We start from the raw sequence: 68,340 nt of genomic DNA, 5'->3' as shown, positions 1-68,340 counted from the left end.
AAGCAAGCCAGATGACAGGGGGCGCCAGGGAGGGGCCAAGCGGCTGTGCCTCACATGGAGGTGGCCGGCTCCAGGTCCTTCGGCTTCCTAAACCCTCGTCTCCTGTTTGCCCCGTTTGCTCCCTCCCGCGCCCTGCCCTTCATTCATTCATTCACATTCATGGGCATCCACTCCGGGGAGACAGCCCTGGTTACAGTCCGGTGTGGGGGTGAGGGGATGGACATGAATCAGATGATGATGGGACAGAGAGAACTGTGGTCCAGAGTTTCTCCGAGGCAACATGACATCGACTGGGGTTGACCCCATGGCTGAGAGCTGCAGAACAACGGGAGATGGCCCAGAGAAAGGAGAAGCTATGCAAGGTGCCTGTGCCTGGAGCCCGGGTGTGTGCAGGCCGGGTCCAGAGCAGAGGGAGCCAAGAAGTGGCTTAGGGTTGGAGGCGAGCAGGGACACTGCCCAGGGTCTGTGGCCACCGAAGCATGTGAGCCCGAGCGTGTGGCCATCAGCTCGGTGTTTTGCATCAGTCACGATGTGGGATGGAGAGTGGGCAGGGACTCGCTGGGCTCCTCCACCGCCCTTGATGACTCGCCTGTCCTCCCCTTCCTACCCTGCCCCCTCATATCAACCAAGTCATCACCCTGGACTGGCCTGACCCCTCCTTCTCCTTCCTCCCTGGCCCCCGTAGCCCATCTGTCACCAAATTCCAATCTTTCGACCTCACTATCTCCAACGCCGGCTTTTACACCACAGCTCAGAGCCAAGTTGTCTGAACCAACTGTCTCCAAAGTGGCCCCTGCCTCCAATCAGGCCTCTCGCCACACCCTCGTCTCTGAATCGACCCGCCGAAGCATACTTCTCAGTCAGTTCATGGAAAAGGAAAGAGAGCTGGCCCTGAAGACTACGAAAAATGGCCAACCTCATTTATCATAAGAGAAATGTAGGTTAAAACCTCACCAAGGCTTCCCTGGTGTCTCAAATGGTAAAGAATCTGCCTGCTAAGCAGGAGATCCAGGTTCGCTTCCTGGGCTGGGAAGATTCCCCTGGAGAAGGAAATGGCAACCCATTCCAGTATTCTGCCAGGAGAACTCCATAAACAGAGGAGTCTGGCATGGAGAAATCCCCATGGACAGAGGAGCCTGGTGGGCTACAGTCCATGGGGTCACAAAGAGTTGGACACAACTGAGCGACAAACACTTTTGCTTTGATTTTTCAAGCTTCCGTTGTCTTTAGTTAGTGTTTATCAATCACGGTGACAACAATAAAAAAGATTGGGACTTCCCTGGTGGTCCCACGGCTAAGACTCTGCGCTCCCAAAGCAGGGGGCCTGGATTCGATTCCTGGTCAGGGAATTAGATCCCACAGGCCACAACTAAAGATCCTGAATGCTTCAACTAAGACCTGGCAAAGCCAAATAAATAAATAAAATTTTTAAAAATAATCAAAAAAGCTGAGAAGCTGGTACCAATGAAGCTTGAGGAGAAACAGGCCCTGTGGTCCATGTGGGGACCCTGGACCTGGTACATCCCCTGAGAAGGACAAGTGGACAGAGCTGATCAAATGACAACTGCGAGTGTCCTGTGACATTCACGTGCCTGCATGCCAAGTTGCTTCAGTCATGTCCGACTCTTTGTGACCCCATGGACTGTAGCCCACCAGGCTCCTCTGTCCATGGGGATTTCTCCAGCCAAGAATACTGGAGTGGGTTGCCATTTCCTCCTCCAGGGGATCTTTCAGACCCAGGAATCAAACCCACGTCTCTTATGTCTCTTGCATTAGCAGGTGGATTCTTTACCACTAGCACCACCTGGGAAGCATATGACTCCTGAGTTCACGCGAACTTATTCTGCAGCTGTGCTCACGTGTGTGTAAAACAGCATCTATACAAGGCGATACCCTGCAGCACTGCTTGTCACGGAAAGGCCTGGGGACAAGCTAAACACCTATCAGCTGAGACCATTATGGGTTGATAGGCCCATGTCTGCAGCAGAGGGAGCAGAGAAGTGTCTTGAGACTGGAGAGGCCATAATTTAGGTAAATTATGGGGCACCCCATATGGAATACTATGCAGCTATGAGGAAATTACACTGAGGACATACTCTATGAACGGATATGAAGTGGTCATAAGTACAGTGTTAACTGAAAAAAGGAAGGTGCACGACAATATGAATAGTAGAGGTGCAACAAAATGCAGCTTCCCACGGCCCCTGCAAATTCTCCCCCACCACCCCCGGCAATGGGGCCTCTCCTCTCCCCACTCCCACCATGGCCTGCTGTACTTTGGGGCTCTCCTTGTCTAAATATTGCCATTTGTGTAAAAAAGAGCTTCCCTTGTGGCTCAGCTGGTAAAGAATCTGCCTGCAAGTCAGGAGACCCTGAGTTGACTCCTGGGTTGGGAAGGTCCCCTGGAGAAGGGATAGGCTACCCCACTCCAGTATTCTTAGGCTTCCTTTGTGGTTTAGCTGGTAAAGAATCTGCCTGCAATACTGGAGACCTGGGTTCAATCCCTGGGTTGGGAAGATCCCCTGGAGAAGGGAAAGGCTACCCACTCCAGTATTCTGGCTTGGAGAGTTCCATGGGCTATATATTCCATGGGGTCGCAAAGAGTCGGACACAACTGAGCGACTTTCACTTGTGTAAAAATAAGATGGGCGAGGTCTTGCTTGTGCAAAGAGTATCTCTAGAAGTGTTTATGAGAAACAGTACTGGTTGTCCATGGGGAGGAGAACTGGTGCCTGGAAAACAAGGGTGAGAGGGAGACATTTTGCCTCTTGTGATTTCTAAATTGTGAACCGAATGAAAGCGCTACCATGTCAAAAAAAAGTAATTTCAATGAAAAAATGCAATTCTGGTCATATCACACTTACACAGATCCTTCCTTCCTCCCCATTCGGCAGCTAGCACGAGCTATTGTCTGTTTTTAATTATTCTTCTTTTTGGCTGTGCTAGGTCTTCGTTGCTATGAGCGGATTTTCTCTAGTTGCAGCAAGCATGGGCCACTCTTGGTTGCAGGGCTTCTCACTGTGGTGGCTTCTCTTGTTGCCGAGCATGGGCTCCAGGGTTCAGTCATGCAGCACACGGGCTTAGTTGCTCTGCAGCATGTGGAATCTTCCTAGACCAGGGATCGAACCCGTGTCCACGGCCTTGGCAGGCAGATCTTATCCACTGCGCCACCAGGGAAGTCCTGCTTTTAATTATTCTTTAATAGGTAAGATTCTCAGTGGCAAGTGACAGAAACCCAATTCCAACTGGACTAAACAAAAGTCGTTAAGTTATTGATTCATATAATGGATGTCTGCTTCAGGCAAGACTGGATCCAGGAGCACAAGCCGTGTCATTGAAAGTCATTCTCTAGGCTCTGTTTTTCTCTGTGCTGGCTTTATTCTTGGACAGGCTCTTCCCTCAGAGTGGCAGAGCTGGCCGCTGGGAGCCCTGAGTTGACGTCTTGCCATTTGTCACCTTATCAATCACAGGCTGAAGCTCATTGCTGGTATATGGTTATGAAAGTCGCTCAGTCGTGTCCGACTCTTTGGACCCCATGGACTATACAGTCCATGGAATTCTCCAGGCCAGAATACTGGAGTGGGTTGCCATGCCCTCCTCCAAGGGATCTTCCCAGCCCAGGGATGGAACCCAGGTCTCCCGCATTGCCAGCAGATTCTTTACCAACTGAGCCACCAGGGAAGCCCTTGCTGATATATACCTATCCCTAAACCATCCCCATCACTCAGATTGGGTAGACCAGGGTCTCAGATCCACTTTTAGAGCTTGGCGGTGGGGTCAATCATACTGGAGACTCTGGAAATTTGAGGGGTGGTCACCAGAATAAGAAGGATGGGAGCTGGGCAAGGCAAACGGTGCCCTCTGCCCTCTTGGTCTTCCCCCCTCTTCTATGCCATGGTCTGCTAGACATCTCTTATTTCCTGATCACACCATGCATCTACTCACACTCCTTCTGGCCTCTGCTTTTGCCCCTGCCTGCTCCCCCTGAAATATCTTTTCCATTCTCCAACTGGCAAATTCCTACTTACCCATTAATATCCTGCTCAAATATCACCTTTTCCTTGAAGCCTTCCTAACTCTTCCACCTGCTTCCCCACCACTAGCAGAACAAACTGGTTTTACTGCTGTTCTTTTTAGTTCTTCCCTCAATCCATTTCCCAGGTGGCGCTAGTGGTAAATCGCCTGCCTGCCAACGCAAGAGACTTAAGAGATGTGAGTTCAATCCCTGGGTCAGGAAGATCCCCTGGAGGAGGGTATGGCAACCTACCCCAGTATTCTTGCCTGGAAAACCCCATGAATAGAGGAGACTGGAGGGCTAGAGTCCATAGGGTCGCAAAGAGTCGGACATGACTGAAGCGACTTATTAATAGTATGCATGCAATCCATTGTCGCTGACTGGGCCTCATCCATGCCGCCTGGGAAGGAAAGAGATAAATCAGAGCTGGCCTCTGCTTTCAAGGATCTCCATCATGGCACAGAAGTGGTCATTTGTTTTACCCAGGGTATTTATTTTCTGAGGGCTGGAACCCAGCCTTGGCCATCTGTGTCTTCTCCAGTTGGCACAGCCCTGGGCACAAGGTAGATGCCAATGAGTTTTCAAAATGAATAATGACAAAGTGTCTCAAAAGGGTGGGAAGTGTTGAACACAACCTCTGCTAACTCTGCGTTGCCCAGACCAAAAGATGGCCATGTGGCTTGGAGGCGCCCAAGGAAGTGCCTGGACTGGTCCCTTCTAGGACAGGGCTGTCACAACTCTGGAAACCCCCTTGGCCCTGGGCCTGGGGCCAAAAATCCAGACCCACAGGGAAGTCCCCCAGTCAGGCCCTGCCACCCAGTTCCCACGGAGGGGACCAAGGCAGAGGCAGGAGCTGGGGGCGCTCTGGGGGAGCTCTCATCTGGAGTCCCAGCCTCCGTCGGGTCAGAGCTCCCTAAACGCGGGTGAGAAGCGAGGAGGGCAGGGCTGGAGTTGGCAGGAGCCCAGGGGAGGAAGGAAACAAGAAACAATCAAGGAAAAATCCATCCCAGGCCGGGGGTTGGCTCAGGCCACAGAGCCCTGCAGGCTGGCCTCAGGCCGCCACGGAGGAGGCTTCCTAGGGGCGGATGCAGCCTGTCCCACTCCATGCCTCCCATGGCAAGGGATGGGGGTGGGGGGAGCTGAGACCCTTTCGGAGACCTTGTCTCCTCTCTCTGCCCCCTTGATGTCCCTTCCCTTGTGATGCCTTGCCCCCAGACCTGTCCCCAGACTCCTGGTCCCCCACGTCTCACCTGCCTCCCTAGGTCCCCAGTGGGAGGGGCCGAGGAGAGCTGGCTCCAGCCTGGGAGTCTTACCCTCCGGCTCAGTTCCTCCATCATTCTCCCCAAATGACCTTGGAGAAGGGGGCCTCCAACGCTATCCCCCAGGGCCCTCAGAGGCTGGGGCTGCTGACGCAGGCGATTTCCAGGAAGAAGAGGCCGGGAGGGGAAGGAAGGACTGAGTCAGTCCCTGTGTGGCGATTACAGGTCCTTGGGTGGGGGAAGCAGCTGTGGGGTTGGGGGGCAGCGGGCCGGCGCCTGGGCCTAGCTCAGGATCAAGGCGAGGCTCCAGGCTGCGGGGAAGGGACTTGAATGACCCATTGGGGCATTTCTCCCTCCAGGCTTCCTCACCTCTGAGCTCCCCTGAACGTCCCTCAGGGTCCTACCCCTTAGACACTAGGCTGTCTGAGACCCCTTCCAGCAAGATCAGTCCAGGCCCTGGTAGAGACGGCAGTCCCTGGACATGGGGTCAGGCTGAACAGGAAGCACTTGGCCTGAGCGTCCACTGGGTCAGAAACGCAGGACACCTCGATGTTCCCGTGGCTCAGGATCCCAGCCTCATCACCTGTACTCAGGCCTTTACACACGGCCTGAGACATTGCATAAAAAAAAACAATTCTAGTCAATGAAATCCTGTATTATAAACGCTCATTAACTGCAGGGCTACCATGGCAACACAGGGCGTGTCTGCAAGGATCCCGTCCATTCAGCAGAGCTGAGAGCAGCCAGCAGCAGGCTCCCCAGGGACTCCGCAGGCCCCGGCCAAGCCACACAGCTGCCTCTGTGAATGGTGAGAATGGACCGCCTACCTGAGTGCTTGCAAAGCACAGAACCCAGTGCCAGGCACAGAGTAGGCCTTGGATGTGGGCTTTGCGGGGGCCAGAACTCCGGTTGATAGCCGGAGAGTAGGAACCGTCCAGGGAGCCAGCGCTGGGTGGAACACATCCAGGTGGGCTTCGAACAGCCCCAAAGCGCAGGTGGCACTTCCTGTGGCTTTGGGCCCTGCTTGGGAGCCCTGACCACACAGCCAGGCTGAGCAGATCACTGACTGCTGAGGGAGGGGCCCAGGATTGGGTCAGGCTTGGGGGACAAATCATCGCCCAAGTGCTCTGTCATCCCCAGTGCTTGTCAGTTGCCCTCCCCCATACACCAGAACTTCTCCAAAGAGCTCCGGAGTTGCTTCCTGGCTTTGAGTGGCCTTGGATAAGGGTCTTTGCCTCTCCAAGCTTTCATCCCTGTAATTTTGTTTTGTCACCAGCCCTGAATGGGGCTCCTGACCTTTCCCAAGTCCCTTCCCCCAAAGCAGGATGCTCACTGATGGGCAGAGAGTGGGGGCCGCATCTCAAGCCTTATTCCCACAGGCTCAGAGGAGTCATTAACAGAGTCAGCTCTTCATCATTAGACTCATTCCAAGTCAGGTGGCAAGGCCATCCGCCATCCCCCAAAGCTCCAGTTATAATGTTTCCACGAAACTCCTGCCTGCAAGGACTGTGTGTTCCCATCAACAAAATAAGCCCAAGTCCCTTATCTTGTTTGGGACTCATGGAACTCCACTTTTACAGGCAAGGAGGCTCAGAAAGGGATTGTCCTTTCTTTGTGGCCACAGAGCAAGTTGGCAGCACAGCCAGCTCAGAACCTGGGTCTGTGGCTCAGAGACAGTGCTCAGGGCTTGGCATCGAGCTGGCCCCCCAACCTGGTTGCTTTATAGGAATGAGGGGAGGGCAGGGGTGACAATGGCTGGGTGGGAAGCCTGAACGGGGAGGAGGATCCAGAACCAGCAGGTCTTGCCCTTTCAGGCTAAGTAGATCACTGTCAGTGCCCCGAGTTTCAGTTTTCACTTCTATAAAGGGGGATAGTGATGCTGGCTCTGTCCATCTCACTGGCTCTCAGAGGATTTGAGGAGCTCAAGGGCAAAAGGCACTGGGCAAAGGGCATAGGCCGGCCTGGGTGGGTTGTTGACTGACAAAGCCTGGGTGGTAGGAAGGGGGAAGGTACAACACTTCCCCATCCACATCACAACTTGACCTAGGGCCCCCTTCCTGCACTGTCCAGGTCTCAGCTTTCCTCTGAGCCACTAGGCCAGTCCTGGCAGAATCCACCTAACTGATGCTCCTTGGGGAGTTGAAGGAGCAGCCAGGAAGGCTCAAGATTAAAAGTTGAAACTTCCCTGTATTTGTTTTCTATTGCTGCTGTACGAATCGCCACCAACATGGGGGCTTTGTTGTTCAGTCACTCAGTCCTGTCCAACTTTTTGGGACTCCATGGACTGCAGCATGCCGGCCTCCCTATCCTTCACCAACTCCCAGAGCTTGCTCAAACTCGTATCCATTGAACTCCTGACGCCATCCAACCATCTCACCGTCTGTCATTCCCTCCTCCTCCTGCCTTCAATCTTCCCCAGCATCAGGGTCTTTTTCAGTGAGTTGGCTCTTGGCATCAGGTGGCCAAAGTATTGGAGCTTCAGCTTCAGCACCAATCCTTCCAATGAATATGCAGTACTGATTTCCTTTAGGATTGACTGGTTTGATCTCCTTGCAGTCCAAGGGACTCTCAAGAGTCTTGTCCAGCACCACAGTTCGAAGTCATCAATTCTTTGGTACTCAGCCTTTTTTTTATTGTCCAGCTCTCACATCCTAACTTGGGGGCTTAAAACAAGACAAATTTATAAACTTCCATTCTCATTGGTGAGAAGTTCCAACATGGGTCTAAAATCAAGCTCAGTGGGATGTGTTTATTCTGGATGCTCTAGGGGACGACCCTTTTCCTTGTTTTTTCCAGCTTCTAGAGGCTGCCTGCTTATGGCCCCTTCCTCCGTCTTCCTAAGCAGCAACACAGCATTTCTGCATCATCACATCTCTTTTTCTGACACTCCAGTCTCCCTCTTCCACTTTAAGGACCAGCAATAATTATTGTGCTGGACCCACCCAGATAATTCGGATAATCTCTCTGATTTTTTGTTTTGTTTTTTAAAAGCACAACACAATTTTTAAAAATTTATTTGTTTGTGTTGGGTCTTACTTGCCTCACATGGGATATTTTGTTGCAGCACAAGGGCTCTCTAGTTGAGGATGCATGGGCTTAGTTTCTCCGCTGCACGTGGGATCTTAGTTCCCCACCCAGGGGTAGAATCCATGTCCTCTGCATTGTAGGGTGGCTTCTTAACCACTGGACCACCAGGGAAGTCCAAATCTTTCTGTTTTAAAGTCAGTTGATTAGTAACTCTAATTCCATTGGCAAACTTAATTGTTCTTTGCGATGTAAGAAAATACATTCACAGGTTCCCCCTCTTTAGGGGGAGCCATTACTCTGCCTACTGGATTCTGCTTCTCCCCATCCTTCCCTCCCTCCTGGCTTAGCTGACCTTCACCTCCACCCTCAGCATCCTTCCTTCCTTCAGGATGCCTTCCTGACCCCCTCTCCTTGAGTCCCTCCCACATCTACAGTATGGAAGCTTCTGTCATCTTGGTCACATTGTACTGTCACAGATGTCAGGTCCCCTTACCTCATTACCATCCACCCTTTGCAGGGTCTGCCTTTCAGTAAATGTTTCTTCTACTAAATGAATGAATGAACCCACCAACCAACCAATCAATTACCCCCCTGGTCACCGTCATCCGCGAGCCCCAGGACCTCACCCTGCCGCCGCTCAGGCCCCACCCAACGTTGTAAAGTCTGAGTACCAGTCCCACCCCCACCCCGGAAGCCACCTAGCCTGAAGATAAATACGGTAAATACGGGCGTGGCCGGGCCACTCATCCCGCGCACACCCCCAAAGCCCTATTTTCTAGGGGACGGCAAACTCCTGAAAGCTCTCGGAAGTCTGTAATATATTGACGTAAGCGCCTCCGAGGCCTCATTCATTTCCTCAGCAGTTACTCAATACTTTTATGGCGGTGCCCTCCAGGGAGGGAACCCTCCAGGGACACTCCTCTTCTGAATTCTAAGAATTCGGTCTTCCGGCTACCTCCCACCTCGGCCCTCCTAGAACCGAGAGTTTGGGCTCTGACGGACATAGCCGGAGTTCGCGGAGTCCAGCCCCATCACTCGACGCGGCCTGGCCCGCAGCTACCCAAGCTCGGACTGGACCCCCGCGCCCCCGCGGCTGCTGGATCCCTGCGCTGCGCCTCGGAAGACTGAGCCCAAGCGGGCCCGCGAGTGGGGCGAGGCTGTGGGTGTGGCCTAGATGGGACGGCCCCGGCATTGGCTCTACGGGCAGGGGGCGGGGCCTCAGGGGCCACGGTCTTCCCTGTAAGTTCACAGCTCAGGTCTATCCCACCGCCGCGCGGTCCAGCTCCTGCGCTTTCGCCTCTCGCTGGTCAGCCGCCTAATCGCGCGTCAAGGTGAGTTCAGGCCCGGACTCTGCAGCCAGACCGCGGCTCCTAGCGGGGCAGGGGGTGGGGTGTCCCTCGAGAGGCCCATCCTTAAAGCGCCTCATCCCCGATCGCGCCTCGGTCCCCAACTTATCTCTACGTAGGTCCTTTCTGCCGTGAGATGCACGGCATTTCTCACCCGCGCCTCGGTCCCGGCGGCCACGCCCGCGTTCCTCTCGGCCTGCGGGGCGCCGCGCATCTCGAACCCGAATTCCCGGTCCAGCCCTCCATGCTGCGCCGGGGCCCCCGCCCCACCCCCGGGACCCTGCAGTGCCCTCCTGACTTTCAGCGCCCTCGCCTGGACCCGGGGTCGTATTTTTAGTCGATGGTGAGGTGTCCTCCTATCTTTAGCCGTGGCCGCGAGTGTCCTGAAACGGATCCGGACGGGGCTGGGCTGCGCTCGGGCAGAGGGCGGGGAGGGGGTCGGCGCCAGAACCCGAGCTGAGCCTGAATAGCGGGGCCCGCGGGAGCCACGGGGCGGGGGCCGCACGCCGAACTCTGGCCCTGCGCCGAGCGGACACTCGGACATCGCCTAGGCCGGAAAACACAGGGGAGGCTCCTCCCTGAGGTTGGATACCCGGGCAGGGTCTCCGATCGCTCCCTCTTCCCCCGATTGTCTGGTTGTGAGCCCACAATCCTCCAAGGGAAGAAGATCCTGCAGACAGTCCGCACCTGGTACGCGAACGTGCGTGCCTCTCCTTGGGAAGCGCCCGCCTAGAACTGTAGGTTCGCTGGAGACCCCGGCGCTTGCAGGACCCCTCCGGGACGAGGGGCAGTAGAGGGAGAGCGCGCGCCACCTGGTGGCCACGGAACCGAGCGCCGCTCTGCACAGGGAAGCGGGGAGACCCCGTGGCCAGCGAGGGCGCCTGTACCGGAGGACCCCTCCCCCCAGGGGCTGCTCTTTTTCGGTCTTGTCTGGAGCACTGTCCCCGGAGAACCAGAATGCTTGAGGAAGTCCCTAGAGCCATTTGCTGAATAAATGTCGGCGCTGACAGTGACCCACTAACCCCCTCTTACATCCACACTCTCTCTGACTTCCACTAACTCCCTCATAATGGCCTTGTCGTCAACCCATTTCATGGATGAGGAAGGTGAGGCCAGAGAGAAAAGATGTTTTCCAGGTAGCAATGGGTTCAAGGTTAGGGGCCTGACTTTGAAACACCCCTGGTGGGGAGTGACCTAGTATTCCTTGTGAGGAGGGGGCTCTGCCTCCAAGAAGTCATTTTCTCTAAAGAAGGCCCTTGGCACCTTCCAGAGCAGGCCCACAGAGCTGGGATGGCTCCCATCTGCTCCTCCTAAAGCTGCAGGGTGCAGCCCAGCCCAGCCCCTAGAGCCTTGTCCTGATGGACAGCTCATTCTCATATATCTGGACACATGCACATTGAGAGATGGAAACAGTCAAGAGGTAGGACTTAAATGGAGGAGGCCTGGGGACCTGGCAGCCCCAGCCCAGGTGGATCCCTCCTGCTCTCCAGGCAGTGCACATATTTTGGCACGGCCCATTGTATCAGAGCCACTGGAACCCAGCTGGGTAGCAGCGCCCACTCTTCCTCTTACTAGCTGGGTGACCTCGGCAAAGTTGCTTGATGTCTCTGAGATTCAGCTTCTGCCTCTGGATGACACTGTGTTGTGCCTCAGAGGTTAAAATGGGAACCATGCAAGGCCAGCTGGAGCCTGGGGTCTTGGAGTTGCCAAATCTGAATATTTGGGGCTTGATGGCTGCGGTTCCCAGCTCTCCCCGGTGGTTGACACTGGCCCAACCCTTCCCCCCAGCCTCAGTTCTCCTCACATCTGGAATTGGGTGGGTACATCTGGCTTAGAGTGCAAGAGCTGTCAGGGACGCCGGATCTGTTGTGGAAACACTCAGGCTGTCTTGGCGCCCCTGTATGATGGAGGGCGGGGGGAGGGGGGAGGTCTGGCCCAAGTTCTGGGCAGATCCCACCAGTTGGCCTCCTTCTCCATGAGTGAAAAGGAAGGAAAACTATCCCAGGATTTCTTGCCTGCCAAGGGGACAGATAGGATATATGTCAGCATGCCTCCAGACCTAGCATGGTGGGCACAGATAAATGTCTTTTAGTTAAATGAGTGATGGGAGTCCAGGACCTCAGAGCACGTCCTGCCTCCCTCCCCTTCCCCCCCAGCTCCTTCCAAGCTTAGCTGGAATTCTGCCACCAGAGAGTCATTCCTTTGTTTCCTGTTAAGCTGCAGGTGCTCTGGGAGGGGCAAGATGTCCGGTCTCTGTGGCTCAGCACCACTGACCCGAGCTGTCCGGTCCTGGGGTGGGGTTTCCTGAGTAAGGGCCTGGCTGGGGGGAGGGCCGTAGTTGGGATTCTGCGTCTCCTGCATCCTCCTTCCTCCTTCCTGCTCCCTCCTGCCAGCCCCCTCCATCTTCTCTCACCCTGCTCCCCAGGCTGAATGCGGCAGAGGGGACTTCCCTGGTGGTCCAGTGGCTAAGACTCCATGCTCCCAATACAGGGATCCTGAGTTCTATCCCTGGTCAGGGAACTAAAAGATCCCACGTGCCACAAGTAAGAGTTTGCTTACTGCAACTAAATACCCAAGTGCAACAACTAAGACCCAGCACAGTCAGATAAACAAATAAATTTTTTTTTTAAAAAAAGATGAAGAGAAGAATGGGGCAGAAGAACTGGCAGAGGCTGCTTGACCCTTCCCCAGCGATTTCCCACCTGCTCAGCCCCTGTTGGCCCCAGGAGGGTGTGCTCACGTGGTCACCCATTGGGCGACCTTGGATAAGTTTCTTTGCCTTTCATGCTGATTCTACACATCAGGCCAGTCCCCTGCTGCAGGAACTAGAGGGAGTGCTTTTTCCACTTCCTTTTTCTGTTAAACCTGTATGACATCCCTCCAGAGTGTATTTATTTTTTCCACCTTAGAAATATCTGTGTTTATTCTGACTACATGAATAATAGGTGCTCATAAATAATACATGCTTCTTATTAAGAATTTGAGCTTATAGAAGTATGAACAAGAAAGGGGAAGTCACCTGAAATTCTACCATCTTAGAACTACCGTCAACATTTGGCAACCATCCTTTCATACTTAGCTTACTTATATCATTTTTTAGTAATGAGACCTGATATCAAAGATAATTTTTACTGAGAACAACTTTCCTCCCATGTCACAGACCCCACATCCCTGCCCCCTCCCCCGCCTGTAGGCAGCCCCTATGCCAACCTAGTGCCAGCCTTCTATATTATTTCCTGCTCCGATATAAGATATAATCCTATGCAGACCTGTATGTGTAGATACACATACAGGCATGTATGGGGAGTGGGGAGCGGAACTGCTTTCAACAAATGGAACCTTCTAGACTACATTTTTGCATTTTGCTTCTCTCATTTTGCAATGCCTTATGGGAATCCCTCCAAAATGTCTGATAGCTCTGATTTTATTTATTTATTTGGCCATGTCATGTGGCTTGCGGGATCTTAGCTCTCCAACCAGGGACTGAACCCGGACCTACAGCAGTGAAAGCTGTGAGTCCTAACCACTGGACCACCACGAAATTCCCTGAGAGCTCTCATTTTAAATGGGAATGAAAGGAGAGAGTTTGTGATGATTGAATGAGATGGGTTTGCAAAGAACTCAACAAAATCCCAGGCATGGAGCAGAGCCTCCACGCCCCAAATATTTATATCCCCCACTCTCTCTTCCCCTTAGCCGCTGGGACAGAAGGGAGGGGCAGAAACTACAGTAGACTCAGTTCCTGCCCATAAGGAACTCCTAACCCGGAGGAGGAGAAAAGGGAAGCTCTGAGCAAGCATCTCCCTTCCAGGTGGGATGTGATTGGGCCAAACCGATGCTCCTTTCTTTGGCTGGGTGGGCTGAACACCTGCTGTGCGTCCAGTCCTGGGCCTGGCCTAGGTGGGCGAGACAGAGGTCACAAGACCTCCATCCTCGGTCAAGTCAGGAGCTGAGACAAATCTGAGACAAGCGCCCCCCTCTGCCCCCCACGCCCCCACTCCCGATGACTTGGCACTGGTCACGTCTTGGGCACAATTGAGTGCAAACGATGAAGATGAGCAGAACTGCGGACTCAGAACAGGAGACCGGAACCAGGGCTGTGTATGTGACTTCAGGCCTGTCACACAGGGTCCCCACTCATAGAGGGAGGGGCTTGGCGCTTGGGATCCAGGCCTTGAGGCCGCAGTAAGTCTGTGGAGGAACACAGGATCTTGCCAGGAGGGCTCCCACAGGAGTACGGCCCCGCGTGGGCTCCTGAAGCTCCTGAAGGGCACCCGGAAACCAGACAGGTGCCTCTGCCTTTGTCCTTCCATCTCTTACTGATATCCTTGGTGTTTCAGTTCCTCAGCCTGGACCGGAAAGAATCTCTCAAGGACAAGCCCAGAGAGCATTGCTGACTACCAGCTCTGCGCCTGCCTGCTTCCGGTTTTCAGAAGCGTTTTCAACCTTCTTGGGAGAAAGTGATTTTAGTTATCTCGACCCTCTGACTTCACTGATCGTTTCTTAGCCCTTTGGCAAGTGTTTGGTGTCTGGACACCTCTCTCTGGGTGTTTGTGGTGGACGGGGGTGAGAGGAGACTGCAGAGGGCGCGGTCCTGCAAGTGGCCGGTCCCGGTCCCCGGGGGTGAGGTCGCCATGTCCACCAAGGTGCCCATCTATCTGAAGCGCGGCAGCCGCAAGGGCAAGAAGGAGAAGCTGCGGGACCTGCTGTCCTCGGACATGATCAGCCCGCCGCTGGGGGACTTCCGCCACACCATCCACATCGGCAGCGGAGGTGGCAACGACACGTTCGGTGACATCTCCTTCCTGCAGGGCAAGTTCCACCTCCTGCCGGGGACGGCGGTGGACGAGACCCAGGAGGACAGCGGCTTCGAGATGCCCTTCCAGTTCACGCGCACGGCCACGCTGTGCGGGCGGGAGCTCCCGGATGGGCCGTCCCCTCTGCTCAAGAACGCCATCTCCCTGCCGGTCATCGGCGGGCCCCAGGCCCTCACCCTGCCCGCCGCCCAGGCCCCACCCAAGCCCCCTCGCTTGCACCTGGAGACCCCGCAGCCCTCCCCGCAGGAGGCGGGGACTGTGGATGTGTGGAGAATCCCAGAGGCTGGCGCCGCCCACAGCGGGCTGACCCCCGAGTCCGGAGCGGAGGAGCCCTTCCTGTCCCACGCCAGCTCCCTGCTGTCCCTGCACGTGGACCTGGGGCCTTCCATCCTGGACGACGTCCTCCAGATCATGGACCAAGACCTGGGCCACCTGCAGATCCCCACATAGGACCCGAGAGCGGCTAGTGGGGTGAATGCCGTGGAGGCAGGGGGTGGACACCAACCCTGGTCTAGGAGTCGGGGTCCCCGGGTCCCACGTGTGTGGTTGCTGGCCAGTGATTTCTCACTTTGAGCCTTTGACTCCCTCCCTCCCACCTCCTCCACGTGGACACGGTGGCCTCTTTGCTTCCCCCTAATCCCCACAAGGACACGTGCCGACGTCAGCCCGAAGCGCCCCGTGCGTCTCGGGCCACCTGGACCCCCACCACCAAATGCTCCTCAGACCCCTCAGACGAAGGCTCTGCTGAAATGGACTCCACATTTCACCCGCCTCTAACTCAGCCTCCATGACACCCTGATGGGAGGGGGGCCGGGGAAGAGGCGGGGCACAGCCAACTGGACCTTTGGCTCCATGCTGTGGATTGGGAACGTGGCGTCAGTGACCGGTGTCCCTCCGCCCCACCCCTCCCACGTGACCAGGGGATTCTAGTTGCAATAAAACTTGCTGCTCTGGTACTTTTGCTCCCGGTACTCTGTTCCAGGCCCCTCCTCAAGACAGGCCAGGCTCTAGGAGCTGTGGGCTCACTCACTCCAGCCCCAGAGGGCTTTATATGGTGGGATGGAGTTGGGGGAAGGCATGCCTTCTGGAAGAAACTGTATGGCATTCTGAGCCCATAGTGAGAGTGAAGCTGGAATAAACCAAGTGCCAACTGGGGATATTTTGACATTGATTAGGGTGTCTGATGAGAGGTAGCTGGAGTAGGCCAGGCACTGGGCCCAGGAGACAGGTCTATCAAGAGAGGCCCAAGAGCCAAGGAATAACCAGACCTAGTGCAAGGGACCCGGAGAAGGCAATGGCACCCCACTCCAGTACTCTTGCCTGGAAAATCCCATGGATGGAGGAGCCTGGTGGGCTGCAGCCCATGGGGTCGCTAAGAGTCCGACACAACTGAGTGACTTCACTTTCACTTTTCACTTTAATGCACTGGAGAAGGAAATGGCAACCCACTCCAGTGTTCTTGCCTGGAGAATCCCAGGGACGGGGGAGCCTGGTGGGCTGACGTCTATGGGGTCGCACAGAGTCGGACACGACTGAAGTGACTTAGCAGCAGCAGTGCAAGGGACCAACAGCTTTTCTGGTGTCAGAGGACTGAGGGAGCATGCAGAAGGGCAGGTTAGACCTGGCACTGCGAGGGATCCGACTCATCTCATCAGTGCTGCTTCTTGGTCTACAGTGCATCACATGTGCTCCCGGTGCTGGGGCACCAGAAGACATACAGACACGACCCCCTGCTCTCCTGGAGCTCACAGTCTAGTGGGGGGAAGGATAGCAAATCTGTTATCAAGGGCATTTTCAACAGTGTTGAACACTGTGAAGAAGACACCAAGATCATGAATACCTGGGGCAGGGTGGGGTGGTGTCATGATTCTGAGCCAAACCTGAGGGCTGACGGGCTTATGCTCATTCTTGAACAAAGGCACTGAGGCACCTGAGTGAATGAGAGAGAATCCAAAGCATGGCCAAAAGGGCCTAGGTCTCTGAGTCCAACCTAGTCTTGTGAGAGTCAGTTTCCCCATCTCTAAAAGGGGAATCAGTGACACCTGCCTTGCAGGGTTGCTGAGAAAATCAGGGGTAACATTTCTTTATTTGCAGATGGAAGGTATTCAAACATGGTTATGATGTATGTCTTAAAGGAACTCAGGGCTCAGGAAAGACAGGACTGTGAAGCTGGAAAAACAGTTTTAGAGTCAGTTCAGAACTGTTCTACTTGCAAGACTGAAGCTGAGGCCATGAGAGTTGCTGAAAGAGTAGAAGAAGGAGAGCAGACCCAGGTTTTAGAAGGGTCACTACAAAGGCTGAGTGGGAGATGGACCACAGATTAGAGAGGAAAAAGCTGTTGCAGGAAGAGAATTGGCCCCAAGTGGGGACTGAGAAAAAGGGTGGGGCTTGGTGTCTCGAGGTAAGCCAGTCACTGAGGAGGCCCCAGTGACTCCCTTCTCTTCCCCTCTCTTCCATCCTTTTGACCCTACAAAACTGACTCCCACCTCACCTCCAGCCTTTCCTGCTTCTAGGCCAAGATTTCATACTAGAGGTAGAGGCAGAATTGGAGCAGGGGACATTTTTCTTGGTCATACTACCTTTTTATTTTTCAGTGATTTTTTAAAAACTGTGATAAAACATATATAACATGAAATTTACCATTTCAATCATTTTTAAGCATATGGTTAAGTGGCATTAAATACATTCACATTATTCTGCAACCATCACCACTATCCATTTCCAGAACTTTTTTCATCTTCCCAAAGTGAAACTCCATACCCATTAAACACTAACTCCCCATCCCCCCAACCCCAGCCACTGGCAACCACCTTTCTACTTTATCTCCATGACTTTGACTTCTCTAGGCACCTGACACGAGTGGAATCACATGCTATTTGTCTTTTTTGTGATTGTCTTATTTCACTTCGCATGACAACTTCAAGGTTTATCCATGCTGTAGCAGGCACGGAAATTTCATTCTTTTTAAAAGCTGAGCGATATTCCATTGGGCTTTCCAGGTGGCACTAGTGGTAAAGAACCCACATGCCAATGCAAGAGAAATAAGAGACACAGATTCAATCCCTGGGTCAGGAAGATCTCCTGGAGAGGGAAATGGCAACCCACTCCAATACTCCAATATTCTTGCCTGGGAAGTCCCATGGACAGAGGAGCCTGGTGGGCTACAGTCCATAGGGTCATAAAGAGTTGGACACAACTTAGCAACTTAGCACCCAATATTCCATTGTCTGTATATTCCATGTTTTGTTTATCCATTTATCCAATCAATGGACACCTGGGTTGCTTCTACCCTTTGGCAATTGTGAATAATGCTGCTATGAGTATGGGTGTACATATATTTGAATCTCTATTTTCACTTCTTTGGGATGTGTATGGAAGTGAGATTGCTGAATCCTATAATTATTCTATATTTAATTTCTTAAGGAAGAGCCATTTTCCACTGGAGCGGCATCATTTTACATTCCCACCACCAGACTTTTTATTTTTAGTCCAAAAGTTTTGCCATCATTTAGAAATAGGAGTTGCAGTATCTGTAGTGGGATTTTGAACCCAGGTCTGTGAGGCCCCAAAGCCCATACTTGATTGCAACCCTCTACTCCCACTGGTGTTCAGCTTTCAGGCCCTGGTAAAGTATGAAGGCAAAGGGCGGGGAGCTGAAGGCCAGCACCGTCTTGCTTGCAGGCTCCCCCTCAGTTCTTGGGTGGCTTGGCCCCATCTGCCTGGGAGGGGAAGACAGGAAACATGACACCTTCCTTATAGCTTCACCCAGCCAGAAAACAGCCTGTCACCTTGGACCTGAGATGAGGATAAAGTGGCCATGGAAGGCGGACCTTCTTGTCCCAGGTTCTCGGAATTGCTCCCTACCTAGCAGGCACAAAGAACTCTGGGAACCCACTCGGGGCTACCATGCCTGGGTGGAGAAACGGAACTGGATGGGGAAACTGAAGCATCGGACTATCTAAACTTGGGACTAAGGTGGGCAGAGGTGGAGTGAAGGACCTTCCCCCTTCAGCTTGTATAGAGTTGTACCTACTCCCTACAGATACCACTCCCACAAAGGAGTGGCAAAGAGCTGGACATGGCGTAGCCACTGAACAACAGTAACAATGTATACCCACATATCTGCATCTAGATCTGCCAATTAGTACCATTTTTCCTAATTTGCTTTCTCTCCTTAAAAACTTTTTTCCCAACCTTTTGAAAGTAAGTTATAGACATCACGACTTGTCAGTATTTATTTCTGTTAAGTCTTTCTTTAGCTTTTTTGGGCTTTGTCTTCTTCAGTGTGTGAATTGGTGTATTTCATCACTTTTGTAAAATTATTAATCATTTTCTCTTTAAATATTGCCTTTACACCTTTTCTTTCTCTTCACCTTCTGGGACTCCAATTAAATATATCTTAGATCTCTCTATATTTATCCTCTGTTTCTACTCTAATTCTGTATTTCCTGTCCATATGTCTTCCATGCTGTATTAAGGATATGATAGTATCTTCCTGCATATCATACAATTCAGTGGTCCCCAACCTCTGGGATCTAATGCCTAATGATCTGAGGTGGAGCTGATGTAAGAATAATAAAGTGCACAATAAATGTGATGCACTTGAATCATCCTGAAACCATCCCGCCCTCCTCCAGTCCATGGAAAACTTGTCTTCCACGAAATGGGTCCCTGGTGACAAAATGGTTGGGGATCACTCTGGTAGCACACTTGTTCTGTCTTCAGCCGTGTCTAATATTCTTTTTAACCAATCTACGGTGTTCTTAATTTCAGTTATTCTATTTTTCAGTTGGAGTAGTTCAATGTGATTCTTTAAAAATTCCGTTGTGACACTTAACAGAAATTTGTTACCTGCAGATATTTTTACACTTGTCTTTATCTTCTTTAAACTCAGTAAGCAGTGTTCTTTTATGGTCGGTATCAGATAATTCCAGCATCTGTAATCTCTGTAGGTCAATTTGTGCTTTCTATTGGGTGCAGTCAGTTCTTATGCAAAGTTCCTTGTTTTTTTCTGTGCCTGAATGTCTTTGACTACGCGCTGGATATTGTATATGAAAAAGCACTTTTAAGACATAATTTAAGGCCTTCGATGGCAGTACGTTCTTTCAAAAAGGATATTGCTTCATCCCAAACATGCTCACTTCTACTAGGTGAGCAGAGGCATTATAAGGATGGGTCCACTTTAATCCAAATTCAAGGCTTGAGTTCCAGGGACTACTAGTCCATTGATGTTGGGATCACATCTTAAAGTATATATGTATTAGTAGCAGGGTATCTGACTTGGGGTATCTGACCTTGCGCAGGCTCTGAGTTTTGATTTTGACCCTCCCCACCAAAGACCACCAAATAAGAGCTCAGTTTCAGTTATATCTTCAAGATCAGTAAATGTCTCCAAGACAAAAACCGTCCTGAATTCTGGGCTTCCGCTGTGTTTCAACCTTCTAAATGTTGGAGCTGTAATTCTTCACTATATTATTAGCTTGTCAATGCTTTTAAGATTTTTTTCCTTTTTTTTAAAGATTTTTTCCTCTGTTTTTTATTTTCTTTTCAGTAGAAAGGTTGGAATTAAATATCCAACCAGGAGGCCTGTCTCCCATTAACTACCTGAATGTGATATTAGAAAGATCTCCTGGGCTTTGTTTACATTTCTCTTCGTCCTCAATGGGTAACAGCAATCCTGTTTACCCTAAACAATTAGAATCAATCACCCCAGCCATCAATGATACTTCCTTTTTACTTTCTTGCCCAGTGACAGGTAGAACTCAAAACAGCCCATTGGCAATCTCAGATTCTGTTAATAATTCAGAGAAATTATTATTGTGCCCCCTGGTGGAAGCCTTCCTCCCTTGTGTCCTAAAGGCTCTGGATCAGCCAGAGCCCAGAGTGGCGAGAACAGAAAACAAACATTTTGCAAAAGAACCATTAGCTGAGATTGCAAGACGCTGCACCCCCCTTCCACTTCTTGGTTCCTGCCTGTAAGAGAAACACTATATGTATCAGTCACTGGTTCAGTGATAGAGCATTTCTTAAAAGAATCCTAACAGAGAGACTTCCCTGGTAGTCCAGTGGCTAAGACTACATTCCCAATGCAGGGGGGCCCAGGTTTGATCCCTGTTCAAGGAACTAGATCCCACATGGCCCAACAAAGTGTCCACATGTCACAACTAAAGATCCTACATGCTGCAACAAAGATCAGAGATCCTACATATGGCAACCAAGACCCAGCACAACCAAATAAATAAAAGAAATAAAAAATCCTAAAAGAATCAAAAGCCATTGGTACTGGGCTCATAAACTGCCTTTCCAATAACAGAGAACTAGGCTAATTATCATTACTAATATCTTTTATTTAAAAACTTTTATTGAGACATACTACAGAGAAGTGCACAAATCTAGCGTAGGTCAACGAATCTAAGTGAACAAACTTGTGTAACCCAGAAAAGCAATATTACTAGCACCTTGGTAGCCACCTTATGCCCCCTCCTTGTTATTATCTTCCAAAGTGAACCACTTTCCTGATTTCTGCCCCCATAGTTTAGCATGTGTGATTATTTAATTTGATATAAATGGAATCACACAATATGTCCTCTTTGGAAATTGGCTTTTTTCAAATATTAAGTTTTTGAGATTCATTCATGTTGTTGTGTAGCAATAGTTTGTTCTTTTCCATGTTGCTTAATCCACTCTAGTGCTATGGGCATTTGGAATGTTCTAGTTTGGGGCTAATACAATTAATACTGTTGTGAGCATTCTTATACATGGTTTTTCATATATGCATGCACCAATAGAATTGCTGGGTCAGAAGGTATGTGTGTGTTCAGCTTCAGGGCTTGCACACTGTCTTAGCTCAGGCTGTTGTAACAAAGTACCATAGACAACAGATATTTATTTCTGACAATTCTGGAGGCTGGGAAATCCAAGATCAAGGTGCCAGCAAATTTGGTTCCTGATGGAATTCCACTTCCTGGCTTGTGGACATCTGCTTTCTTGCTGGGTCCTCACATGGCCTTTCCTCATGGAGAGATCTCCAGCTTCCTCTTCTGGAAGGGCACCAATCCCATCATGAGAACTCCACCCTCAGACTGCATCTAAACTTAATTACCTCTGAAAGACCCCACCTCCAAATACTATCAGACTTAGCGGGTAGGACTTAAACCTATGAATTTCGGGGTGGGGGCTTCCCTGGTGGTTCAGACAGTAAAGAATCTGCCTGCAATGCACGAGACTGGGATTTGATCCCTGAGTTGGGAAGATCCCCTGGAGGAGGGAATGGCTACCCACTCCAGTGTCCTTGTCTGGAGAATTCCACCGGCAGAGGAGTCAGATGGACTACAGTCCATGGGGTCGCAGAGTCGAACACAACTGAGCAACTAACGCTTCCACTTTTCACAAACATTCATGCTGAAACACACACTTTTGAATTCTTTTGGCGTCACCTTTGGTTCCCAGAATCATTTGGGGAACAAGAGTGCAACAGTATTGTCACTAGGTTTTCCTTCCAAGCTGCTGACATCTATTCTGCAAATTTGGTGCAGGGTAAACAATGACAAATACCACTCAACTCTCACCTGCCAAACTTGATTTTAAGGCACAATGATGGTAAGATGTGTCCTGATTCTGAAATACTAAAAGGGGGGGGGGGGGGCAGAGAATATGTGCATCTTAGAATTGATGAAATATGGCATATTACCAGGATGAAAGACCAAGCCCTGAGGACTCTGATGGGTCTAGGTAGATGTAAAGACAGAGAGCCAGCAAAAGAAGCTGAAGGAGCTGCCAGTGTGATAGGCAGACACCCAGGAGAGTGTGTGTCTCAGAGATGAGTTTGAAAAAGAAGTGAATGGCCAGTGTTGTCATGGGGGTTGATAGGCTGATAAAGACAGGGAGATCTCTAAATCTGTTGAAATGGAGATCGTGGTGTCTTTGTTAGCTGTTTCAATGAACTGATGAGAACAAAATCCCTATTAAACTGGGCAGAGAGACACTTGGAAATAAATCAACAGAGATAGTAAGTATAAACAGAATATGTGCTCTGAAAGTGTGAAAAGAAAGAGGGTGATAAAGGCAAAAAACGGCTTAAGGAAGGGCTCTGATATTTTTTAAAGAGGATATTAAGCCATGTTTGCAGATGAATTTGCATGATTCAACAGTGAAGGAGAAGTGAATGGTAGAGGAGAGGAAGCTGCAGGAGAGAAGTTCTTCAGAGGAGGAAAAGAGCTTAGGGGTAGGAAGCAGGGGAGAAGAGGTGGGGATCAATTAAGTCGGTGGCAGGAAGGTGGGGGAACTTTTGTCAGAACCCAATATTCGGGCTAAAGATTTGCCAGGTTCTTGGAGTTAATATTTCTCTCCCTAAAATGGGCAGCCCAAGAGGAGTGTGCACTGCTCTTACCTTCGGCTACCCACCAAACCCTAGTCTGTACGTGAGGGCAAAGGGCTATTAACTACGAGGTTAAAGGTCGGCGAGGTAACAGGACGCATGACCTCCATCTAGACCATCTCTGGGCTTGCCAGTTCTCACCAACTTCTCACCTTCTCATTTCTGGACCTGGTCACATCCTCCCTCCCTTCTCTCTTCTCACTAAACGGATGAGGCAAAACAGGAGCAGAAGCCTCTGGGCGCGCGCCCGCCTCTATTGCGCCTGCGCGTTCGTCCCTGGGTTTCCAGGCCGGGGAGAACCAGCCAGAAGCTCCTTCTCCGTCGCTCGCTCTCGGGCGCACGCGCCCGGGTGGCGCTTGCGCAGAAGGACAAGGAAATTGGTTCCCCCTGCGGTCCCAGCGCCTGCGCGCTGCGGGCTCTGGGCCTCCCGGCCTGAGGGAGAGAAGCCGGGAAGATGGCGGCTGTGGTGGAAAATGTAGTGAAGCTGTGAGTGGCCGTTTCTTTCTCTTCTAGGCTGGGAGGTCTTGTAAGGGACCTGGAAGCAGGGGGCGGTGTGGGAACAGACGAGGCGGAGAGAGGGACGTGCCCGGAGAGGCCGTGTTGCGACTCCTAGAGGGGAGGGCAACAGGAGACTCGGGAGAAGACGTTGCGCTTCTTTAGAAACTTGTGGAGGCCCTGAGGGGGGCACACGGGAGCCCCTAACGGGCAGCCTCCTTGTGGGGCTGGGCGCTCCTTTAGGCGGAAGGTTTCCAGAGTATGGCTTCCTTGTTGCGTACGAGAGACGGTCCCGGGTTCGCCTCAGTCCGGGGGAGCCGGGCCGACCCCCGCGAAGCCCGGCCGCCGACCCCTCCCCATCGGCTGCCCGCAGCGGGCCCCGGCGGAGCAGGCTCGGCCGCCCTGGCGCCGTTAAGCGCTCAGGGCTGTTTTGTTCTGAACAGCCCCGTGACGTTCCTGGGCGGGCGGGGGCGGGGGTGGGGTGGTCCTTGAGTATCAGGTACCCGAGACCAAAAATATTCCTGGGAAGAATTTGTGGAGGAACCGATACAGAGGGAAAGAACTTCAGGGAAGAGGGGCTTAGCGCCGGCCAGCCCCAACCATCAGAAAGCGGGCACTGGACGGACGCAGTCCAGTATGCCCTGGCCGCCCCGAGGGGCATCTAGGTCGGCCGTCTTCGCTTTGCAATACTCTTGGACTGGGCAGATTTCAAGCAAAGTTAAAGTTCATGGTGGTTTGGCAAACTGAGAATGGCCTGTTAGCTGTGAGTTAAAGATGCTTTGGGACTTGATTTAACCCAGCCTCCTCCCCCAAGAAGAATCTAAATGAGTTTTGCAATGGGTTCTTGCCCCCCACCCCCGTCGGCCAATAGCAAGCTCTTTAATGGACACATTTGGCTTGGTGCAGGGGTAGGAAAAATGAGGTGTCCAGCTTGGCTTTTGGATTTTGACTGGGTGAGAAAGTAAAGGTTTGGGAACTCTTCTAAGGGGCACACAGCTTCTCATCTGTCTTTGTAGTAGACTGAGCCCCACTCTTCACAAGAGCGTTTTTTCTAAGGGTACATTGCTTCTCTCCCTCCCCCTGCCTGGAGCCTTTTCTTTGAGAATGCTTTCCCACTTCCATTAAGCTAAGTGCCTTCTCCTTGTGGGTTTTTTGGTTGTGTGTTTTTTTTTTTCTAACATGCTTTCAGCTCCATCCTGCTGCCCATTTCAGCCACCCCTCCTCCCAACACTATTATCTTCCTCTCTGATCTGCCCACTTGAGTTTCCCCAGCTCTCTCTCCAAGCTGACATTTCCCTCAATTTAGAAATGACGCTGCTGATCTACCATTTATATGTTATCCATACTGACTCAGATGTTCTTTCTTTGTTTCCCTGCCTTTCTCTTTGTTGACTGCCCCTGTCCCATTGTAAAGGGAGGTTTTACACAGGTTTCATGCCTCTCGAAAAAGAATCAAAGCTTCTACCTTGGAAAGCTTACTGTAATGGGGGAATGTCAAAACTTGCCTAGGTTTAAGAGTTTTACGTAGTGAGATTGTTTATGTTGGAAGACTTTCATCTGGGAAATAAGGTCACCAACCCTTTTATGCAATATTGGAAGTGAGGGGTTGCCGGTTTAAATAGAGCTTGTTTCTCTTTAAAGATCTGTAGAGATAGTGAGGGTCACCAACTCCTGATTCCTGGGTACCAGTAATAAATAACCAACTTTCTGCTCCTCGATTCTACCTGTAAAGAGCTGTGGACCACAGTTAATACATTTGCCTACAGAACCTGCTCTTTAAAAAGAGATTTCCAGTCTTCCTGTACCGTTCTTGTCCTGGAAAGAGATCCTTTTCTTGACCACGGTGTGCCTAGTCTTTTGACTGCTGAGGTTTTACATCGAGGTCAGGACTACTAGCTCATCTTTTCTGACTTGCATCTTGTTCTGGGAGAAGAATTTTCCTATTTATAAATTCTCTGTCCCTCCCAAATGTGGTGTCAGAATTGAAACAATCTTTAACGGATCTTACCAGGGTAAAATAATAGTATAAAAGAGCTGTGGTTGCTGACTGGTTTTGAAATCCTCTAAGTTAGGTAACAAGATCTGAAGAATGATGTTAGCTTAAAATTTCTTGCAGTAGGAGCCTTAGATTCTTAAGAGAGCTCTCATTCTTCCTTGCTCTATTCTCATCAGATGCTCTCTTCCTCCAACTTGTATTTCGTTATCAGCTCTCTCACTCACAATGCAGTTTGCCCCACCTTCTGAAATCCCATTTAACTCACAGGAGCTTTGATAGAACATCTCTCTCTCATCCATATCTCAACACCCCCCCCCTCCCCCCCCCCCCCCCCCCCGCACCGCCACACAGTTTCCAGCCTCCTTGCTCTGACTTTGCAGTTCTCAGCCTGTCTAGCCCTTCCTTCCATCTGACTTACAGTGTCAGTATCAATTTCCATCAGCAGAAACAAAGGCGCTGCCGCACTTAGCCTTGTTTATCCAATTTTCCTCTGTTTAGTGAGGACGTGGCTGCCTCCTAAAGGCGAGCAAATATGAGCCTATTCCTTCTCTTTACTCTCCAGCACAGGCTTCATGCCTACCTCAAATTACAGTCATTACAGCACATTGACTCAAGCCAGACTGTCTTGTGGTGTCACTGCCTGCGTGCAATGTGTGTCTTTTTCAGTTGCTGGGAACGTTCTAAGCTGTGCCTCAGTGGTCTATTGTGGCTGCCCCGTGAAAGCTGCTCTTAGATTCCAGAGCAGGGTTTGTTGCTGCAGGTTGAGTTATGAACATAAGCGACAGAGATTTGCTGTGTTCAGCTTCTCATGCTTGGAGTCTCCCTCTTGTAGAATATGTCAGAGCTTATCTAGTTCAGCGTCCCTAGTCAGTAGGCACCCCACTCCAGTACTCCTGCCTGGAAAATCCCATGGACGGAAGAGCCTGGTGGGCTGCAGTCCATGGCAGCACTATGAGTCAGACACAACTGAGCAACTTCCCTTTCACTTTTCACTTCCATGCATTGGAGAAGGAAATGGCAACCCACTCCAGTGTTCTTGCCTGGAGAATCCCAGGGACGGGGGAGCCTGATGGGCTGCTGTCTATTGGGTCTCACAGAGTCGGACACGACTGAAGCAACTTAGCAGCAGCAGCAGTAGTCACTAGCATACCTGAGGTCCATGTGGGTTGACTAAATGTCCACATTTATGTGGTGACTTGCAGCCAAGCCAGATCTTTTTACTTCTGAGTCAGGATATTCCAGACACCTTCATGGGTGCTGAGGATATTGTGGGAAAGAAATCATCTGCCCTCAGTTTGTTTACTTTAAGATCAATCAAGGGGAATTCCCTGGTGGTCCAGTGGTTAGGACTCGGCACTTTCACTGCTAAGGGCATAGGTTCAATCCCTGGTTGGCAGACTTTAAGATCCTTCAAGCCACATAGTGCGAGGAAAGAAAAAGTTTGCTCAAATATATAAATGTGAATTGAATTAGTTTAAGCTCTAGTATTACTGTGCTTGTTAAACCCTGAAGGATGAGAACAGGGTTGGTTCTATATAGATGCTTCCTAGAACCAGATAACTCCTGGCATGGTGCCGTTTTGCAGCTTTTTAAAGTGCTTAAAAAATTCGGATTTCAGAGTAAGTCTTTTGAGTTCAAAAAGGTTTTCTTTAAAAAATTGATGGTGTGAGAATGGAGAAGGTTCTAGAAGAGGCCTTTGTGCAAACAGGTTTTCTATCAGTGTAATGGTACTTAGTAGAAAGTAGGCTTCAAGGGTGTTTACATATTTCCAAATGTTTTCTATTGGTTGTAAAGTTAGTATATAGAATTAGCTACTTTGCAAATACCTAGTTTAAAACTCAAAAGATATAGAATGGCACAAAGGAGAAAGTCCCCTAGTCACCTGGTTTTTCTCTTGGATGCCTACAGTTTCTCTTCCACCACTTAGGGACATAAAAGGTAGCATCTCATAACACTCCTCAGCCCTGTACCTTTTTTTTTTTTTTTTTTTTTGTAGTTATCTTAGAGATTGTTTAATATTTGTACATGAAGAGCTTCCTTTTTTTTTTTTTTTAATAGCTATGTTGAATTTCTTTTTATGGATGGAGTTTGCTAAACTTTAGTAAGTCCCCCCAGATCTTTTGAACTCTTCTTTGTAAACAGGAGTAACTTCAGCTTCTCAGAATCCTGAGGGGTAAGAGAAGTAGCACTTTGGTTACCAAAGGGTTGGATTCATGAGTGGCACAGAACGAACATTATTTTCTTCTCCTCTTTGTGGGTTAGACTAAGGACTGATTAGACACAGGGTGCAATCATGTGCTCTGACAGTAATTTATTTGTAAGATACTTTTCCTCATAATGGCCTAGTGAAGGGGTTTGGTGTCCCATGAGGCAGAAATGGAAGCAAATAAAAGCAGAGTGACATTCTCCCTGTCCCTTGAGCCTTCTAGAGAAGCAGATGGCAAGGGAAAGGGATAGCCCAGCACATAAACACACACATGTGCAGTCACACCTAAGTTTTATCTTTTCTGCAGGCTTGGGGAGCAGTACTACAAAGATGCCATGGAGCAGTGCCACAATTACAATGCCCGCCTCTGTGCTGAGCGCAGTGTACGCCTGCCTTTCTTGGACTCACAGACGGGAGTAGCCCAGAGTAACTGTTATATCTGGATGGAAAAGCGACATCGGGGTCCAGGTGAGAATCCACTCAGGAGCCCAGGGAGGAAGCAGCTTCCTCATCTTAGGTGATGAGCCAGCTGAATGGGTTTTCCCTTTTGCTTTCCACCCAGGGATGCATACGGTCTTCCCATGATTAGAAACCTGGAGAGGTTGAAGCACCTTTTGTTTTCCACAGGGCTATACTGCTCAGGGTCTTGCTGGGCTCTGGAGAGCTATGTGTTAGCCAAGGCCCCTGAGCTTACATCTGTTTTCTTGTCCATAAGCCATGCTTCCTCCAACCCCAGGCGCTCACCATCCATATTCCTCCCTTGCTCTAGAACACTACTCATGTAGAAAGTGTTTGATACTATTTTCTAGGGCTGTGTTAGGGTTTGATTTCTCTCTTTTTCCTACCTTCCTTAGGATTGGCCTCTGGGCAGCTGTACTCTTACCCTGCCCGGCGCTGGCGGAAAAAGCGGCGAGCCCACCCTCCTGAGGATCCAAGGCTTTCTTTCCCATCTATTAAACCAGGTAAAGCACAGTCCTCCCTGAAAGGGATATACCCTTCTGCATAGTCAGAGGCCTGCTAATCGCTTGTTACATACCAGGCCCAGTGCTAGATTCTAAAGATACCAAAATGAATGAGATGTGAGTCTCTCTGTAAAGAATTCAGTCTAATAGTTAAGAGACAAGTAAACAGATAAGTTATGATGCCAAGTAAACCAAAGCATCTTGGTTCCTGGGCAGCCAGAGACCAGAAGACAGTGACTGGCTTGTGATTGGTCTGACACTGTGTAGACCAGGCAGGTCTGTGTTCAGCCCTTCTGAGCCTTACCTCCTCCTGACCTTGCCCGCAGACACAGACCAGACCCTGAAGAAGGAGGGGCTGATCTCTCAGGACGGCAGTAGTTTAGAGGCTCTGTTACGCACCGACCCCCTGGAGAAGCGAGGCGCCCCCGATCCCCGAGTTGATGATGACAGCCTGGGCGAGTTCCCTGTAACGAACAGTCGAGCGCGGAAGGTACACAATTAACACTGTGGTTAAGGAAACTGTGGAGGAAACCAGCCTCCTCTTCATCAGAGGCCACCCGGTAATCAGAATAGCAGCAGAAGCTATAGGCCATGGGGGGCCCCTGCTCTTCTGTTCCTGCCCCATTCCTTAATGAGCGCCGGGTACTGACTGGCTTCATTGTCACCATCCTGTCTTTCCTGTTCCTTTTCTCGTAACTATAGACTCTCGTCTTATGTTGCCACCAGAGTTTTTTTAGTGCCTGAGGTTACATAGGTGATGTCCCTGCCAACAAGGAAGCGAAAACTGTACATAAAAATATGTCAGGCACTATGCTGAGCGCTTTTCTATCATTTTCTGCAGTCTCTACAATCTTAGGAAATAGGTACCATTGCCCATTTCACATACCTGGGAGCTGCAACACATTAGTGAAAAGAAAAACTTGCCACAAGTAAGCAGCAAAGCTCCAGTTTAACTCTAGGAAGTTAGGTGTTGGAAGGGAACCGCTGCTGACATGCTTCCAGGTGGCAGATCAGAGGCAGAAGAGGGCATGCTACTTGGGGTATCAGGGAAATTTTTATGAAAACATGGCGTTTGATTTAGCTACTTGGAGATGGTGAGAAAGGCATTCCAGGCTGGGGGAACAACATGAAGAAAGGCCCAGAGAAAGGAGAGCCCAAAGCCTTGAAAGAACAGCAGTGAGGAGTGAGGCTGGAGTGGAGCCGCTGGGTCATGGAGGCGGGTCTGGCAGCCTTGGCCAGTCCCATCATGGGGGAGCTGTTGGATGTTCTCATTTCTGCCCATCCTAATCCTCCTGTCTACTCAGCGGATCCTAGAACCAGATGACTTCCTGGATGACCTTGATGATGAGGACTATGAAGAAGACACTCCCAAACGTCGGGGCAAGGGGAAGTCCAAGGTGAGGGGCAGCCCGGGGGGTTGGGGAGCCTGCAGAGTCCCACAGTCTTACTGCTTCATGTTGCTGTCATCCTTCCTGAATGAGATTAGCAGCCACTACCAGGAGAGTAACTCTTCAGGCCTAGACACCTTAGTAAGGGCATCTTTTTGCTCTTCTTTGCAGAGTAAAGGTGTGGGCAGTGCCCGTAAGAAACTGGACGCTTCCATCCTGGAGGATCGGGACAAACCCTATGCCTGTGACAGTGAGTGCCTCACGAGTGGGTGGGTAGTCCTTGCCTTGGACCCAGCTCCTCAGGATATGAGAGGAGGGAAAGTTGTATTCTTGCTGAAAGTGGTAAAACAAGCTTGGACTCTTGTCTTGCCTGCTGACTGGTTCCTTCTGAGATCCCAAAGAGGCCCTGGCCTCTGCTGCACGATGGGTGAGCCTTGCATGCTCTGGGGGAGATTTCTGCTGTCCTCTGGGGTGGGGGTGCCCATGAGGGACACACAGCAGGCAAAATTGGCCTCTCAGTAGATGACATCTGGGCCTGCTGGCCCCAATCAAGTCAGGCCCCAGGAGTCCAACGCTGACTTTTCCAACGTCTGTTCCCTCTTCCCCTTTTCTCTGCCTCACCCCACTTCTGACCCTCCACCCTGGGAGCACCGTCACCGCTGGGGTTTCTCTCTCGTTTGCTCTGCTTTCCTGCTGCTGCCGTACCTGTCTAAAGTGTACCAAGGCCCTCTTCTCATGACTTTTCTTTCTGTCTTTCAGATAGTTTCAAACAAAAGCATACCTCGAAAGCGCCCCAGAGAGGTAGCTCTCTCAACTTCTCAGACTTTTGGTTTTCCTATCCCTTTTCCCCTTCTCCCTTTGTTCCTGCCTTTCTCATCTGTGATGCTAGTGTTAAGGTCCCTGGAATGGCATGGAGATAGGAGCCCTGGACCTTCTGTTGCGGTCCACTCCTCACAGTCCTGGAAGCTGCTTCTACCTGCTTGTCTCCACCACATTGCTCTAGGGCTGCTTGGGCCCACTGCATGGGGTGGCTTCAGAAGCATTCTGAGGGACCCGTTATCCCAGATTCCTCTGCTTCCGCTTCCCCAAAACAGACATGTGGTGGTCAGCTAACGTTCCCCATCATCCTGCCACCCTTCCCATCCCTTCCCCATTCCTTTCCTGCCACCCCCCTATTCTTGATATCACTGCTCAAAGGTACAGGGTGCCTCGTGGGGATCTGCTCTCCTTGCTGGTTGAGGGGTCGTTGGTTGGACAGAGCACTGATGTGGGCATGTCTTTGAGTTTCTCTGGGGGACAGCTACCCCAGCAGACTCAGTTGATAGATTTTCCCCGAGAGATCCACCCCTACTTCTTTATTTGGGCAGAGGTGGGCTGTGTTGTATATAGGGAGTAGCATGAGCCTACATTTACTGAAAGGTAAAAAAGTTTGGAGTCTTAGCTTTCCTCCTGCCTGCCATTATTGCAAAACTATAGAAGGTCCCTTTCCTTCCTGACCTGGACCTCCCCAGACTATTCCCAGGGCAGGCAGAAGGTAAGGGCTCAGTCTCCCAGACAGCTTGAGTGGAGGAGTAGAGAAGGCTGTGCTCTGGGCTTTAGTAAGTGGAGGAGCCATGGAAGCTTGAGAGCACCTGGGCCTGATGTTCCTGGCCACGGGGAGGCGGCTCTCAGTAAAGGTCTGTCCCTGAGCAGAGCTGATGGGGGTGGTTACCTCTGCTCAGGTGGAGCCTACAGCTTAGAGGGGCAGGGATGAGGTACCCTCAGATCCTAACACCTTTCTCTGCAATCTTCTCCCCACTCAGTTTGTGGAAAACGTTACAAGAACCGACCAGGCCTCAGTTACCACTATGCCCACTCCCACTTGGCTGAGGAGGAGGGCGAGGACAAAGAAGACTCACAGCCACCCACCCCAGTTTCCCAGAGGTCCGAGGAGCAGAAATGTAAGCTGGTGTCAGGTGGGGCAAGCAGGAGTCAGCCTGGCTGTGAAAAACCCTCGCAGGGATGTCAGGAGACCCAGAGGTCCACATGGGTATCGTCTGAGTTTTTCCCTTTCCCGTTATAGCCAAGAAGGGTCCTGATGGATTGGCCCTGCCCAACAACTACTGCGACTTCTGCCTGGGGGACTCCAAGATCAACAAGAAGACAGGACAGCCCGAGGAGCTGGTGTCCTGTTCTGACTGTGGCCGCTCAGGTATCTCCAACCCAGGGCCAGTGCAGCCCCTGCCGGCACCCAGACCCTGAGGGGCCCATGGCTCACCAGCATCCAGTGGCTGTTATAGCCAGGTCACCTCACTGCTCCCCAGTCTTCAGCTCCCTGATTCACTCGCTCTCCTCCACAGGGCATCCATCCTGCCTCCAGTTCACCCCCGTGATGATGGCAGCAGTGAAGACCTACCGCTGGCAGTGCATCGAGTGCAAGTGCTGCAACATCTGTGGCACCTCCGAGAATGACGTGCGTGTCCCCCCACCCCCACCCCAGCACACTCCTGCTCAGCTTTTCCTGTCCTTTCCACCAGTAGGAACTTTGATTTATTTGGCAGGTGTTCACTGAGTATCTACTTTGTGTCAGACCCTGTTTTAGGCACTAAGGACGCTGAAGACAAACAATGTCCCTACTTTCATAGGCTTTACGCTCTTGTGTGAACAAGCAATTAGCAAGGAAATGAGTGACATCTTTATGATGTTCCATGCAGAGAATGAAACCAGTATTTTGGTTAACTGTTAGAGTAAGTGAATAACTGATTTAGATAGCAAGGTCTTTTCTGAGGCTGTTGGGGTCCCGGTGGGATGACAGTGACTTTCTGGGTGGAGCGGGACAGCAGTGGTTTTTTGCCCAGAGGGTCCCACATCTGTTCTTCCTGCCATCTGCCCCCGCCCCTCTTGGAAGAACCCTCCTAACCCATTCAGCAGCCCAGGCAAGGGGAGTCGTTCACCTCCCCCTTCCTCTTCCATCTCACCTCCTCTAGGATCAGCTGCTCTTCTGTGATGACTGCGATCGTGGCTACCACATGTATTGTCTAACCCCGTCCATGTCTGAGCCTCCTGAAGGTAGGTTTCCCGGTACTCTTACTTAGAACAAGTAGTTATTAGCGACTTGGAAAGTCACTTACACAGTGGGTGTATTCCCGTTATCAGTGATGCAGTCTTCCCGGTTAGGGAGGAGGCTCTTAGCCTTCACTCAGTCCAGAGTGCTTTACGAGCATTGCAACTTCTAGGGTGTGACATTCTTACGTTAGCACCAGATAACATGTACAGCCACAGAAAATGGACAGCCTGAAGGAAAACATGCTGAGCAGAAAATAATTACCAGAGGAGAGAGCTGTTATCCTTCAGCCAGCCTACAAAACTCAGTCATAGTTTGTCCAGTGAGGGACTTTGGTTTCACCACTCCATGCCTGACAGATTTGAGTGTTCATTTCCACCAGTTGGGAGAGGGAGCTGAACCTGGAACCTGAACAGTTTGCTCCGGCCCTCCAGCAGTGCTTAATAAGATGCTTCAAATTTATGGAAGGTCTTCGATGAAACCAGTGGGGACACCAAAAAGCGGCTGCCTCTCCACAAGTCCTCTTCTCACCAGATTTCTATGCTGAAGTCCCTCCTTTATAGAAATTCAGAAGCTTACTCAGGAGCACATGAAGCCCAGGAGCTGTTCCTGTGACAGAGGATGTGGGCCAGCATTATAGGCGAGAGAAAGTAGCTCACTGCCTGATGTGAGCTGACTTGCAGTGTAGGTCAGACTGCTGTCACCTCCTAGAGGAGGATGTCACTAACAAAGTCTGAGGGTCCTTTAACAGCTGCAGGGAAGCACTCACTCGATCTTTCATCTGTCACACCACATTTATTTGTTTTATCTGTCAGGCAACATTTAGGGAGAAGTAGCATGTTTGGTGGAGAAGGAAATGGCAACCCACTCCAGTGTTTTTGCCTGGGGAAGCCCAGGGATGGGGGAGCCTGGTGGGCTGTCGTCTGTGGGATCACACAGAGTCGGACACGACTGAAGTGACTTAGCAGCAGCAGCAGCATGTTTGGTATTTTTTTTTTAACCATAAAATACCAATTCATAGGCAAAATTCTGCATTAACTATAGAAAGGCTTTTCTATGGAAGTGCTGTCAGACATTGAGGTAGTAGAGAGTTGCAGGCAGCTGGGGAGTACCCGCTAGAACCATCAAATGGTCCAGCCTCTAGGTCAGGAATTCCAAACTATGACCCCAGGCCAAACCGAGCTGAACCCCGTATATATAACTCACAAGCTAAAAATGATTTTTACATTTTTAAACAGAGTTTAAAAAAAAAAAAAAGACTGCACTATGTGGCTTACAAAGCCTGAGGTAGTTAACACTGTCTGGCAGTTTACAGAAAAATGTTTATCAACTGCTATATATTGACCATTGGGTTAGAAAGGACCTTAGGTTTTTGAGAGTCACCTCTGAAGAGCTGACTAAAGCTATGGATTCTTTCCCTCAGAATGATGTTGAAATACACATAAGTACAACTATGTTTATAGTTTTGAGGCATTAAGGGCTAATTTTGTTTCTCCAAAAAAAAGGCATAGAAGAATTTAGCTGTAGCAAGTATTAATAAATGAGGTATCAACCAGTTATTTTTCTTATAAGGATTATTATTTCCTATTTGTTTTTTTTTTATGAAACCAGACTTGGGTCACAGTAAGTTGCATCATCATAGCTGGCCCCCTTTTCCTCTCATTGGGTCCTCGGCCTCTGCTCAGACACCTGGTGATGGTGGAGAGCCCTTCTCTTCTGTCTGTGGGCTTTGCAGAAAACTCTACTGTGGAATCAGTATTGGTTTCTCTAGACCCCCTATTCATGATTTTTATTCTAGCCTTTGGGGCCATGAGAACAAAGTCTGGCTCTTCTGTAATCACAAGTTTAAAGTTCGGTTGCTTTAAAAAAGTTTTATGTCTCCCCAGGTCCTATTTGGTGATTATAATTTATTAGGCCCAGAGGTCTTGGGAATCTGTATTCTAAAATAGGCCTCTATGGAGAAGGAAATGGCAACCCACTCCAGTATTCTTGCCTAGAAAATCCCATGGGCAGAAGAGCCTAGTGGGCTACAGTCCATGGGGATACAGTTTAGCAACTAAACAACAACAATAACAGGAACTGTGCAACAGCTGCAACAAAGATGAGTATTTTATTTTAAATCTCTTATAAAATTTCAGCCATACAGTATTCCCCACAAGTCAGCTAACTTATATGAGATTCACACATTTCCCATTCTATAAAAATGAAATTTCATGTCTTGATGTCTCATTCTTGAGGGTACTGTCAGAACTGCCTGAAAATGGAAACAGCTATTATTTGGATAAAAGAGAATTAAAAAAAAAAATAGGCCTCCAGGTGATTCTTTCATCTCCATTGAGAATTATTTTTCATGCTGTTTCAAGACCTAGAGTTTGTCCCTGCTCAAGATAACTGTGAAACTTTGCTACTGCAGCACATCTCCAGTCCTACCTGTAGCCAGTCCTGCCACTGGAGGTGAGGGGTGGAGGTCGAAGGACAGCAGGTGAGGATTGTGTGGAGCCCTCCTAACCCTTTATGCTTCTCTGCAGGAAGTTGGAGCTGCCACTTGTGTCTGGACCTGTTGAAGGAAAAAGCTTCCATCTACCAGAATCAGAACTCCTCTTGATGTGGCCACCCCCGACCCCTCATACATCTAGGGCTGTTCTCTCCTCCTTTCTGTTTTTCATACCCACTTTCCCTTCCCCCTCTCTTTCTCGAGTCCAGAGAATCGCAGGGTGGTCACGCCAACCTGCCTTTGGCAGCAGCAAGCTGAGGTGGTAGCTCTGACCACCTCTGGCCCCAGGCCCTCAGGGAGAACGGAGCAGCACACTGCTCCAGGGCATGGCTGCGGGCCCAGCTTCCCCCTGCTCGCCCTGAAGTGCATTCGCTCTGTCTGCCTTGGGCCGAGGCCCTGGTGATCACAGGGTTCAAACCTCCGAGAAAGAGTGGGAGAGCAGCTCACTTCTCTCAGCTCGGCCTCCACTCTGGCCCCAGGGTTTTCCCTTCCTGTGAAGGTGAGTCAGACTGGGGCCTATGCCAGAGCAGCTGGGAGTGAGAACTGAGCAAGCTGGCAAGCAGCTGCCCATGCCCTCGTGCTGCTTAGCCTCACCGCCTCCTTCCCCGAGTGGCTTTCTGCGGCCCTCTGTTCCTGCAACCCAGGATCCTTTACCTGAGCCAGGACGCTCTTGGTCCTGCTCCTGACTCTACCCGGTTCCCACCGACCTGCCCCAGGGGGAGTAGCAGCCTCGCCCTGATGTTCCTTGTGCTTGCCTGTTTAATTCTCACAGGCCCTGGTCTCTAGTGACTGAAGCATTCCCCACCCTTGTTATTTTCTGTCTTCTGCCCCGCCTCCCTCCTTATTCCCTTTGGTTTTGTGGGGAGAGGGGAAGCATCACGGGGCCAGGCCAGAAGCTTGGGGGCCACTGGGAGATATTGGATAATGTGCCTGTTTTTTAACTCGATGAAAAAGCCTACCTCCGAAATCCCCTTTTTGTTCTTCCTGGACCTGGGCATTCAGCTCCTGCCCTTAACTGAATTGGGAGCCTCTGCCGCCTGCTCTTGTGTATCCTGTCTCCTGGGTCGTGGGGAAGCCACCTAGACATCTCTTTCTTCCCTCGCACACTTGGCTAGCAGCTGGTAAGGTCTTTCACACCCTGATTCTTTAATTTTCTGCCTGGTGACACTTTAAGTAATAGGGGGAACTGTTCATCCCAGGACAGCCTGGAATGTCCTTCCCCTTGGCTGTGGGCAGGCCCTAATTCACTGTCACTTTGGAGTTGAGGTGTCTTTTTTTTCTTTCTTTCCTTAGTTCCTATATTCTAAGCATTAGTACAAATAAACATTTTTACACAGAGCCTTCTGGTTTCTTTTATCTCCAGATCTCCTTTCCTGCTTAAGGCCACTTTATCCTAAAACTTCTTCCTAAGGACAGTGGTTTTTAAATGTTTCGAGGCATAGCTGTTCACCCAACTTAAAATTTTTGCTTAACCTTAGTAGATTAAGTTGATACAAAATTGGGTACTTTGTTTTAATCTTTTACGTAAATTAAGTTATAACAATATCTTACAAAGAAAAATGAAGTTGTTTTGATTAATACAAAGTTTGGGGGCACTCCTGGTGGCTCAGTGGTAAAGAATCCACCTGCCATTACAGGAGAAACAGGTTCAGTCCCTGGTCTGGGAAGATTCAATGTGCCTTGGAGCAACTAACCCTAATCCGGGGGCTACAACTATTTAAGCCTGTGCACTAGAGGCTGGGAGCCACAACTACTGAGGCCCACACCCTAGAGCCCATGCTCCCCAGCAAGAGAAGGCACTGCAGTGAAAAGCCAGAGCGTTGCAACTAGAGGAAAGCCTGTGTAGCAACGAAGACCCAGTGCAGGCAAAAATAATTTTTAAAATTGCAGTTAAAAATAACTTTAGAATCCTGTTTGTTTCTGTATTTTTGTGTTTTGGGGGGAAATTCTGCTGGATTTGTACATGCAAGCAATGACAGGTTTATAACAGCTGACCTTGCAATTTACTTAAAAATAGGTCCAGAAGCTTGATTATTATATAAATAGAATGACAGGAAAACTCATGACATCATGGTGAGACACGACTTTTTGCATAAGCCGTGAACATGAGAGACCCCAACCTTGCTTGCCTGGCGTTCATTCATTTAATTGAATGCAGTGTGAGGGAGCCCACAATGCAGTGTTACAGCCTTTCTCCAGACAGATTTATTAGCAGAAAAATGAATTTCCTTTTCCTGCCAATGTATGAAAGGTATGAATCAGTTATGAACCCGCTGAAATATGCCTAGGGTTTTCTGGGACAGCCTGAAAGCCGTGTGTTTCCTCCTGGAAGGCAGTGAGTGGCCTGGGCCCCTGTGCTCCGTTAAGTAAGCCAGGTGCTCCAGTTTGGAATTGTATTAGGAACACAGCACAGCCCCCATCCTCAAGTCTGTACCTGGAAGTAGGCCTGGAGCAGAGGGAATAAAGCAGTGAAACGATCCTTGCTGGTTGAGTAATCTAAGGCCAGATAAGATGGTTAAAAGAAAAAGTGTAGAAGATGAGAATGCTGATGAGAACCCTGTATTATTGAGAGATTCGGAAAGGTTGCTGAAGGAGGATTTAGGATGGGACATAGAAGGATGGAAGAGGGATCAGGGTTGGGATGGGAAGGAAAGCCTGTGAGAAAGGGGACTGATCTGTGGCCCCAGCCTTCCAAGTGACTGAAGGGAGAAGAAAGCAGGCTAGAGCTGAGGATTCGGCATTCTAGACCCGGCGTTAAAAAGTCTGTATTGGACTTCAAAGAACTGAAGTCTAGCAAGGAGAGGAATACTACTAAATCTTGACTTTAGGAACTTGAGTCTTGCCAAAAGGTACCAAAACTAAATAAAAATTAATCTCCACATGCCCTAAATCAGAACTAGCCCCAAGCAAGTAGTCTTGAAGGAGGAGAAAGAACAGGCTCCATCTTGAAAGCAGAACTCCATTTTGGGCCATACTGTGGACTTTGAGCGATAGGCTCAGTGTCTATAGAAACGATATACCAACTGGAAAACCAGAACCCCGGATGGAAGAGCCCCAGGGCTCGTACCTAGACTCTCTGTCGCCTGAAAGAATACCCTAATTATCTATCTAACCCGATAGAATCATAAATTCTATTATGCTTATTGGGGTATGACCACAGGCCTATTGATAATTGTCCACTGTTAACTACCTAGGCTTAAGGCATGTGAATCACAGGCTAACTTTGACTGTGTCTTCCTTTGTTCAAACTAGTCTCAGGGAATTTGGGGAGGTGGGTTTGGGCAGATACACTGAGGGTATTGTAGCATTCTGGGAGACAAAGTCACTCAGAAGGACAATGCAGATAGTGGAGTGCAGTTATTACACTGGTGGGCCCAAGCAGAGTCTCCTCTTAGCCAAGGACCCTGACCAGTTTTTGTGAAAACCTTATATACCCGAAGTGTATGTGCCCAAACCCACTTCCCCAAATTCCCTGAAACTAGTCGAGCAAAGGAAAAGAAAGACACAATCAAAGTTAACCGGTGATTCATATGCCTTAAGCCTAGGTAGTTAACAGTGGACAATTATCAATAGGCCTGTGGTCATACCCCAATAAGCATAATGAAATTTATGATTCTATTGGGTTACACAGATAATTAGGGTATTCTTTCAGGCGACAGAGAGTCTAGGTACGAGCCCTGGGGCTCTTCCATCCGGGGTTCTGGTTTTCCAGTTGGTGTGTCGTTTCCATAGATACTGGCATATCGCTCAAAGTCCACAGTACGGCCCAAGATGGAGTCCTGCTTTCAAGATGAAGCCTGTTCTGTTTCCTCCTTCACGGGTATATAAGATTTTCACAAAAACTGGTCAGGGCCCTTGGCTGAGAGACTCTGCCTTGGGCCCGCCAGTGTAATTAACTGCACTCCACTATCTGCATTGTCCTTCTGAGTGAGTTTGTTTCCCGGAAGGCGTGGCTACAACAGTCTTGTATCTTGGCTGACCGACCTGAGGTCAGTGCTGTCCATGGTAACATCTTTTGTGTGGCTTATAACCTGCTTCTATTTTTTAAAGACCACTGGGTGAGGGGAACGAGATCTGTTTGGTAGATGAGGAAGCTGCCTAGGGTCACGGCCAGGAAGACGTCCGGCGTCCACGCTGCCGAGTCCTGTCAGGCTCCGAGGGCCGGGCCCCCTGAGGCTGGCGGCGCATCCAGGACTCCCGCCGCGACCAGTCTCCGCCTCGCCATCCCTGCTTGCAGAAAGCTCCGTCCCCGGGGGGACCTGACGACCCGCCACTTTGTCAATGTCCAATGAGACTTAGCCGGGGGCGGGACAGACTCCACCGAAGGCCAATCCAATTGGTTCGGGGCGGGGCTGCGGCGGGTGGGAGCTGAGCGGCGAACCGCGGTCTTCCCAGCCGGGAGAGACCGCCGCGCGGGCTGCGCGCAACGGGTGCGCGCGCCCGCCGCCCGCACAGCCCCTCTGTCCGCTCGGCGCGTCCCTCTCCTGCTCTCCGGTAGCCGCCGGGAGGGGGCTCGGGAGTCCGGCCCCAGCCAGGGCTGAGACCGGGGCAGCAGCCGCGGGACGAGCGTCTGAGGTGGGTTCGGAGCGGAAGGGCTGGAGGCCGGGAGGCGGGGAGGCCGGGCAGGCGGATGACTGGGTTCGCCCCGCCAATGGACTCCGGGTCACCAGAGGGAGAGGCCGGCCGAGTTGCGGAGCCTGACTCCTGGCCTGCCTGGGTCCCGGACGCTCGTCCCCCCCGCCCTCCCAGGCCACAAGCCTCCCCGCTGAGGGCAACCCTCCCTTCTGGCTGCCCGCGGCCTCCTAACCCCTCCTGCCCTTTGTCGCCTGTGCACCTGCCTTTCGGCCTTGTGCTCCGCCCGCCCTCTCCAGGCCAGGCCCCGGCCCAAGCCTTCCCTGCTCAGGACCCAGCCCCAAATTAGACTTGCTTCTTCAGCCCCTAGTCCGTCCCTCTTTGTCGTCTGTACACCTGTCACCCCAACTCTGTTCATTCACTCCACCACCCTGCCCCCAGCATCTTCATCTAAATTCAGCCTAGGCCTCCGCCCCCTGCCTGTCCTGGGGGTTCCTCCCGCCGCTCTGATTATCCCCTACACCTGCCCCCCTCGGCCCCAGCCCCCTGTCCTCCCCCGTCCACGCTCCTTTGTTGTGTCTGCAGCTGTCCCCTCGGCTCTATTCATCCTCCTCCCGTGGACCCCTTTCTCCCTCTGACCAGGGGGCCACCCCCTCCAGGCTCTGTTCTGTCATGCCTCCCATCAGTGCCCACCCAGCCTGGCCTGTTCCCTTCCTTTCAGCCCAGCCCTCTCACCTCCTACCCAGGGTACCCTCGCCCTCTCCCAGCTGGTCCAGCCTTCCCTGGACTGCCCCCCGCCCCTTCACACCAACCTCTCTCCCTGCCCAATATACTCTCTTCCTTGCTGCGCGCCTCTCCTAACCTGCGTAGCCTCCACCGTTGGTCCCCCGTTCACCCTTTCCTCCCCGCCCAGGTGCTGCCGAGAGGCCATGGAGCTGTGTGGCAAGAAGAAGCTTCACGCCCTGTCCCTGGCCGAGAAGATCCAGGTGCTGGAACTTCTGGATGAGTCCAAGATGTCCCAGTCGGAGGTGGCCCGGCGTTTCCAGGTCTCCCAGCCTCAGATCTCCCGCATCTGCAAGAATAAAGAGAAGCTGCTGGCGGACTGGTGCAGCGGCACGGCCAACCGGGAGCGCAAGCGCAAGCGGGAGTCCAAGTACAGCGGCATCGACGAGGCTCTCCTCTGCTGGTACCACATTGCCCGGGCCAAGGCCTGGGACGTGACGGGGCCCATGCTGCTCCACAAAGCCAAGGAGCTGGCCGACATCCTGGGCCAGGACTTTGTGCCCAGCATCGGCTGGCTGGTCCGCTGGAAACGCCGAAACAACGTGGGCTTCGGGGCCCGCCACATATTGGCGCCTCCGCTCCCCCCTGAGCCGCCTCCCCCAGCTCCCACTCCCCAGGCCCAGCTGCCTCTTTCTCTTAAAGATTTCTCCCCAGAGGACATTTTTGGCTGTGTTGAAGTGCCCTTGCTGTATCGGGCAGTGCCTGGCAGAGCGGGTACATGTGATCGGGTGCAGGTGCTGCTGTGTGCCAACAGCAGGGGCACAGAGAAACGGCGGCTGTTGGTCAGTGGGCCCCAGGCTGCCCCACGATGCTTCTTCGGGGTCAGCAGTGAGGCCCTGCCTGCCTCCTACCACCCTGACCTGGCCATCCCCTGGTCGGAGTGGTTGTCACAGTTTGATCGGGACATGGGGCGGCAGGGCCGGCAGGTGGCCTTGCTGATGGCTGCCCGAGTGGCAGAGGAGGTGGCAGGCCTGCCTGGGCTCTGCCACGTGAGGCTCTTGCCTCTGTCTGCTGCGAGCCCCACGCCGCCCCTGCCCAGCTCCGTGGTCCGGGCGTTTAAGGCTCATTACCGGTGCCGTCTGTTGAGCAAGCTGGCTGCCGCCCAGAGCGATAGGGCTGGCATGTCACTGGCTGAGGTCAGGATGGGCATCACAGTGCTGGACGCTCTGCACATGGCAGCAGCGGCCTGGGCCAAGGTGCCTCTCCAGCTCATTGTGAGCAGCTTCATTCAGGAAGGGCTGGCTCCCGGCAAAACACCACTGGCCCAGGACCAAGCCTCGGAGGTGCCTCAGGTCCCCAGTGGGCTGAGCCTTGAGGAATTTTCCCGCTTTGTGGATCTGGAGAGTGAGGAGCCTGTGTCTGGAGCCTGCAAAGAGGAGGTGGGCCCTGCAGACGAGGCGGGGGGCGGAGAGGACGGCTTCGAGCCCCTGCCCACCAAGGCCGATGCCCTCCGGGCTCTGGGCACCTTGAGGAGGTGGTTGGAGTGCAGTGGCACCACCCCGGAGCTATTTGAAAATTTCTATGCCTGTGAGGAGGGGGTGGAGCGACTCTGCTGCCTGTGAAGGGCCCTTCCTGCCAAAGCCCCCTCCTCTCCTGTTTCCCATGGAAACGCCCTCTCTCAGAAGGCAGGTTGGGGGCTGGTCTCTTTCCCGTGGAAATGGAGCTTTTGTGAAAGGTGTTGAAGGGAGACAAGTTGGGAGACCAAGTCTAGGCTCTGAGCAAAAGTTGTCCAAGCCCTGAGAAGAGAGTCTAAAGACAGGGCATTGGGTAGTGAAGCTCAGCTGCATAGTTTCTGAACCTCTGTGGAGGCTGGGACTTAGGAAGGTGGAATAAGGCTTTACAGACAGACAGACCCCTTGAACTCCGTGTTCAAAACAGTTCTGCTTCTAGAAATAAAGCTTTTAATCAGAAAAGAGGCCAAGGTGTTATTTTCATGTGTGTATGTGTGCTCAGTCATGTCTGACTTTTTGCAACACCATGGACTACAACTCACCAGGCTCCTTTGTCCATGGAATTTTCCAGGCAAGAATCCTGGAGTAGGTTGCCGTTTTCTCCCCAAGGGGATCTTACTGACCCAGGGATCAAACCAGCATCTCTTGTGTCTCCTGCATTGGCAGGCAGATTCTTTACCACTGTGCCCCCTGGGAAGCCCATTATTTTCATGGGAGGAGGGTATAGAAACTTTCAACTCAGGTTTTTTTGTTTTTGTTTTATGCAGGCTACTTTTAAAGTCTTCATTAAATTTGTTACAATATTGTTTCTGTTTTATGTTTTGGGTTTTGACCTCAAAGTATGCGGGATCTTAGCTCCCCAACCAGGATGAACCGTCATGCCCTACACTGGAAGACGAAGTCTTAACCACTGGGTCACCAAGGAAGTCCCAAGACTCAGATTTTTTAAACTGATTGCCAAGGATTGCTGCCATGCAGCTGTCTAGAGTTGTCTGAGAATGACCAGGAGTGAACCTCCTCTCCCAGAATTCCAGCAAGAAGGGACCCTGGTCATGAGGATTCCTCATGGGCTAACAGACAGATTCTCAGGACATTCTGCTTCTCTGATCATTTCCCTCTTTGGGGAATTCACCTCTATTGGGGTGGTGTCTGAGAAAGGAAAAGGGGCAGCTAGGAACATTCTAGGAAATAGAAGGAGCCAGAACTTGGAAGTCATTCATTCTTTTTTTTTTTTTTTTTCATTTGTCTGATTATTTCACATCTCTTTAGCAAGGCTTCTTGAGGGCAAGGTTGCAAAGATTGTGTCCCTGCCAGGCAGGACCTTGCGGACAGTGGCTGTGGAGTGCGATTAATGGTCATCCTAAAGGCATGTCAGGACTGTGAGCCTAGGAAGCCTCCGGAGGAGGGGAGCTTTGAGTTGCAGCTGAAGGACAGACGAGAGGCAAGGACAAGACAGGACAGTCCTGGCCAAAGGGCAGCGGGCACGGAGGCAACTTTTCCCAGAGCGCACAGGGAGCAGGAGAGGCCTGGAGCCCACCGAGCCTAGCGGTGGGGCACCCCCAAAGAGTTTCAGTCATGGTGGGGACAGATTATTTGTAAGGTTCTAGAAAACTGAGGTGTGGAGTTGGGTCAGAGATGTGAGACCTAGAGGAAGAGAAACTCTCACTGGTCCCCGTGAGAGATGGGGCAGCCCAAGCCAGATCCAGGGAGCAGGGCAGGAAGAGGATGGCTTACCTGGAAAGGATCGGGACTTTGGACGCAGACAGACTCAGGCTGGTGAGGAGTCGGCTCCTGGCAGAAATCGTACATGTGGTCTTTCAGGTCGACTGCGGGAATCACAAGCCAGCACAGTGCAGTTTTCTGGGGGCATCGCTGGCAAGGACGCAGGCCAGCTGTGCATCTCCAGCCCAGGCTCCTCCCCATGGGGGCCTCAGCCAAGACCGTTACTGGGTCTTACTGGGATCCTTACTGGGGTTGTGGGCTGAGACACTTCTTCTGCCTTGATGCAGCATTTTTCACTCCCAGCCCTTCTCTCCCTCCCTCCCCCACTCCGACCCCCAGAGCCCATAAAGAGGAAGGAGCCCCTTCAGCAGCCTGCCATCTGACCCTCCTCTCCAGACTGGTGAAGGTGGGCCCCTGGGGAGCTGGTGCCTCTTTCTGCCCCTCACAGGGACACCTCAGTGAATAAAGGCCGACTGTCCTTTCAGTTTGGCTCATCGTCCTCACTGACTACCTCCACGCCTGGCTGCTCAACAGTGAGACAGACGTATGTCACGGTCCACTCGTAAACGGTTCTGAAGCTTCTTGCCAGCTTTCCATTCACAGCATAAGATCCCAAGTCATCTGTCTTTCCCCATAGATTCTGCTTTCCTACCTGCATTCATTCCTTTTTCCTTATATTTATTTATTTCCCTGCTCTGGGTCTTGGTTGCGGCACTCGGGATCTTAGTTGCAGCATGTGGGACCTAGTACCCTGACCAGGGATGGAACCTGGGGCCCCTGCCCTGAGAGTGAGAGTCTTAGCCACTGGACCACCAGGGAAGTCCCCCTGCCTGTACTCATTTAAGTTGTCCTTTTTCTGAAGTTATTCCAGTTCTGACATAACTCTTTAAATGTTGAAGCCAAAATTTACAGGATCTGTAAAGACCTGACCAGAGCAACAGAGGGGACGGATGAGCTGTGTTCCCAGGGGTCCGACTCCCGTTGGAGGAGCGGGATACAGCACAGGGTTTTCTCATTGACTTCAGCTCAGAGCCTTTTCTTTTTTTTTTTTTAACCCATCCATTACGTCTTCCTTTCTTGTGTTGTTACCAGGTATCATACTTACCTCTTCCTGGGTGGCTCCATCTGCTCATTTAAGCAGCATTCACTGACATTTACTGAATGCTTTGCTTGTGAAGTGAGTCCTGTTCCAGGACCTGAAGCTAGTGCTGAACAAGACAGAAAAAAAGAGGATCTTCCTCGCTAAGCCCTTCTTTCCTGGTAGAGGGGATAGAGAAGAGACAAGTAAAGAAATACACATGGTCATTTCGGACAGCAATCAGTGCAAGATGAAAATAAAATAGCGACGTTCTAGAGAGGGCTTCCCTGGTGGCTCAGTAGTAAACAATCCTCCTGCCAATGCAGGAGACACGGGTTCGATCCCTGGTCGGGAAGATCCCCTGAAAAAGGAAATGGCAACCCACTCCAGTATTCTTGCCTGGGAAATCCCATGGACACAGGAGCCTTGTGGGCTACAGTCCATGGGGCCAGAAAATAGTTGGAAACGACTGAGCATGCATGCACACAATAGAAATTATTGTTGTTATATTCATCATCAGCATCAGTCTTGAGATAATGAACGTGGGATGCAGAGATCCCCAAAGCAGGAAGATGGGTTCCCTGTCTTCTTATATCTGCATTGTCCTGTGAGAAATTTCTCCCCATCTACCTTCCAGTTCTCTTCAGCGGTGACAATTCTTTTGGGTTGTTTTTTTAACATATATAATCATTTTTTTCAATGCAAAGAAATAGAGGAAAACAATAGAATGGGAAAGATTAGAGATCTCTTCAAGAAAATTAGAGATACCAGGGGAATATTTCATGCAAAGATGGGCACAATAAAGGACAGAAATGGTGTGGACCTAACAGAAGCAGAAGATATTAAGAAGAGGTGGCAAGAATACACAGAAGAACTATACAAAAAAGATCTTCATGACCCAGATAACCATGATGGTGAAATCACTCACCTAGAGTCAGACATCCTGGAGCGTGAAGTCAAATGGGCCTTAGAAAGCATCACTGCGGACAAAGCTAGTGAAAGTGATGGAATTCCAGCTGAGCTAGTTCAAATCCTGAAAGATGATGCTGTGAAAGTGCTGCATTCAATATGCCAGCAAATTTGGAAAACTCAACAGGGACTCCACAGGACTGGAAAAGGTCAGTTTTCATTCCAATCCCAAAGAAAGGCAATGCCAAAGAATGTTCACACTACGGCACAGTTGTACTCATTTCACATGCTATCAAAGTAATGCTCAAAATTCTCCAAGCTAGGTTTCAACAGTACGTGAACCACGAACTTCCAGATGTACAGGCTGGATTTAGAAAAGGCAGAGGAACCAGAGATCAAATTGCCAGCATCTGTTGGATCATAGAAAAAGCAAGAGAATTGCAGAAAAACATCTGCTTCTGCTTCATTGACTACACTAAAACCTTTGACTGTGTGGATCACAACAAACTGTGAAAAATTCTTAAAGAGATGGGAATACCAGGCCACCTTACCTGCCTCCTGAGAAACCTGTATGCAGGTCAAGAAGCAACAGTTAGAACTAGACATGAAACAACGGACTAGTTCTAAATTGGGAAAGGAGTACATCAAGGCTATATATTGTCCCCCTGCTTATTTAACTGATATGCAGAATACATCATGCGAAATGCCAGGCTGGATGAAGCACAAGCCAGAATCAAGATTGCTGGGAGAAATATCAACAATCTCAGATATGCAGATGACACCACCTTTATGGCAGAAAGTGAAGAGGAACTAAAGAGCCTCTTGATGAAGCTGAAAGAGGAGAGTGAAAGAGCTGGCTTGAAACTCAACATTCAAAAAACTAAGATCATTGCATCCAATCCCATTACTCCATGGCAAATAAATGGGAAAACAATGGAAACAATGACAGACTTTATTTTCTTGGGCTCCAAAATCACTGCAGATGGTGACTGCAGCCATGAAATTAAAAGACACTTACTTACTCCTTGGAAGAGAAGCTATGACAAACCTAGAGTGTATTAAAAAGCAGAGACATTACTTTGCCAGCAAAGGTCCATCTAGTCAAAGCTATTTTTTTTCCAGTGGTCATGTATGGATGTGAGAGTTGGACCATAAAGAAGGCTGAGTGCTGAAGAATTGATGTTTTTGAACTGTGGTGTTGGAGAAGGCTCTTGAGAGTCCCTTGGACTGCAAGATCAAACTTGTCAATCCTAAAGGAAATCAGTCCTGAATATTCATTGGAAGGACTGAAGCTGAAGTTCCAATACTTTGGCTCTCTGATGCCAAGAGCCAACTCATTGGAAAAGACCCTGATGCTGGAAAGACTGAAGGCAGTAAGAGAAGGGGATGTCAGAGGATGAGATGGTTGGATGGCATCACCGACTCGATGAACATGAGTTTGAGCAAGCTCCAGGAGTTGGTGATGGACAGGGAAACCTGGCATGCTGCAGTCCACGGGGCCGCAAAGAATCAGACACGACTGAACCACAACAATAAATCATTTTTTTAAACTTTTTAAAAAATGATTTTATTTATTTATTTTTGCCTGTGCTGGGCCTTTGTTGCTGCACAGGCTTTTCTCTAGTTGCAGTGAGTGGGGGCTGCTCTTCAGTTGCGGTGCACGGGCTTCTCATTGCAGCGGCTTCTCTTATTGCAGAGTATGGGCTCAGTAGTTGTGGCACATGGACTTAGTTGCCCTGAGATATGTGGGGTCTTCCTGGACCAGGGATCGAACCCATGCCTCCTACATTGGCAGGTGGATTCTTTACCAGTGAGCCCCCAAGGAAGCCCTATAGTCATTTTTATACTCTCTTGTTTCCTCTCTTTTAATTCTTTTATATATTTAGATCTTTCATGCATGGTTATTTTAAATTCTGTATTTGCTAAGTATAATACCTGAAATCCTGGCGGGCTAAATCTGTTGCTTTTGTTTCTCCTAATGCCTTAATTCATGGTGGCTTTTTTCTTAGTGGGCCTGGTGGTTTTTTGGTCCTGGAATTTTTTTTATTGGTTGCACTTTATCTCTGGAAAACCTGAAAATCCCCATTTGGGGACTCTCCTTTAGAAAAACCTGTAGTTATGCCTATGAGACACAAGGGGGCACTACATTCATGATAAATTAATTTCTGGGATGAGGGTGTCCCAGAGCTGAAGGACACTGGTAGCAGATGCTGTGGTTCATAGGAGCCCATCTTTTTTTTTTTTTTCTCTAACTTTTTATTTTAATTGGAGTATAGTTGATTAACAATGTTGTGTTAGTTTCAGGTGTACGGCAAAGTGATTCAGTTACACATACACATGTATCTATTCTTTTTCAAATTCTTTTCCCATTTGGGTTGTTACACAATACTGAACAGAGTTACAGGAGTCCATCTTAATTTTTTCCCACCACAGGGAAAGGCAGTTTTCTTTGTGGGTTCCCTTTACGGTAGGTGGAGTTTTTCTGTTCTACTCTTTTACTGAAGGTGTAGCCCTTTCCAGGATCTTGACTTAACTTATGAATGTTGGGCTCAGCTTCCTCACTCTGTGGGCCAAAGTCTTCTGTTCTGTGGGTTTCTTTCATCTTCAAGTTCTCAGTGCCACCGTTTGCCTCAAGGGCAGCACAGTTCCAGCACATACTCACTTCCTTGTTTTGAAGGGGTCTTTGGGAAGTTCCCTCACTTCTTGCCAAGTTAGCGATGGTTTTACAATCATATTTTGTCATCATGGTTGAAATCTAATGCCTTATAGTAGGAGCGCTCTGTGTAAATTTAGAGTACCAGCCTGCCAGGGGGAAGTGGGGAAGACCAGTTTTCATTCATTCATTCATTTGTTCATTCAACAATTATATATTGAGCTTCTGTAAGCCCACTAGTGTTTTAATGAGCAAAAGAGTCAAGGTCTCTGCCTCATGGAGCTTGTAGTTTAGAGAAGAGACGATTATAACCAAACAGAAAGTGTTAGTTACTCTGTCAGGTCCGACTCTTTGCAACCCCATGGACTATAGATTACTAGGTTCTTCCGTCCATGGGATTCTCCAGGCAAGAATACTGGAGCAGATAGCCATTCCTGTCTCCAGGGGATCTTCCCGAACCAGGAATTGAACCTGGGTCTCCTGCACTGCAGATGGATTTTTTACCATCTGAACCACCAGGGTCACGCAAATGAAAGTATGTGATTACAGACTGAGAAAGGGGAGAGAACATGAAAGTACAAGCCAGTGGTTCTCAAACTGTGGCTGAAACCAGCAGCATTCAGGAATAGAGTGCAAAGCAAATTCTCAGACCCTCTCCAAACTCACTGAATTGGAAACTCTGAGGGGGACCCAACAATCTGTATTTTAACAAGCCCGCCAGGTGATTCTGAATCATTGGCCTAAACCAAAGGACACTGACCTAGAAAGAGGAGCTGAGGACAGTTTCACTAGGGAAGTGATGCTGAACTGAGAGCCAGAGGCACACAGACAGTGAGAACAGCGTTCGCGACGCAAATGTCCTGTGATGGGAGGGAACCAAGAGAAGATGAATGTCCGAGTGCTTTACAGGCTGTGGAAGGGGACTGCCTCGATTCCTCCGAGCAATGGGAAGCCATGGAGGGGCAAGAGCAGTAGAGGGACCTGATCAGATTCGCATTTGAAAAGTTATTTGTCCTGATTTCAGACAGGACTTGAGGTGTGTTAGTAAAATCAGAAAAGGGAGAATAAGTCCCAAGTTTAGAAGCAGGATTCACAGGGGTTGGGGACCCCTTTGAAGTGGGAGCAGAGGAGAAGGAGAGCTGCTTTTCTGGCCTCCGGAAACTCTGGGCACGTGTGGGATGCTCACGGATCTGCAACCAGAGACAGTTAGTTGGCCATGTGGGCTGGGAGCTCAGGACAGCACTCAGGCCAGAGACGCCAATTAAGTGTGACTCCTCTTGGCCCAGGGAGTCTGGCAAAAGTGATTTAACCAGAATCATCCCAGGGTGCTGCCTTGTCCCCCTTTACCTGCATGTGTAGCCCTCGAGTCTCTATACCCAGAAATTAATCTCCTCCATTTCTCCTACTGTGATTGATGCTGCAAGAACAAATATGACAGGGGACTTCCCTGATGGTCCAGTGGTTAAGACCTCACCTTCCAGTGCAGGAGGAACAGGTTCAATCCCTGGTCAGGGACCTAAGACCCCACAAGCCTCAGGGCCAAAAACCAAAACATAAAATAGAAGCACTATTGTAACAAATTCAATAATGACCTTAAAAATTAAGGATGACATTTGATGACCCAAATCCAATGAGACACTGTTTAACATGTTTACCCAAGTTGTAAACCCTTTACTTGTGACCCTCAAACACCACCCCCATGTTCAACCTCAAAGCAGGTTTGTTTACTATTTCCTAGTTTTCAGGGACTCATCTCCGAATAAGTCTCAAATAATGATGCGTGAAAGTGAAAGTTGCTCAGTCTTGTCCGACTCTTTGCGAGCCCATGGACTATACAGTCCATGGAATTCTCCAGGCCAGAATACTGAAGTATTCTGGGGATCGAACCCAGGTCTCCTGCCTTGCAGGTGGATTCTTGACCAACTGAGCCACAAGGGAAGCCTAGTGATGCTCAAACAACTTGTGTTAATTCCTTAAGGAGTTTAACAGGCTATTCTGAGCCCCTGCTGATGTAAAAACATCTGGCTTTTTAAAATATATTCAGTCATTTCCTGCCTGATCTTTGTTTGTCTTTCCACCCTCCTTTCCAAGAGGAGTGAGTTGTTTTCTTTCTAATCACACCACGCTTAACCCTCACCTCACCGCAGTGCTGTTCTCCGGGCCAGCTGGAAGCCCTTGCCATAGGCCAGTGGAAGCGACTCAGGCTTGGGACTGCATGGCCGGCCAGACGGGGGCCTGCCACTCTCTCTGGTTCTAATAAGGAGCACAGAGGAAGGGCGCTCCCGCCCCTTCACACAGAGAGGAAACAGAAACTCTGTGCCCTGCAGTGTAAAGACAAGCTTGCAGGTAGAATTATAGCCCGCAAAAGGATCTAATTAAAACAAAGTTGCAGGACTTCCCTGGTGGCACAGTGGATAAGCATCTGCTTGACAGTGCAGAGGACATGAGTTTGATCCCTGGCCTGGGAAGATTTCACATGTCACTGAGCAACTAAGCCTGTGCTCTAGAGCCTGCAAGCCACAATGACTGAGTCTACATGTCACAATGACCGAAGCCTGCATGCCCTAGGGCCTGTGAGCCACAGATGAGGAGCTCTGTGCCACAACTACTGAAGTGCTTTGAGCCTGTGCTCCGCAGCAAGAGAAGCCACTGCAATGAGAAGCCTGTGCCCTGCAACTGGAGAGTAGCCCCCGCTCTCTACCACTAGAGGAAGCCTGCTTGCAGCAAGGAAGATACAGCGCAGCCAAAAAAACAAAACATAAACAGAAGTGATATTGTAACAAATGCAACAAAGACTTTAAAAAAATGATCTACATAAAAAAAAATCTTGAAAGAAAAAAAGGTCAAAAAAGAATTTTGGAAATTTTACCATTATTATTTTAATTTTTTTGAAGCTGTGTGATTCTGTTTTATTTTTTATTTTGTGGCTGTACCACACAGCATGTGGGGTCTTAGTTCCCCAGCCAGGGATCAAACTTGCACCCCCTGCTTTGGAAGTGCTGAAGCTAAACCACTGGACCACCAAAGAAGTCCCCTAAAAGCATTTTTCGATTTTCTTCTCTTGCTAACTGGTGAGGTGGTAAAAATGACAAACTGCAGAGGACCACTCTGACCTCCTTGCCCGGTTTCTAAGAACCACCTCCTCTTTCACTGCATACTCTTTGCTCCCTCTGAAGCAGCCACCGACTCCCCTGAGAAGTTCTGATGACTGCTCCCCAACGCTGCAGTGTGTGGCTTAAAATCCCTGGCACTGCAGCGATCCTGGAGATCTTGGACTGGCCACTTGGGCTTGAGGACAGACCAGTTAGAGGGGATCTCAGAGGAAACTGGGGCACAGAAAGGGCACTGGCTGCCTCGGACAGACCCTGTTTTCCAGACCAGGAGCACGGGCTTCCTCACTCCGTGTGAGAGTGGAGGCCACCGGAACTGGAGTTCAAGTCAGCAGAATGACAACTTCCTCAGCTTGAAAAGGTCATGCATTTCTTCCCTTAGAAGCATCCAAAAAAAAAAAGAAGAAGAAGAAGAAGCATCCAGAGCACCATTTCTTAAACTTTAGCCTGGAAAAGTCCCTATAGCCGAAGCTATGGCTTTTCCACTAATCATGTATGGATATGAGAGCTGGACAATAGAAAAAGGCTGAGTGTCAAAGAATTGATGCTTTTGAACTGTGTTGTTGGAGAAGACTCTTGAGAGATCAAACCAGTCAATCCCAAAGGGAATAAACTCTGGATATCCATTGGAAGGACTGATGCTGAAGCTGAAGCTCCAATACTTTGGCCACCTGATGTGAAGAACCAACTCATTGGAAAAGACCCTGATGCTGGGAAAGGTTGAAGGCAGGAGAAGGGGACGACAGAGGATGAGATAGTTAAATGGCATCACCAATTCAATGCACATGAATTTGAGCAAACTCCAGGAGATAATGAAGGACTGGGAATCCTGACGTGCTGCAATTCATGGGACACAACTGAGAGTCAGACACAATTGAGCAACTGAACAACCACAAAAGATCACCGTGAGAGTTTTGTGCAATGCTGATTCCTAAGCCCCAGCCTCAGCAATTCTGATTCCATCAGTTCAGGGTGGGGCCTGGGACTCTGCCTTTCTAACCCCCTCTAGGAAGTCCTCTTGCTGCTGCTCCATGGACCACGCTGGGATCACCTCTGACCTTACCCACTGTGTTAGTTCGGGTAAAGGCTAAAGAGATGTCAGAATGCAGCACCCCAGGCAGCTGGTCAGCGGTGCTCGCTGAGTCCCTGGGTTCCAGGAGCCTCCTATATCCTCGGCAGTGGCCCCTATTTCCAGCCAACAGTGAGGAAACTCCTCTGAAGCAAGCGATGGGCAATTTGCACACATTTCTTCTGGTCACATGTCGCTAGCAAGAAGCCAAGCAGCAGTCTCCACCGAGGTGAACAGAGCCTCACTCAGTGGCCACGTGCTCAGCGGCCATGCGGTGAGGAGGGAAGAAGGGCAGAATGTTTAGGGTACCGTCTGCCACCTATGATACACGATCCCGTAAACAAGAGATCTGAAGAGCGCACGGGAAGGCTGATGTCGTGGTCTGGTGAGTCTGGGTGAATCTGAGCTTAGGTGTCTCGTGGGAGACTGTCACAAGCCCCAGGCAGAGCAGGGTAGCAGAGCAACCAGGCTCTGGAGGCAGAGGCTCAGATTCGTGCAGGTGAGCTGTGTAAAGCAGCAGCCGTGCGACCTGGGACGGGTGACACACTCTGAGCCAAGGCCACCTCCTGTGTAAACCGTGGTGATAACACTGTGATTGTCTTTATACGGGGCCCCAGTAAATGGCAGGAATCCCAGGCGTTCAGGTCACCATGCGGCGGGGTAGGGGAGGGGGGAGGGCCCTGGTTGATCTCAGACTAGAGTAGGATGTCTGCTCACTTTATTTGCCAATTAAGTGAACCCTTTCAGCTAGTTTTTAATTCCCCCTTAGCAATAGAGATGGTGAAGAAAACAAGTGCCCTCGATGGGAGTGGGAGAGGCAGACAGTGCTCCGCTGCAGACCCCAAGAGGGGCCGGGTGAGGGGCTCTCTCAGTGGAAGCGGTAAGAGGGTGTGGGGGGCGGGGGGCAGGGATGTGGTGGTTGGAGTCGCGGATGGAGGTTGGGCGTGCACTTCATTTCACAAGCATTTATCAGGCTCCTTCAAGCATGGGGCTCTGTGCTGGGAAACAACCAGAAATATGACCCTTGACCTCAAAGAGCACCCAGTCTAATTGGGAAGCCGAGAAGCAAACCCGCAACCATGATTAAGTACAGGCCAAGGCTGTGATCGAGGCATGGGGATGAGCAGAAAGGTCTGGAAACCTCAGGGTCAGTTCCGGGCAGGGGGAGGCGAGCTGAGGAAGGACTTCAGGAGACAGCACGTGGCCCAGGTTGGAGCTGGCTCAGCCCTGGGATGGGGGAGTCAGCCTGCAAGCACTGCCCACTGCTGGCCGAGAGGAAAGGAACCTTCTAGGTGGGAGGCCATGAGAGAGTTCGCCTTGTTCAGGGACCTCAAGCAGGACTGGGCTGCTGAGAAGGGAGGGAGAGGAAAGTTGGGGGGCGGGGGATGGGGTGGGGGCCTTTTCCTGAAGGTGACGGAGTCACTGAAGGATTCTGGACTAGAGGAGGCATAAAGGCTACCCTCAAGTCCCGCACAGAGAGGTTTGAAGGGAAGTGAGGTGGGGACTGAATGAGGATCTCCTCACTCGAATCCAGGGAGGGTGGTTAGCACCAAGCAGCTCTTAAAGGGGCAAAGTCACAGGATGTGGGGGGAGCGGAATGTCACCAGCACCGCTGGCTCTGAGTTAACTTCTCAGATTCAGGAAGCAAAGGAATCAGGGCACGTGCTGCTGAGAGGCCCGGGCCAGCCTTGGACTTGGCGGGGAGGGGAGGGGCGCGCCAGGGACCTCAGGCTTCCTGGTCCCATGCCATCTCCCCAGCCCCGTCTGATCTGAGCACTGGAGGTGACTTGATAAAGTCACCCTCTGCATCAGACCCACAAGCCGGTGCTCTCAGCTTGGCCTCCAGTTTGGGTAGGTGGGCGGTGGTCCCGCCGGGGAGCTGCCAGAGTCACCCGGCCTGGCTCACCCCCAGGAGAGGAGGAGGTACTCGTAGCTAAGGAAGGTGATGGCGTTGACCGGAAAGGCGCGGGCACTGTTGATGGTGAGCCCCCGGAAGAAGACCCCCAGTCCTTCCTGCCGGGCACTGCTCACTATGCAGTCCAGCAGCCCCCCGTAGGCTCTCTGCTTCAGCCCCGCCATCTGCATCCGGGACTTGATCACGTCTAACGGGGTGGCGGCGACCCAGGAGATGATGCCGGCAAAGCCCCCTGCCACCAGCACTGTGCCCGAGCCTGGGGGACAGGAATGGGGAGGTATTCGGCGAGGAATGAAACATCCCCCTATCCACAGTCTCCCTCCCCATCCTCCAGGCCAGCCCCCTTTCCTCCCTCCTCTCTGTCCCCCACCCTCTGACACCACTTCACTTACTGGGGTTCTGGCCATCCGGTGTGAATTGGCGACACAGCCATTCATAGGTGACGAAATAGATTCCCAGGGTGGGGGTGTCCCTCAGGGTCAGGGCCCAGGCTCCCCGGAACAGCCCCCGGGGCCCCTCGGCCTGGAAGATGGAGGCGGCACAGTGAATGGGGCCCCGGTACCGGGGTGGGGGGCTCCCCGGCTTCGCCCTGGGCTCTGTCTGGTTTTGTAGCCGGACTTTGATGAGATCAAAAGGAGCCAAGCAGTAGGCCTGTAGGGAAGCAAGCACGAAGGGCCTGGGTGGACCTTTGGACAGGAACAATCTCTCCGAGTTATCTTAACGGGAGGAAGGCAGCGAGCAGACAGGGCAGCATCTTTCTGCAGGACCTCGCGGGCTTCCGTGACCACTCAGCCTCTCTCACACTCAGTGGGGAGTGGGCTATAGCCCCTTCCCTTACCATCAGACCCATGACAGCAAGGAGCCCTGCCCCTCCCCTTGGCCAAACTTGCTGACACACCCATGGCACTAAAGAGTTCCCTAGTGGGCCAGCGCTTAGGACTTGGTGGTTTCATTGTCATGGCTGGGGCCCCACAAAAAAACAAAAAGAGAATTCTCTCTGTGCCCACAAAACAGCAGGGGATGGACCCCTCCCCACGGATAAAGAGGTCACCTCGATAGTGTTGGGGACTCAACTTCAAAGACTCCTCCGGCCTCACCCCCTGCCAGACGCCTCTCAGAGGCCCCTGGGTGGGGAAATGCACCTCACAAAGCCCCAGACTCTAGCGTCCCAAGAAGGTGGGTGACAGGGTGGGATCTGAGGGTCCTCGAACACGATGGCTGAGGCGGATGAGACAGATCTGGGGTAACATTGGTGCTGGAGGGAAGGGAGGGGCCAAGGTGTGAATCAGGGATGCAACCAGGGCAAGTTCAGGTGAGGACTGAGGTCCCAGCCGAGGTTAGCACATCATTTCTGGACTTGGGTGTTTTTTGTTTTTCTTTCGTGGAAGGCACACAAAGTCCTCAGCCCTGGAGATGGCTGATGGCAGCCGGTGGAGGCTGCAGGTTGGCTATGGTGGTGACCTTTAGAGGGTGGCAGCTGGCTTACTTCCTCCCCCGCAGGAAGGGCAGTGGGCTGGGGTCCCTTCCTATGAGAAGGTGCTGTGATGTCACCCTCCCAGCAGAGCCCAAGGGCCGTACTGAGCTGAGGGTTTCACCTGGGGGTGAAGACATGGCTGGGCCAAAGGCAGTGTGGCAGGGAGGGGTGGGCTCGGGTCCCTGCCATCCCCACCCTGTGCCCACAGGGGCCAGAGGGATATCAGACACTGTACCAGCCTTAGCTGAGTCAAACGCAACTTTTATACACAAGAGGTGGTCATTCCTTGCTTTATGCTAACCAGAGTCTTCCTCCCCATCACCATGCAAAATATACATTTTCTGCTCTAAGGTGGAAATCAGAGCCTTGGGCTTGGTGGTAAATGGAGCTTCACATGGTCCCTGGACCCTGTCCCCATCAGTGACCTGACCGTCCCCAGTTCTGCCATCTGTTCTGCTTTCTGAGGAACCAGAGAGGAGGGGGGGATGGAGGAGCTGGGCCCAGCTGAACCTAAATCAGGCCACTTGACCTGGGGGCTCACTCTCTTTCCTGTTTTTTGGGGTGCAGGTCTCAGAGTTTGGGAAATATGCAGGCATGAAGCCCGCACTAGGGGCAGAAGCAAAGCCAGGACCTTTCGGGTCTCATGAATTATTAATTCACTCAGTGAGCCCCTGACTCTGTTCTTTGTCCTTGCTCTCTGCCCTGAAGTGGACAGAGCATCAGGGCAGGTATCAAGTAGAGGGTGACCTGGGGTACTAGCTGGGGGGTGGGGTACAGCCGGGTGCACGCCCTCCAGCCTCTGCACCCAGCCCCGCCTTTAGCTGGGGTTCCCTCCACTCCACCCCTCAAAACCCAGTACTCGAGCACTGAGAACAAAGACCAGAACCAAATGGTTAGTCACTTAATAATTAACACCCTGGACCTCTCCCAGCGAGATCTGTGAATGGGTCACGGGTGAGGATCAGAGATGGCAACAGACCCCCCCGAGGTGGGCACCAACGGCTGTCTTCTTGGCACTGTCCCCCCCTCACCCCAGCTTTCTCTCCCCTTTGCCCCTTCTGTTCTCCATGACTCTCCCCTCCAGACCTGCAGCCTAGAAGGCCGCCACTCAGCCAGGCCAGGTCCCAGAAGCAGGCCTTTCCCCACCACTCCTCATGTTCCCCTTGAGAAGGCTGGGGATCTGCGGCTGTGGGTCACCAGAGGCGGGTTGGAGGGAAAGGAGTGAACTGATCATCACTATGCAAGTGTGTGTGTGTGTGTGTGTGTGTGCACACCTGTGCACCCCCTCACCTGCAGGAACCCCCCGGTGCAGCCGGCTATGAAGACGTGCGTGTAGCTGGGTGGCTGGGCTCGCCGTTCCTGGTGGGAGGTGGCTGTCAGCGCCAGCAGGGCGTTGCTGTAGACCCCAAACAGGACGGAGTTGACCACAGATATGCTGGCGATGGGAAAACTCATCCCTTTGAAGAAGCCCAGGAGCTGCAGAGACACGGTGTGAGCTGGCTGGGGGCTCTGGGAGCCTCCCCTTGGCCCCCTCCAGGCCTGGCACGGCCTCCTCTGGCTGGAAACCACTCCTGAGTCCGGCCACAGGCAGGTGGAGGCCAGCGAAGGCTGGGTATGGCCTCAGCTCCACTTTGGGGGCGTGAAGCTACTGCTCAGCCCACTCCTGGTGGCCCCAGACTTGGGTCTTGTTTCTCTTTTCCAGGGGGCAGAGCCCTGCTGGGGGAGAAGGAAGCTGGCCCTGACCCCCCAGAGGCCTCCTGCCCACAAACCCCCCAACGCAGGCCACCCACCGACTCATGGCGGTAAGTCTTGACCATACAGTCGACGATGCCCCGGTATGTGGTCTGGGTCTGCAGCCGCACCTGGACAGGGAGGACAGAGCAGGCAGGCAGGCCGGGCGTCCAGCCAGCCCGGCCCTCGGGCCCTTCGAGCGGGACCCCAGCAGGGAGGAAGAGGCAGGGAGAACCTCCACAAGCCAGGCCCTGCTCTCTCCCTGATGTCTGCTTCAGCTGACATCTCTCCTTTCTTGGCGCCTCCCCTAGACTCACCTTCACAGTATCAAAGGGGTGTCCCAGGACCAAGCCCAGAGCTCCTGTGGGGATGATAAGGTGCTAGGAGTGAGGCCCCTCGGGCTGGGCTGAGGAAGCCAGGGTGTGCCAGAGGGGAGCGGGATTCAGGCCAGAGGAAGGGGGACAGGGCCCACCTGCCAGACTCCAAAGAAATGCCAGTTGCCCCCTGGCACCTTCCTCCGTGCCAGGCACTGGGCAGGGAAGGTGTGGGGAGCAGAGAGAGCGAGCCTGGCCCTGCCTGGAGGATACACACGCGGAGTGGAGGAGCCAACCCCAGACACACAGGGTCTTCACCCGTCTGGACTTGACACCCAAGCAGTCTGCTGACTCGTCTAACTTGGGGACTCCAGGGCTCTGGCCTCCCTTCGGCTCACAGCTGCTGTCGAGGGCAAGGCCTTGGTCCAGCCCCTCCCTCCCAGCCCTCTGCCCTGGCAGTGCAGAGTCAGGGGCCTTGAGAGGATGCCTGCTGGCACCAGGGGGGCCCAGCCCCCCCAGCATCTCCCCACTTCCTGGTCCTGCCCTACTTAGCAGAAGCTGGTCCTGGAGCTTTGGGGAGGTCACAACCCTGGAAGGCGAGTTCTGATGTCTCTTTCTCTTAAAGAGGAATGTCACTCAGATGCTGGGCCAGGGTGACAGTGCAGCTGGCCTCAGGGCTCACAGCTCATTGCCAGGTAGGACAGAGGTCCAAAGCAGAATGCAGGACAGCGGGTGATGTCAAAGGTGAACTGTCCTTCTGAGCCCTGGGGAATGGAGCTGGCGGTGCAGGTGAGTCTGGGAGAGCACTCACCGTGGCCCCACCCCTGACAGGTGTCCAGGTTGGGGGGGGGCAGCCTGGGGCTCGGCAGTAGCCCCCGCCTACTGCACCTTCCTCTCCTCACCCCCTCAGGCAACTCCCAGGAGGCCCAGGGATGGCTGGTTCTGGGCACTCCCAGGCCACCGGGACTTTGAATTCAGCTCCTCTCAGGTCACCCACCTTCCCCAGGAAAAGTGACCTGCAATATGACAGAGGGAAGGAAAGTGTCTCACCGGAGATCCAGCCGGCCACAAACTCCTCCACGGGCATGTCTGGCAGGGGTGGGCACAGGTGGCTCCAGCAGAGGAGACGCTGGTGAAAGTGTAATTCCACCCTCCCCGGACCCTGGACTGATAATCTGCTACTAATGTTTAACCCCGGGTGAGGGCCGGGTGCCAAGACCTCAGGGGACCAGGATGGGAAGCCAACCAGCTCTAGAGATGTGCAGAGTGTGAGATCTCATGGGGCAGGGAGGATGGCCCACCGTGGCCTGAGCCCCCTGACAGCCAGCAAGGGCCTCGCGGTGTGACCAGGCCCAGCAGCTGGGCTCGGGAGCTGGGGGGGGTCCCTCCGGGGCTGCCTCAGTGGACAAGGATCTAAGGAGCCACCCCCCACCCCGGCCCAACTCCTGCTCATCCCCCAGCCCTGCAGAGCAGGCTGCTCACCCCAGCCGGGGTAGGTGGGGCCTGGCCACCAGGAGCCAGGCCCAGCTGAAAGGAGTGACTCACCAGGGCCGGAAGCTGCCTTCTCCAAGAGTTGTTTACCACGGACTCCTCAGCATGTGTCAGAAACAGCCTCCCTCGCCTCCTCCTCCCAGAGCCTCTTTCCCAGGGGAGAGCTGGGGACTTGGTGTATAAAGGGTGGTGTGTCTCTCTGCCTGGGGTGACCAGGCTATTATACCCACTTCTCTGTGGACAACAACCCAAGCCAACAGGCCAGGGACCGGAATCGCTGTCTTCCCCTCTGCTTCCTTAGACCGACTTCCCCTGCTGCCAGTTCACTAAACGAATGGTCACTCCAGTCACCCTCTTGCTCTGTTATGAGCTGTGCCATGCTAAGTCACTTTAGTTGTGTCTGACTCTTTGTGACCCCACGGACTGTAGCCCGCCAGCCTTTTTGTCCATGGGGTTTTCCAGGCAAGAATATTGGAGTGGGTTGCCATTTCCTCCTCCAGGGGATCTTCCCAACCCAGGGATCCAACCAGCTCTTAGTTCTCCTGCACTGGCAGGCAGGTTAAAAAGACACACGCTTTGTTTTGAAAATGCTATTTTGTATCATTTAAAACTGTGTTGCCACTTGAAAAACGTGTTGCCACTTGGCCATACACCAGCTACTAACACAGCATTGTGAGTCAGCTATGCTGTTGTTGTTCAGTGGGTAAGACCTGTCCCACTCTTTGTGACCCCATGGACTGCAGCACGCCAGGCTTCCCCGTCCTTCACCAACTCCCTAAGTTTACTCAAACCCATGCCCATCGAGTCAATGATGCCATCCAGCCATCTCATCCTCTGTCCTCCCCTTCTCCTCCTGCCCCCGATCCCTCCCAGCATCAGGGTCTTTTCCAATGAGTCAACTCTTTGCATGAGGTGAACTATACTTCGACTTAAAGATTTGTGTTGCCTCTCCTTATAAATCGGATGATTGCTCGTCGGTCGTGTTTTCTCTGTGTCTGGTACTTTGATTTTTTCCTACTCTGTCATCTCTCTCTGCCCCACAAGGGGAGACATGTGCACGGAGTGAAAGAAGCTCAGGGTTTGGCATCTTCTAAACTGAGTTCCAGGGGCTTCCCTGGTGGCTCAGAGGTTAAAGCGTCTGCCCGCAATGCAGGAGACCTGGGTTCAATCCCTGGGTCGGGAAGATCCCCTGGAGAACGAAATGGGAACCCACTTCAGTATTCTTGGCTGGAGAATCCCATGGATGGAGAAGCCTGGTGAGCTACAGTCCACGGGGTTGCAAAGAGTCAGACATGACTGAGCGACTTCACTTCACTTCACTTCAAACTGAGTTCCAGTCTCAGCTGCCCCGGCCAGCAAGGTGATCTGGCCAGGCACAAGCATTTTGAGGATCTCTTGTCTCACATCATTTGGGAGGCTTGGGAGGTCATCAAGGGGGTTTCCAGGTGTTGGTGTTGTCGACAAAAATAATCAACAACAATCTATAATAAGAATTGAAAAGAGTTTTATTTGAGCCAAACTGAGGAATATACCCCAGAAGACATCCTCAGATAACCCTGAGGAACAGCTCTGGAGAAGCATGGTTTTCAGCACAGTTTTATGTCTGATCAGAAAAAGATTCGTCTAGTCTTTGGTTTGGTTTTTTTCAGTAGTCAGCTATGGATGTGAGAGTTGGATCATAAAGAAGGCTGAATGCTGAAGAATTGATGCTTTTGAACTGTGGTGTTGGAGAAGACTCCTGAGAGTCCCTTGGACAACAGGGAGATCAAACCAGTCCATCCTAGAGGAAATCAACCCTGGACATTCATTGAAAGGACTGATGCTGAGGCTGAAACTCCAATACTTTGGCCATCTGATGCAAACAACTGACTCACTGGAAAAGACCCTAATGCTGGGGAAGATTGAGGGCAAGAGGGGAAGGGGGTAACAGAGGATAAAATGGTTGGTTGGCATCACTGACTGAATGGACGTGAGTTTGAGCACACTCCGAGAGATAGTGAGTGACAGAGAAGCCTGGCTTCTGCTCTGTTGGACTGCTCTGCTGCACTTCATGAGGTCGCAAAGAGTCAGACAAGACTTAACAACTGAACAAGAACAAAGAACATCAAGGAAATCAGTGATTTAGTCCTGCAAAGTTTCAGAAAAACAAATAAGCACAAACATAGCAAGCCAGTATGGCCTTGGTGCCTGGGAAGGGTGTCTTATCATTGAAGAAGCATTTCATCTTTATTTTTAAGATAGTCATCTTTTTTTGTTTTTTTTTTTCCAGCTGCCCAGCATGTGGGATCTTAGTTCCCTGACCAGGGATCGAAACCGCACCCCATGCAGTGGAAGCCCACAGTCTTAACCACTAGACTGTCAGGGAAGTCCCTTTTCATGGACATTCTTTACTTCTGGTCAATAATTACAGCAGATCCACTGTGTATGTTTGATAGGCCACAAATAGGCTGTTCTAATTAGCATCAAATTCAAGTTAACTCATGTATAAGCCAGAATGACTTCCCCACATCTCAATAAATGAATATTCCTTTTGTCAGTGTCCCCACATCAGGACCACATCATCCAGGGTCATGTTTCTGTCTGTTAATCTCATGTGTATTCCTATGTGGTAAGCCCGGAAGACAGCAGCGTTGGGGATGTGGTGGGGCAGACCTGTGGAGGCAGGCAAGGTGCTGACCGCAAGTTTGACTGCAAACCTGGAGGAATATGGCATTAGGAGAGCCTGGGGGCACTCCGATGGAACACGTACTTCACATCGACAAACATGAAATATTCTGTCAGATTTCTATTCTCAGGAATGTTGGGCAGTTAGGGCCTGGGGGTGGAGGTTGAGGAGAAAGGGATCTTCGCTCAAGGGCACGGAGACCCCGGGCTCAGGTGTCACTGCCCAGAGAAAGCTGTGATGGCCCCAAAGGCAGCCCCAACCCCTGGAGTTGCCTGGACACCTCCCTTTCTCTTTACCTCACCACCGTTCCATGGGGAAACACGTTCATAGTACCTCCAAAACAGACGCTGAATCCAATCCCTCGCTGGCTCCCCCACTGCTTCTGCCCTGGCCCCAAACCACCATCACCGCCACTTGGATACCTGCCCGCAGCTGGCCTCCCTGCCCCTGCTCCATCCCTTCCACTTCCCCTTCCAGCCTGTCCTCCACCAGCAGCCCGATGATGCAACTGAAATTGAAGTAGACCATATCTCTCCCCTGCTCCACACCCTGCAATGGCCTCATCCTGCTCAGAGTCAAAACTGAAGCCTCGGGGACTTCCCCAGTGGTCCAGTGGCTACGAATCCACCATCCAGTGCAGGGGGCCCGGGTTGGATCCCTGGTCAGGAAACCAGATACCACATGCCACAACTAAGACCCGTACAGCCAAATAAATAAATCTTTAAAAACAAAACAAAGCCTTCCAGGCACTTCCCTGGTGGTCCAGTGGTTAAGGCTCTATGCTTCCACCCCACAGGCCACTAAGATTCCCCCCATATGCCTTGCATTGCAGCAAAAAAGAGAAACCCAAAGCCTTCCTAGGCTCTAGGGCACCTCTGCCCACGCTGGCTTCCTTCTCTTCTCCCAAGAGCCTCCTGCCTCCATCTTTCACACCTCTGCTCCTGCCCTCCAGTTGGCCTCCTCTTGCTGGGCTCAGACATCACCTACGCAGTGAGTTGGCTCTGACCGGCTGGGTGAAGGTTGTCGTCTGCCCTACCTGCCCAGCATTCCTAGTGCCCCTTCCCTAGCCCAACCCTCTCTTTCACTTGTCAGCTTCTGACACACTAAGCCATTAACTTGTCTGTCTGGGCAGGGATCACTGGCTGTTTTGTTCCCTCATGTTATCTTAAAGGCTTAGAACTATGTGTGGCACAGAGTAGGCAATGAATGAGATATGAATGAGTGGACAAGTCAGGGAAGAGCATTAGATAGCCCTGGGTCTCCAGTTCTCTCTCCCCATTTTCAAAGGGCCCCAAAGAATGTAAAGTTCCCAAACACCCCCTACCTGCCCCTCCAGATCTCCTCCAGCTCTTAGTTTCCCATCTGCCCGAGGACCAGTCCCGATGGTGCTTCTCCTCTCCTGCAGCTGCCAAAGCAGAATGCCTTCCTCCCCCACCACGTTCTCGTGGGTGGACAGGTTCTAGGGAGCAGGGTTCCATCTCCTACCTCCTCCCCCTGGAACTATCCTGGGCTCCTTGGGCTGCCCCCAAAGACCTTCCCGAGCCCTGGTCCCTCACAGACAGCTGGGCTGTAATCCTAGTTTTGCAGTTTGTTCTCTCCTGAGTGATGCTGGATGATCCCTCTGTGGGCCTTTACTGTTTGCAAAAGTCAGGGACCAGCCCAGCAGATAGCTGAATCCAAGGCCTCTTGGCTGTGAAGGCCATAAGGCTGCCTGTCTATTCAGAATGGGCCCCACTCTGTCCTCTAAGCCCACCACACGTCCCCAGCTCAAGCGTCCCCAAAGACCCACAGCCACTCCCCAGGGCCTTACAGAAAGGCCGCCGCACCCCTGGCTAGCTCTTCTCCAATTCTCCAGCAAGGTCCACCAGGTTAACCCTTGGCCTGGCAAAGCAGAGCTCAGGTCTTGACATTCTCTAGCTCACAGCCTCCAAAATGGCTTCACTGCCTGCCAACACCCCACCTCCGTGCCCCCCCCCACATACTTCTACTCCTGGTGTTCATGCCATCCGTGACCCCCGCTGGGTGCCACCCCACCTCCCCACCTGCTGTGCTGTTTGCTCAGGGCTTCCCTGCTGTCCTAACCTTGCTCCTGCCGCTCTCACTACCCGGAACGCTTTTAGGAATTTCATCCAGCACCTCTCCTCGCTGGACCTCACTGGGTTCGTCTCTTCACCACCACCACACATACTGCCAGACATCAGCTTTGTTATTGAACCTTCTGATCCTGTTTTCTCATGAAATGGAAATCTGATGCTCACCTCTTAGTGTCTTAGAAAGATTATAGCACTTAGAAAAGGATCTGGCATGCTTTCTATGCTCCACAAACAGCAGCTACCATTATTCTTATCAGCACTCACAGGGTCCCTGAGGTTGACATGAGGAAACACACATGAAAGGGCCTAGCACACAGTAGGTGCTCAGGAATTGAGGACCTGTTCTTCCTGCTTTTGACACTCTTTGGCTCTTAAGGCAATTCTGTCACCTTATGGGGCTTTACGGGCTTCCCCAGATGGTGCAACTTGGGACTTCCCTGGCAGTTCAGTGGTAAAGATTCTGCCTTCCAATGCAGAGGGGGTGGATTCAGTCTCTAGTTAGGGAACCAGATTCAGCATGCCACAGGGTGCAGCTTTAACATTTTTAAAATAAATAAACACAACATTGTAAATCAACTATACTTCAATTTTTAAAAAATTTTAATGCAAAAACAAAAAACCATGCATCTTTCTTGGTGTTCTCTCTCCTCTCTCCCTCCAGTTCCCAGTGAAACCACAACATAACCTTCCCGAGGGCAGGAGCCGTGTCTCACCCAGATCTCCACACCCTGCCCCAGCCCAAGACCCACACCCCAGTAAGCACTCAACACACTGAACTGTGATCGCACTTCACCCCGGCCGGTTTAGGGAAGACACCGAACTATTGTGTCCCATCCCAGAGCCAGGAACCTGGAGGCAGAGGCCACTTCCCACTGCTCACATCTGAGCTCCCTGAGTCCCTAGGTCATGTTGGGAAGGAAGACATGATGTAATGGGCCAACCATGGGGCAATCTGGGTCCTGGGGGGTAGGCATAGAGCTGTTTCAAATATTAAGACTTGGACTGTGTTAGGCTGGAGCTGCCTTCCAACACACTGCAATCAGAGCAGGTGAGCCCTCTACCCTCCACCCCTCACCCCACCTCCTGATCACCCAGCCCATTGCTGTCATTTGGAACAGTCTCTGGAAGGTGATCCATGGACCTGTTTTTTTTCTGAGATCTACACTGCAGGCACACACATGCTGGCCTTGCCAGGACACGTTGGTGGCATGACCCTGGGGATAGGTGGTTTCACACCTGCCTCCTCTGAGCCCAACACCTCTACCCAGCCTGGGAAAGCCGCAAGGTGTCCCAGGATGTGTGTCTAAGATAGTGAGGGCTCATGTGACTGCTCCCTGGGATAACAAGAGTGCCCAGCCTGGATTCCTGACACGTAACTAGAGGATCTTTGGAGGTCCTCGAGTCCAATGTCTTCGTCTGACAGAGGGGGTAACTGAGGATCCGAGGGGAAAGAGCTTGTCTGGAATAGTCAAGACAGGTACCCAGTTCCTGACCACCGTGGGGAGCCCATCCCCACTCCCGGCCCCGAGGCACTGAGGCAGGCTGCCAGCATCAACTTTACCCAGAGCCCAGCACATTATGGCTCCGGGACACGTCCCCATGAAGCACCTCGCCTTCACAGGTGAGGGGACTAGCTCAAAGTCACAGGCGTGTGTGCGCCAGAGCTCGCGCCCCGAGCTCTATTCCCTATTTCCTTGAACCTTCGCCACATTCTGTTACAGGACAACAGACGGGGCCTGTGTGTGGGGGTCATGCGCCCTCCAATCACTCTGGTAGGTGGCGGGGCAGTTTGTCCACTCGGCTACCAGGAGACTTAGGCTCGCGGCCGGCATAAGCGCGAGCTTGCGAGGGACGGGCGCGCGCGGGCGGGAGGCAGGGCGCGTGCGCGGCGGCCCCTGGCTCCGATTGGCTCCCGCGGGGCCGGAGAGGCGGGGCCGTGCGCGCCGCGCTTCCTCCGCCCGGGCTTCCGCGTAGCAGCCCCGGGAACCGGAGCGCGGGCGGGATCCTGCGTCTCGGCGGGCAGTGAGGACGGAGCTGCACCTGGGGGCCCGGGTCGGGGCAGGAACCTGGACTGAGGCAGCGGGCGCTGCGTTCCTGCGAGGTGAGAGAGCGGCGACGCCCTGCACCGGCCTCCGCCCCTGATAGGGGTGTGCCGTGTCGTGCCTGGGCATCCTGGCGAGCCGAGCTTGACCCTTCTCCTGACCGCCACGGCCCCGACTCCTTCCACCAGCCCCGATCTAAAGTTGACTGAGGACTCCCCCCAACCCCTCACCCCGCTAGTCTGCACACCTGTGCCTTCAACCCTGGTGTTCACCTTCGTAGATCAGCTCTGAACCCCTTTCTTCCTCAGTGACAGCACCCCCATCCTTGGACCCTCCAGGAACAACTTTTTCTTTTTCCTTCTGCAGATGGACGGGCCGGAAGGCAGTACCGGGCAGCCCGGCCCAGCTGATCGGTCCCATCGAAGCAGTGTGTCCTCCGTGGGAGCCCGAGGTGGGTCCCTGACCCCAGTCCCCACCCCGCCGTACCTTCCTAGGGTTCCAGCCCCGAGGACGTGACCCTGGCTCGTCATCTCTGTCATTGAAGATAACTTTATTATTAACTAACAAATAAGGTCTGTTGGGATGTGGAAAAGTGACAAGTTAGTCTGAAGACCTGAGCTCTGTCACTAGGCTACTTGCAGAGTTGGGTACTCACTTGTAAATCTTACTCACTTGTAAATCTTCCTCACTTGTAAAACCTTAGGTAGCTGTGAAATTCACATGAAATCTCATGAATGAAAAGTGACATATTCACTTTCTCTGTTTGGTAAATAGTTTTTTGAAAACAGGGATCATTATTTACATTTTATAGGAAGGAAATAGGGCCCTAGAGAGGTTAAGCACAGGACACTGGAGCCTTCACTGCCCCAGATGTCCCTCTGAATTTCAGCCGCCTGGCGTGCTGCAGTCCATGGTGTCTCAAAGAGTCGGACACGACTAAGCGACTGAGCTGAACTGACTGAACTGGACGTTATTTTATGATCTCTCAAGAAAGTGACTGTCAGAGCCAAACAGATTGGGGATCCAAAAAGCACCTTCATTTATGTTAGTAATAAACTATCCTCATTTGATTCACAGAAGCTCTGGGTGGGGTAGAGGGGGATGGGTAGTGGGGGATGGGTTTGGCGCCTGAGGCATGGGACATGCTGAAGTCAGTCAGCCAGCCGGAGGCCAGGCAGTACTGGAGCCCTCAAGGCTTCTTCACGGTGCCTCTGGTTCCAGTGATGGAGATTTGAATCTGGCTGCCCTTCCAAGGGTCTCCTTTGGGCTCCAGGCTCCAAACAGGCTGTCACCAGGGAACACTCAACTTCCAGGGTTGTACCTCAGCTGGCCTGTTTAAGACTTAAGTCCTTCTGAAAGGCCATCGTGTTGAGTCCTGAGGCTTGAAGAATCCTAAGGAGGCTAAGCCCTGAAACTTGCTGTACCGCGGGGTGGCCTTGGGAATCCTCTGTCCCCACGTAGCTTGGGCCAGAGAGAGATAGTGGCTTGCTTAAGGTGTGTCACCAGCTCTCTCCCTCCCTCCTTGCTTGATTTACTAACTGCTGTAATCTCAGGATGGGTTCAGTCTCTCTCTGCCTCAGTCCCACCTGTGGAATGTTCTCTTTCAGGGGAAAAGCATACCAGAGTCCTTGGGGCTGCCGGGGGAGTGTGTTGGGGGTGAAGCGGCCAGCCCCAGTTTGAAACTTTGGGGGTTTAGGGTGGGACAAGGCTGGTTCCTGGGCCAGAGTTGCTGGCTTTCTGGGTGGTTTGAGGGTCTCCAGTAAGTCCCGGTAGACTTTAAAAAAAATAATTATGTGTTTATTTCGGCTGCACCGTGTCTTAGTTGCCATGTGCTGGCTTTTTA

At 51.6% G+C, this 68,340-nt stretch overlaps 5 protein-coding genes across 16 annotated transcripts in view; 4 read left to right on the top strand and 1 right to left on the bottom strand.

Annotated features, from left to right (window-relative positions):
- The first annotated feature begins 9,483 nt into the window (after positions 1–9,483).
- Positions 9,484–15,420, top strand: CDC42EP2 (CDC42 effector protein 2). 2 transcript variants are annotated; one of them, XM_043927119.1, is made up of 2 exons: positions 9,484–9,632; positions 13,988–15,420. In XM_043927119.1, exon 2 carries the CDS (start codon positions 14,282–14,284, stop codon positions 14,912–14,914), a length of 633 nt encoding a protein of 210 aa, XP_043783054.1. In that variant the 5' UTR covers positions 9,484–9,632; positions 13,988–14,281; the 3' UTR covers positions 14,915–15,420. The 2 variants fall into 2 exon arrangements, with proteins under 2 accessions (XP_043783054.1, XP_043783056.1); XM_043927121.1 differs by lacking the exon at positions 9,484–9,632 and adding an exon at positions 13,331–13,458.
- A 7,755-nt stretch (positions 15,421–23,175) lies between these two features.
- On the top strand, positions 23,176–36,763 carry DPF2 (double PHD fingers 2). 2 transcript variants are annotated; one of them, XM_043927117.1, is made up of 12 exons: positions 23,176–23,327; positions 27,846–28,006; positions 28,393–28,500; positions 28,827–28,990; positions 29,805–29,897; positions 30,060–30,138; positions 30,648–30,689; positions 31,691–31,828; positions 31,951–32,079; positions 32,228–32,340; positions 32,855–32,936; positions 35,460–36,763. In XM_043927117.1, exons 1-12 carry the CDS (start codon positions 23,296–23,298, stop codon positions 35,534–35,536), a joined length of 1,218 nt encoding a protein of 405 aa, XP_043783052.1. In that variant the 5' UTR covers positions 23,176–23,295; the 3' UTR covers positions 35,537–36,763. The 2 variants fall into 2 exon arrangements, with proteins under 2 accessions (XP_043783052.1, XP_043783053.1); XM_043927118.1 differs by lacking the exon at positions 30,648–30,689.
- Positions 36,764–39,807: 3,044 nt separating this feature from the next.
- Positions 39,808–42,693, top strand: TIGD3 (tigger transposable element derived 3). The gene is made up of 2 exons (XM_043927116.1): positions 39,808–40,000; positions 40,911–42,693. The coding sequence occupies exon 2, from the start codon at positions 40,927–40,929 to the stop codon at positions 42,340–42,342; it is 1,416 nt and encodes a 471-aa protein (XP_043783051.1). The 5' UTR covers positions 39,808–40,000; positions 40,911–40,926; the 3' UTR covers positions 42,343–42,693.
- Positions 42,694–53,479: 10,786 nt separating this feature from the next.
- Positions 53,480–60,013, bottom strand: SLC25A45 (solute carrier family 25 member 45). 10 transcript variants are annotated; one of them, XM_043927111.1, is made up of 7 exons: positions 59,752–60,013; positions 59,018–59,222; positions 58,210–58,253; positions 57,952–58,023; positions 57,452–57,637; positions 55,080–55,338; positions 53,480–54,943 (listed from the first exon to the last, which is right to left on the bottom strand). In XM_043927111.1, the coding sequence occupies exons 4-7, from the start codon at positions 57,976–57,978 to the stop codon at positions 54,675–54,677; spliced, it is 741 nt and encodes a 246-aa protein (XP_043783046.1). In that variant the 5' UTR covers positions 57,979–58,023; positions 58,210–58,253; positions 59,018–59,222; positions 59,752–60,013; the 3' UTR covers positions 53,480–54,674. The 10 variants fall into 10 exon arrangements, with proteins under 10 accessions (XP_043783046.1, XP_043783048.1, XP_043783039.1 ...); XM_043927113.1 differs by lacking the exon at positions 58,210–58,253; XM_043927104.1 differs by lacking the exons at positions 59,018–59,222; positions 59,752–60,013 and adding an exon at positions 59,257–59,722.
- Positions 60,014–66,394: 6,381 nt separating this feature from the next.
- Positions 66,395–68,340, top strand: part of FRMD8 (FERM domain containing 8) — a 21,486-nt gene continuing 19,540 nt past the window's right edge. Inside the window, exons 1-2 of the mRNA XM_043927059.1 lie at positions 66,395–66,556; positions 66,864–66,948. Of these exons, the coding sequence (XP_043782994.1) occupies positions 66,864–66,948 (85 nt within the window). The 5' untranslated portion in view covers positions 66,395–66,556. The remainder of the gene's footprint in view (positions 66,557–66,863; positions 66,949–68,340) is intronic.

This window comes from Cervus elaphus, chromosome 2 (assembly GCF_910594005.1).
Source record: "Cervus elaphus chromosome 2, mCerEla1.1, whole genome shotgun sequence".
Classification (NCBI taxonomy): domain Eukaryota; kingdom Metazoa; phylum Chordata; class Mammalia; order Artiodactyla; family Cervidae; genus Cervus; species Cervus elaphus.
Note: the sequence above shows the minus strand (reverse complement) of the source record. Positions and strands in the feature narration are given on the sequence as shown.

Excerpts from the sequence above, each read along its gene's own strand:
- CDC42EP2 (XM_043927119.1), top strand. The coding sequence starts at position 14,282 with ATGTCCACCAAGGTGCCCATCTATCTGAAGCGCGGCAGCCGCAAGGGC.
- DPF2 (XM_043927117.1), top strand. The coding sequence starts at position 23,296 with ATGGCGGCTGTGGTGGAAAATGTAGTGAAGCT. Across the intron at positions 28,007-28,392 it reads AAAGCGACATCGGGGTCCAG|GATTGGCCTCTGGGCAGCTG; the intron begins GTGAGAATCCAC and ends TACCTTCCTTAG. Across the intron at positions 30,690-31,690 it reads CTCGAAAGCGCCCCAGAGAG|TTTGTGGAAAACGTTACAAG; the intron begins GTAGCTCTCTCA and ends CTCCCCACTCAG.
- TIGD3 (XM_043927116.1), top strand. The coding sequence starts at position 40,927 with ATGGAGCTGTGTGGCAAGAAGAAGCTTCACGCCCTGTCCCTGGCCGAG.
- SLC25A45 (XM_043927071.1), bottom strand. The coding sequence starts at position 58,728 with ATGCTGGGGGGGCTGGGCCCCCCTGGTGCCAGCAGGCATCCTCTCAAG. Across the intron at positions 58,254-58,364 it reads ATTTCTTTGGAGTCTGGCAG|GAGCTCTGGGCTTGGTCCTG; the intron begins GTGGGCCCTGTC and ends TCATCCCCACAG. Across the intron at positions 57,638-57,951 it reads AGACTTACCGCCATGAGTCG|CTCCTGGGCTTCTTCAAAGG; the intron begins GTGGGTGGCCTG and ends GTGTCTCTGCAG.